At 43.3% G+C, this 72,089-nt stretch overlaps 1 protein-coding gene across 3 annotated transcripts; it reads right to left on the bottom strand.

Annotated features, from left to right (window-relative positions):
• Nucleotides 1-20,305: 20,305 nt before the first annotated feature.
• MOB3A (MOB kinase activator 3A) lies at nt 20,306-62,347 on the bottom strand. Of its 3 annotated transcripts, none has more exons than XM_086947177.1 (4): nt 62,232-62,347; nt 44,107-44,667; nt 29,990-30,192; nt 20,306-23,124 (listed from the first exon to the last, which is right to left on the bottom strand). In XM_086947177.1, exons 2-4 carry the CDS (start codon nt 44,522-44,524, stop codon nt 23,095-23,097), a joined length of 651 nt encoding a protein of 216 aa, XP_086803303.1. In that variant the 5' UTR covers nt 44,525-44,667; nt 62,232-62,347; the 3' UTR covers nt 20,306-23,094. The 3 variants fall into 3 exon arrangements, with proteins under 3 accessions (XP_086803303.1, XP_086803301.1, XP_086803302.1); XM_086947175.1 differs by having other exon boundaries at nt 62,011-62,346; XM_086947176.1 differs by having other exon boundaries at nt 61,950-62,334.
• Between the last annotated feature and the right edge of the window lie 9,742 nt (nt 62,348-72,089).

Here is a 72,089-nt window from a genome sequence, read left to right as displayed (position 1 = left end):
GTTGATTCTAGTCATTATTCATTAGGCTGTAATGCTTCACATTTTGAGATAGTGTTATTTCATTATTTTGACACTTGTTAACACTAGGCATAGGTTACACCTCTTTAGTACTAGTTTAATATCCAAATAAAACAGTAAGCAACAGGAAGGTGACCAGTCAACCTTTGCAAAGGGCATTCCACTGCACTGCAACACTTCGCTGCATTTTAGTAACTTTTGAACCGTGTGAGCTAGAAATTTGTTGTTGTTAAAATCTACAGATTATACAGACCAGGATGGATTATGTGGCAAATCCAGAACTATGCAGAACACTCAGCAGCCGCACATTTCGCATAATTCCAGTGATCATGGGTATAGCTACAATTAATATCCTTCTCCATTCTTGGAGGCACTTCCTTGCCTGCATCTCTGGCCTTTCACAGTTGCCATAGCCCTCAGATGCTGTACACAAAGCTGTGGTAGAACACTGGAATATTTAAAGCTTACAGACAGCGGAGTGGCATATGTCCAATAGGGGCTGCTTGAGGCCCTCTACATCAGCTTGCATTTCTTTCTCCATGTTTAATTTGGAACATTCCGATAGTGTTACAGCCCTTCGGCGTTTGTCGCTAACAGCTGTGAAAGATCCTCCCTCTCGCTATAAGTCTGCAGTTAATGCCTGGAACCCTGAGGACCTCCTTCAGTACATCCCTCAGCAGTGGCAGATAAAACTATATTAAACCAAAGGATTTTCTACAGTTTCCCTCACAATAGCACCGTTGGCAGACTTGAGAGACAAAACACACCTAACTGGTGTCTCGTTGGGTGCGGATAGTAGGAACAGGGTCGTCTGCGTGATGGCAGCATTTACAGAAGATTAGGCATTTTTGCTAACAAACTGCCTTTAGTTTGATCAAGAGGGTGAAGAAATCACCAAGAACAGAGGCCACACCTCTTTAACCTTAGATAACCCTTTAATCCCTGTGCCATTTTAGGAGGAAGATTCATCACAAATTCCAGATACAGCCTTAATATTCCATTGGCGACCGGCCTCATTCATTCAGTGTAGATGAACAATGGGCATAAGCATCACATGGAAAGTTCAGAACCCATTATTAACCTTACATCTGCGGTTTTAGGAAGGAAGCGCATCTGTTAAGTGGCAAGCCCTCGACAGCCAAGGCCTTAATGAAATGCCAGCATGATCATGATGCTTGTTGGATCCCGATCTATTTACTGCTACTTCTATCACAATCGAAGTTACACCCAGTCATGACTCTGCATGGTCTTAACACAAGTAGATGGAAGCATATGTGTAAGCGGGTGATACAGAAATGTTGACTACCCCTGCAAACAGCTTCTGAAACCACACATTACTAATCAAGAGTGGTGAGAAGAGGTTCACAATACCTGGTCTGCAGAGGCCCTGCACCGGTCTCTGTTTGTGGTAATAGACGTAAAGGAACTGGGAGCTTATGGAACCTTTGAGGCATAGCAACCACTTTTAAGATATTCTCTTTAAAAACAATGGATGTTTGTTTCTTTTTTTGCTACCAAGTCAGAGCATGCACCTCAGAGCGTGAATCTTCATGCGAGGGCCCCTGCCTCAAAATGTTAGGGACAAGGGGAAATCTTCCTTTTCTATGAGCCAATCCGCTCATCGTTTCAATTCCGCAGCTGCAAATCATGTTATTGTAACACCCTTTCAGGTACTAGTACCTAATATCTCTCTCGTCCTACTTAACTGTATGTAGCGCTCTGACGTCCTGAGTGGTCTTGTCTGCACATATATAAATTAGCCACAAATTAAATTATAAACTTTATAAAGAACAGGTGATCTACCCAATACTAATCATGGTGAACCTCTGTAGACACAAACCTAGAACTTTTTTTATTTAATACCAGGCATTCTTTTGCGGTCTTTCCTGTATCAGTGTCAGGCTTCTTGCATGTGCCACCTTCTCCATCAAGAAATATTGCGAGCACGTTCCCTTCCTTGGACGATATAGAGAAGTCTTCTCTATCACATCAGTTTCAAACAAGACGAATACCTCCTGTTCAGGGCCGGCTCTAGGGCGGTGCGATCGGTGCGGCCGCACCGGTCGTTGACTTGGGGTGGGGGCTTTACTTTTTAAAATGTGTCTTAACATTTTAAAAGCACCTGCTGCCTCGTTCCTGGCCTCCAGCAACTTTCAGACATCAATTAAAATGTTAACCGAAGTTTATTCGTCTTCCTGGAAAGAAAGGGGGGGGGGGGGGAGTTGTCTAGTGGAACCTAAGGTAGCGCAGAGCGTTAAAAGGCCTGCTGCTAAGAACGTGTTCCATACAGATAACGAAGTGCATATAATGTAAATAGGTCAGTGGGTTACGGTTTCTGTAAGAGACCCCCTTTTGTTACTTGTCGTTTATAAGTCAAAATTATAATATACAAAAATTGAGCTATTACTGTTTCCCTAGAGCTGCTGCAAACTGCAAGGTATATGTTAGATCTATATGTTTTTTTGCCCAGTCTTTCATTATCCTAATCTTGTAAAAAGGGTTCATTTGGGTAGAAAACAATTCTTATTATGAAAGAGAACTGCTAACAATTATGTTATGTTTTAAATTCCGAATTTTTGCCTTTCCTGAATAGGAACTTGAACTAGATTGCCTACCAGTGTCGATGGCGTCACTCCTACACTACACCTGTAGTACTGTCTGATGTAACATTTCCTATACACTGATTTGCACACATATGATTGTCCGTGCAATGTGTGTGTGGTGTAAACTGCTCTGACACCTTGCACTGGTACAAGTGGTGCTATAAAACTAAATTAATCTGAGAGACAGCGGTTATGGAGACTTGAGAGGCACTGTTAATGGGTGCTAGTGAGGGAATCCATGGCAGAGGTGGTCATTTGGGGGGTGCCAACAGACATTGTCGCACAGGTCGCCACCAGCGCTAAAGCCGGCCCTGCTCCTGTTGTAGCTGGAGTACATGTCGCCAGCCCTGCTGCACCGGAAGTAGTGGAGGGGGGATAAATTAACAGTGTTTCCATTTCTAAGACCATAGCACTCAAACACATAAGAATCTTATTTCAATGCTGCTGGAAGCCTGCAATGCTCCTAGCCACCAGAGTGCTGAACACCAAGGATGGTGTAACAAGTCATAAGCCTTACCAGGAGTGATAACCGCAAAGCTCTTCACTACCACAAAGAGTACCTAAATCTCAAGTGCTTCTGCAGATAACCCATATTCTGTCCAGGTGATAACTTGATCTCCCGCTCAACTCCTCTTCCTTTATATTACATGAATAACTGGTGCTAGAGTATGTCGAGAACTTAAATTCATTTGCTCCATTAATGTTGTGGTGTTATGTTGGGAGTAATCCCTTGGCTGTACTCAATAGAGAAATTATAGACAATTGCTTATCTTGTGATGGGGCGTTGTATCCTCTTGGTTAAAATATATAAAGACGAAATGTATCGCCTGGGAAAGACAATCAATTTTTCTCAATTCAACAGGTTTATCTAAAAGTGAAAGGTCATGGGCGAAAAAATCTTTCTGGGTTTGAAGCAACAGGAGAGTGAATCGCTGGAGTTTACTAAAATTCTGTTTAAGGAGTAGGTTATAATCCAATCCTCCCCTGGCGTAGAGCAATATTTGGATGTCGCCTTACATTCCTAGGGATAGGCCCCTTTTGACTAGATTCCATTAAGAATCATTGGATGGCATCTCTGTCCCCCCCCCCCTTCCCCCAACACTTTGACAGAGTCTCTATTCTCCTCTGCACATGCCCTGAAAGATCTCCGTAGAGTTTGCTTCATTTTGTATTTTTCTGTGATTTTTAGTCTTGTTTGTCAAAACGGTTTTCAACATCTATTTTAAGGGGTATAAGATGTAATAAGTGTAATTTGGCTTTATTATAGCTGGGCACTTTTGGCATTTGTATTAATGTGTGTCCGTTTCTTAAACATCCCCTGTGTGTAAGAAATAGGACGTCTTTTTAATCAGTTTAGACTAACTAATTTAACATTGCTTTATCATTTTGGACTTATTTAGGTCATCAATGTGTTTACTTTTTTGTTGCTTTTATGGGGTATATGTATGATGTTATTGTTTTTACGAGCATATTGTATTAACTTTTGATGTTTACTTGTATGATCATTGAAAAAGCTTAACTTATCAGAACGCAGTTGTTAGATGTAAATACAAATACATTCTCAGGGGTGCTTCTTTCCTGCGAACGCCTCCAATTCTACTGATGCAATTTGGCACAACTCATTTATTTTTTATTTTTTTTATTTTTAAAGTTTTGTATAGCACTAGCTAGACCCATAGGTATCAGAGCGCTTCACATACAGATTGTGCCAAGCCAAAGGGCCTTACATTACCTAGAAGGCTGACCGTAAGTAAGCAAACCACGGATAAAGAATACAGTATGAACAATAAATAACATGCAACAGAGGGAGGGGGGGGGGGGGGGGGGGAGACAAAAAAAAAAAAGAAAAACAAGGTGATTAGCATAGCCCATTCGCCAACAATCCTTGAATGGGAGTCAACTCGGGATATTGAGGTCTAAGTTACTTGACGTTGTTCAGGAAAGTATTTATTAAGGAGATGGAGTTTGAGGTCTTTTTGAAACAAGAGAAGGAGGGGTTGCATCTGAGGACTCCCGGGAGAGCGTTCCATATCCTGGGAGCGTTGCCAGAAAACGATCGGTATTGGGTGGTTTTATTTTTTATTTTTGGCGGAATGAGAAGGAGTGAGTTGGAGCTTCTCAGTGTTCTGACTTGACCTGCTCTTACCAGTTTGTTGTAAAGGTAGTTGGGGCCCAGAGGGTGGAGGGTTTTGTGTGTGATGCAGGCCAGCTTGTAAATACATCTCCCTTCCATGGGAAGCCATTTGAATCATCTAGAGCCTCTGTTTCCACATCCTAAGTACGTTTCAGAGAAAACATCACACTGAACGAAGGGAATCCATTATAACACTCCGAGAGTGGACTGAAGTTTGCTGTTGCACTTAATGTCAAAAACACTGGTTATACACTTTTTTTTCTCATCAAAATTATCCAATGTTTTGTTCTGCTTTTGGGGAAAGTAGACGAGTCATGGGAGGTTTTACCTCAATCTCTGAGACCAAAAGGATCCTTTGAAAGAGCCTTATGTTTCTTCTCATGGCTTTGTGGACAACATCTTATTAAGTTGTCAGGAAATTCAGCATTACTGGTTCCAAGTGACCTTGAACTTACAGATGATTATTCTAGAGAGCAGATGCCTCACATGCACACGTGTTAGAAATTTCTGTGTTCAGACCTAGGGATGCCTCCCACAAAATTTCTGCAAATAAATTTCTCTTAACTGGACAATTAGTCAAGTCAAGAAATTTGTATAGCGCACTACATACCCAGAGGGTTTCAAGGCGCTTAGGAGGGGAGGAGGATTACTTGTCAAATATCCACGTTTTAAGTTGCTTCCTGAATGCTAGGTGGTTCTGGGTGAGGCGAAGGTAAGCGGGGAGTGAGTTCCATGTTTTGGCAGCCAGGTACGAAAAGGATCTGCCTCCCATGGTGGTCTTGTTGATGCGAGGTACAGTGGCGAGCGCTTGGCTGGAAGAACGTAGTTGGCGGGAGGGGGTGTAGAAGGACAGTCGTGAGTTGAGGCAATCTGGTCCGATGTCGTAGAGTGATTTGTGTGCGTGGGTAAGCAGTCGGAAAGTGATCCTCTTATTGACGGGTAGCCAGTGGAGGTCTTTGAGGTGCCCAGAGATGTGTTCGTTGCGTGGGATGTCTAATATGAGCCTGGCTGAGGCGTTTTGGATTCGTTGGAGTTTCTTCTGGAGTTTTGCGGTAGTACCTGCGTAGAGGGTGTTTCCGTAGTCCAGTCGGCTCGTGACCAGAGCGTGGGTGACTGTTTTCCTTGTTTCGGAGGGGATCCAGCGAAATGTTTTTCTGAGCATGCGAAGAATGTTGAAGCATGAAGAGGATACGGCGCTGACTTGTCTGTTCATTGAGAGTGAAGAATCCAGGATGACGCCTAGGTTCCGTGCGTGGTCTGTCGGGATGGGTGCTTTTCCGAGGGCTTCCGGCCACCAGGAGTCGTCCCATGCAGAGGGGGATGTACCTAAGATGAGGACTTCAGTTTTGTCTGAGTTCAGTTTCAGACGGCTTCGTTTCATCCATTCGGCAACTTCTTTCATTCCTTCGTGTAGGTTAGTTTTGGCGGTGCTGGGGTCATTGGTGAGAGAAAGGATCAGTTGAGTGTCGTCCGCGTAAGAGATGATGTTGAGGTTGTGTTGGCGTGCGATGGCCGCGAGGGGGCTCATGTATACGTTGAAGAGGGTGGGACTGAGTGAGGATCCTTGTGGAACGCCGCAGATGACTTCAGAGGCCTCGGACTTGAATGGTGGTAGGCGGACTCTTTGGGTTCTTCCGGTGAGGAACGAGGTGATCCATTCAAGAGCTTTTCCTTGGATTCCGATGTTATTGAGGCGTTGTAAAAGGGTGCTGTGGCAGACTGTGTCGAAAGCTGCAGAGAGGTCGAGGAGGATGAGGGCGACTGTGTCTCCATTGTCCAGTAGAGTTCGAATGTCGTCTGTTGCTGCGATGAGGGCGGTCTCAGTGCTGTGTTTTGCTCGGAAGCCAGATTGTGAGGGGTCGAGGGATTTATTGGCTTCGAGGAAGGCGGCGAGCTGGTTGTTGACAGCTTTCTCGATGACTTTGGCCGGGAATGGAAGAAGCGAGATGGGGCGGTAATTTTTGAGTTCGGTGGGGTCCGCTGTTGGTTTTTTCAGAAGGGCGGTGAGTTCAGCGTGTTTCCAGCTTTCCGGGAAGGTGGCGGAGTTGAAGGAGCAGTTGATGACGTCTCGGAGGTGCGGTGCTATGACGGAGTCTGCTTTGTTGAGGATGTGGTGAGGGCATGGGTCTGTGGGGGATCCTGAGTGGATGGAATTCATCAGGCGGATGGTGTCCTCAGTGGAGATTGGGTTCCAGTCGTTAAGGGTGTTCATGGGGGGAAGATGATCAGCAGATGGTAGGGTGGGTTGGTTTCCGGGTTGGTTGTCAAAGCTGTTGTGGATGTCTGCAATCTTGTTGTGGAAAAATGAGGCTAGGGAGTCGCAGAGGGTTTGAGAGGGGGTGATGTCGTTGGAGTTGGCCGAGGGATTGGAAAATTCCTTGACGATGTTGAAAAGTTCCTTGCTGTTGTGGGCGTTGTTGTCAAGTCGATCCTTGAATGCTGTTTTCTTGGCTTTTCGGATCAGTTGGTGGTGAGTGCGGGTGGCGCTTTTGAAGGCGTCCTTGGTGCTAGTGGTTGGGTCTTTTTTCCAGGCCTTTTCAAGGGAGCGGCAGAGTTACTTGGACTTCTTGAGATCATCGTTGAACCATGAGGTCTTCTTGCTGCCAGGTTTGCTTTGACGTTTTTTCAGAGGTGCTAAGGTGTCGGCGGTGTTGGATAACCATAGGGTGAGGTTGGCGGCGGCTTCGTTGGCGTTAGAAGAGAGGGCTGGGGGGTTTCGAAGGAGCGATGCGGAGATTTGGTCCGCAGTGATTTTGTTCCAGTTTCTTTGCAGAGTTGGTTGGAGGTGGTTGGTGGGTTTTGGCTTGTTGTAGGTGAAGTGGACGCAGCTGTGGTCAGTCCAGAGGAGGTCCGTGGTGTGGCTGAAGGAGACATGATTGCTGGAGGTGAAGATGGGGTCGAGTGTGTGACCTGCGATGTGGGTGGGGGAAGTGACCAGTTGTTTAAGTCCGAGGTTGGCGAGGTTGTCCACGAGGGTGGCGGTGTTGCGGTCGTTGATCTTTTCAAGGTGAAAGTTGAGGTCTCCCAGAAGGATGTATTCTTTGGAGGGGAGTGCGTGTGGAGTGATGAAGTCCGTGATGTCTTCACTGAATTTTGCGCGGGGTCCTGGTGGTCTGTAGAGGAGGGTGCCTCTGAGTGTGGTTTTGGGGTCGATGTGGATCTGGAAGTGAAGGTGTTCGGAGTTGGCGAGGTTGGCGTCAGATCTGGTTGAGATGCGGATTGATTTCTTATGGACGATAGCGATTCCTCCTCCTGTGTGGCCGGTACGGTCTTTGCGAGTGATCTTATAGTCTTCAGGGATGGCAATGGTGATGTCTGGTGCGGAGGAAGCATTCATCCATGTTTCCGTAAGGAAGGCGATGTCAGGAGAAATGGTGTCTAGTAGATTCCATAGGTCGATGGCGTGCCTGTGGACTGATCGGGTGTTGAGAAGGATGCATTGTAGGTGATTGGGGTCGGGAATCTGTGGAGTGGTCGTAGCGGAGATGTTGTCGGTGCCGATGAATTTGCAGGAGTAGCAGGAGAAAGGTCCATGGGTGTGTCCAGGAGCGGCTTGGACGCAGTTGGGGGAACGGCCGGGGTTAAGGGCTAGGAGGGTGGTGGCATCGTAGGTAATGCGGGAGGGCTGGGCAATGCGAGGGCTAGGGGGACTGGCGCTGGGCGCGGTCCAGTCGCGGACGGGCGTAGACGGGCTTACCTTTGGCGCACCTTCGGCGTGGCCGTAGCGCGTGGACGCTGCGCGTGGGGGCATTGGCCATAAATGGATGGTGGAGGGGGCGGAGCGTGGGAGGGGGATCTGGGAGGCGGGATCGAAGGGGGAGGGGCGGGCTGCAGGCACAACAAAATGGAGGGGGAGATAAACACCAACAGGACCGGGAAATGCGAGCGGACGCTGGAGCAGGGGCACAATAGCAGTCTCAGATAAGTGAAAGCAGTGCGCAGCTTTCCTAGATGTAATATGCTAATCAGGCTCACCAATGTGTATTTAACACAATTCACGTACAAATCTCACTGAAAGCAGGGCAAAGCTGAGCGCTACTCGGCCACAGCGTGTGCAGATCTAGTAAGTGCACAATCAATAAACACAATTCACGTGGTTATTTCAATGAAAGCAGGGCAAAGCTGAGCGCTACGCGGCCAGAGCGTGTGCAGATTTAATAAGTGCAGAGACAATATTGCCAAATGAGCAGCGCTACAATACCACAATCAGCGCTATGGTTTCAGGAGGGAGGGTGGAGCAGCCGCCTCACACGGAGTCAGGCAATTAGGAGACCTCTCTAAAGGATTGGGGCTGGTGCAAGGCCCACAGAATATTAGATCCCAAGATCCAATCTGGTACAAACAGATCATGAGGGAAAGTTGATGTGCCCTCTCAATGCCCTCACACGTCTTCCTTTGACAGTAAAGCAAGAAAGGCTGTTTACTGGGCCATCCATTAGAAGACCATGAGCTTCCGACTCCTTTCTGAAAGCATATGCCTTCTAGTTTAAGTACACCTCATAGTACAAGGTTCCCCTTGAAAGTCGTACAATTCTGTGGATGAGTTTGTGTCACAGGAGGGCTGGTGGTTATCTACAGGGCTATCGGCATCCACGGCACCAACTAACTCCTCTACGTGATTTGGGGGGGGGGGGGGGAGGTGGCATATTAGGAAGCTGAAGCATTGGATAATACAATCATGAATGCAGAATGCTACATACAGTGAGGTATCGTACTTTAAAAAGAAAAACAAATGGACCTCTGTTCAAGCCACAGTGTCACATATAGGCAAGTCTGATGTTAACCACACCACAAGGAACGCGTGTAGTAGATAAAGGGGAGCATCTCTTGGGCCATGTATCAGCTCTAATGGTATCGATTGAGAAGATGGATTAGAAGCATTCTCATGCTTAGCTATAAAAGACGCAATTTCCCCTCCCAGTTGGCCCTGGGTCTCGTTGTTAAACAGGGCCCCCAGACTGAAACGTCATGATTAGCAGAAGGCAGTATAATCCCCTAGAGTGCTAATCCTTCAATGGACACTGTGCCTTCTGCTCAGTGATAGTACATGACAAAGCCTAAGAGAAAATAAAGCTACAGCTACTTGAAGAGGAATTCTGCTCAGCACTCAAGTTTCAGGTTTATTTTTATTTGTTTGAATAATTAAAATCTTACAAAAAAGTAGCTAAAACTTCACCAATTTTTTAAATTATAAAACAATCAGTTTTTTCAATTAGTTTCCAAGGAATAAAAATAAAGATCATACACATTTAATTATCTAATAAGTCTGTGCTTTAAGATTGTTTCTAAAACTGTTTTATAAAAACCATATTCACATAGACTGTTTGGTCAAACGGAAGCCTCCAGTTTTTTCTGTACAGCACAAAGGAATTTGACAAGTGCAGAGCTCATTGGCAGATCGTCTGGATTTAGACTTGCAATCAATGCCTGTCTACATGTCCTTACACCACGCATGTTAAACATTCTTTTAATCATCGTTTTTCTTTCGATTTCCAGTTCCGGACAAAGACACAATAGATGTAAAATGTTTTCTTCTCCTAGTTTACAAAGCCTGCATAAGTTATTTTCTTGTAATCTTTTCCATGGAGCTAAGTGACATGTGCCTGGAAAGGCTCCAAATCTAGCATTGATAAAATATGTGTTTATTCTTCTTAGACCATGGTGTTTCCAGGTAGGTTTGAACCTTTTTATTCTTAAATCCAGAGACAATTGACCATGCATGGCTGCGTTTAACCAAATTATCTTTGTCCTTAATCAATGAGAGGTAATTAGTGAGTTTGTTTTTTTGAAGCTCTCCGACGTAATTGTGGCTTTCAGCACTCAAAAGACTGAAACAAAAGGTTCCTTAACCCTCTTAGAAAGTGTCACAAAAAGGTAAAATCAATGTGGAAAGACTGGATGCCTAGGTCTTGTTGCGAAGAGTCAAAAAAGAGGTAAAATGGACCACTTGCTCACATAATTTGCTCCATTGACTGTAGAAAAAAATAAAGAGACAGTTTAAGTGGACGCTGAAAGAAAGTGTTGAGTTGTGTGGAAAGAAAGCAAAAATCGTTTTTTGGTACAAAAAGAATATAAATTTAAGCGATTTGAATGCTCAGGCCTGGTAACCAGGTATTCCAAGGTGAAGCATTAGGCAGGGTCTTAGCTGAAGAAACAGGATTGTAAATCTGATGATGGCCCAGAAATTGCTTCGGGCATGCAATTGATCAGCTGAAAATGCAATTACCCTCTTCCTCCAACTGCCTATCCTTCTAGTAACACTACCTTTATTAAATATACAATAGTAGTATGGAGAATAGTGGGAGAATACAGAGTTCATAGACATAGGGATCAACTTGCCCCTCGTGTGCATATCTAATTTCCTTTGACAAATGCTGCTGAAGTGTCATGCTATGCTTTCTTTTAAGACACAATTTGGAAGTTATGGGGTGGATTTTTTTTTTTTTTTTTTTAAAGGGAATTTGGGAATTTTTTTGTTTCCATGCCCAGAAATGTAAAAATCTTAATTCTACACCTACATCAGTATTTGGGGTAGTTGTTCAACCTATGAAGCGAATTCTGTTAATTTCTACTTCATTTTACCTGTGGCTTGTTTCAGATCTCGTTATTTTTTTATTTTTTTTCCCTGTAAACTTTATAACCAGTTTATTAACCTTTCTAGTGAACCTCTGTACTTTGTCTCCTGCATCCACCTTGTTACTATTACCCAAGGCATTAATGTATATAGGTGCTTGGGACCCAGATGTCTCCAATACTTTTGCTTGCATCCTAGAAATGACCTCTGTGAACCAGCACAGGCTCCCTGATTTTCTGCTGCCTCACTGGGGTGAGACTGTCTGCAGCGTGCCCTATGCCGCAGGAGGCGGAGGGGTATCCCTACGCCAGAAAAGCGCAAAGTTACTCCTGCGTGAGCGGGCCCGTCTGTGCCCAGACAAGGCTGGGCTGGATCTGCTCCCTTGGTTTTGGTACCCTGGCTTTTTGTGTTTGCTGGCAATTATTGTGTACAGCAATTGGTTCTTCCCACAGCGTGACCCATAGTTGGCTGGTCCGGTCTTCAAGCTGTAAGTAGGTGATACTTGCCTACTATTTCAATTTTCCTGCAGCCTAGTAGTATGGCAGGGGACCGGCTGTGTTGGGGCCCATTTTCTCTGGCTGTAAAGACTAACCAGACTTACTAGGTTTAACAGGTAATATGGGTAAGCAGAAGGCTGGAAGCGCTAAGCCAGTAGCGGATATGAATCGGACAACCATTGATTCATTTCTTGCACATGCTATGGGTATTATGTCAAAAGAAGTAGATTTGGCAGTTCAACGTTTACCCCTGGGTATGGCTAGGCCAAGTGACCGTGTGATAGCCATTGAGGACACTGGGCCCAGATTGGACAAGGACAAGGAGCTGGTCGAGAGGCTCAGTACCTGTATTAATGAGGTTTTGGATGTTTTGTTTCTATTAATCAGCAACCCCCTCGTGTAACAGCAGCAGTTGCCTGCTCTATGGTCTCTTCTTCCTTAGTTCGTTCACCTGCAGCCAAACGCAAAAATAAGTGCCGAAAGGCCGTAGCTGCTGGCCCAAGACCCCTCAATAACCCTACCTGCTTTGGAAGAGAAAACTGTCCTGCTAACCATTCTTTTCCCTCGGATGAGCCCTCCTGGGCCCCATTTTAAATTAACAGCTACCATTAAAGAAAGATTGATTGTTGCTGCTTAGAGAGTTGTTGAAAGGTTGAAGGGTGAAACTGATAAAGTAAGTTCCCTTTGTCAGAAAAAGTCAGATGTGAATAAGTCAAATGGTAGTGTGATTGAGTTCCCTCTACCAAACCCTGGACAGGTCAATCATGTCTCTAACCCAGTGCCAGTACATGAACGAGCTAGGGCCTCAACTGGGGCCTGCCCTGTTTTGGAGCAAACCTCTGATGGCTCTGTGACAGGGTATGTGCAGGGGCCTGTCCTAGGGTTTTGTGGGCCAATATCCTCTACGTTTTTTTCTCATCCGAATAAACCACATTCGTCTGGCACGCAACCGCAGTCCCCAGTAGTAAACCAAGTTGGTTATAATGTCCAAATTAGATTTAGTGATCCTGTAATGATTAATCTACCTCCAGCCTGGTGTCCATATGTGGCTGTCCTGGTTAATGTTCCTCCTCTGAAACCAGGGCCAATGAAACCCCTGAAACCTCGAAGAACTAGGTGGTGCATTGGCTTATCTCAAAGGGTTTATTTCCATCTGATAGAGCACACCAAAGTTTGCTAACTGGGAGGGTGGGATGGATTGGGCCCTTATTGAAAAATCTTGAAGGGGGATTTCTTAGTGAAACTTCCATCACCCTAGCTATGCTGGGGAAATTCTTGCAAAGGCAGTGTTGCCCACTCAGTTTGTCCCGAATATGGCTATATTCCCCGTTTTTTTCACTGCTTCTTACGGAATTCGGTACAAATGCATAATGCCACATTACACCTACAGCGAGTGTTGGGGAACAATCGCATTCCTTACTCTCATTTGGTTGTATCTAATAGGTACCAGGCTCAGAGTTCCTAACAAGAGAATGATTGACTTGATTATACCTGGCACAATGACCAGGGGTGGGGCAAAGACTATTTTGTTGGGGATATGAGGGACCCTGTAGTTGAATTGGCTTACAATGGATTTTTAGGCACCGCTGGGGTGGCAACTGATTTTAATATGGGTGTTCATAAGCCTGTGGTTAGCAATAGTGAGATTAATCCTAGCTAAAACCGCCAGCATGCCAATGTGCATATTACGCGGAGTCGTAACCAGATTTTGGAGGGATGTTACAAATTTGTAACTTGGAATGTCGGTGGATAATGAGTAAGCTAGGAAATATTGAGTGCACTAATACTGTACCTGTTTTCAATATTATTTGTATACAAGAGACTTGGTGTACGAACCAGACACCTGTGGAGGGGTTTTCTTCCCACTTTTTGGAAGCTATACCATCCCATGCTGGGCCGGCGAAAGGAGGGGGGCTCAGATTCTAATTTCTACTAAACGTCCTGCAAGGGTCAAATAGTCCTCTTCAGTGGATCCCCACTCAATTATTGTGGTTAACCATTAAAGGGGGGGGGGGGCGTGATTTGGGGTTGGTAAATTTTTATACTAAAATCTTTGATGCTACATGCATTAAGGTAGTTAAAGCAATAGAATATGGATTGGAAGCCTTTCTACGCCCTATCCATACTGATTCTGTATTATTATGGGCTGGTGACTTTAGCATTCAGGCTCGCCCTTTACCAGCAACATGTTTATGTGGATATACTAATCTAGAAGGGGTGGCTTTTGCTCTTTTTTTGCCATAATGAATATGGAGATGCATTGAACTCCATTATTTCTAAGTACGACTTAGAGGTACTGGAAGAAACGCTTCGGTCGTTGATAATGTACTGGTATCTCCCTCTGCAAGTGGTATGTGCAGCACCCCTACTACTGTTCAGTCCGTACTAAGTGCCCATGACCCAATCGTCTTACCTTTTTTATTCTGGGGGTAAGAACTGTGTATTATTTCCATTATTTAATAATATTACTCCCAAAAAGCCGAATGGTGTACAAATTAACTGGGCAGGTATTGATCCAAACCTTATATTACGAAAAAAAAGTAACAAGTAACTATACTGAAATAAGTTACTGTTTACAGGATGATGTGATCGATATTTTGTTGATGGATATTTTTAATCACATTTGCTGTTTTATTTAGTTACTTTGGACCTGCTCACGAACTGGTATTGGGGGAAAGAGTGGGGGATGGTTTAATCATGCCTTCTGGTGTTTGAAACATGCTTTAAACAGTTCCCCTCAGGACACTTTGGTCATTAAATCCCTTCGTTTACTGGCCCTCACCAACAGGAAGAAAGGACATCAGGACTAGGCGTGGACAAAACTGACCCCAGCCGCAGAAACTAATAACAGTAATTTGGGACAAGGTTAATGCAGTTTAATAAATAAATAAATAAAAACTATTCAGAGTTCTGTTCTTTCGTCTCTTACGCAGCTTGGGGTGCATAGTTCTGAAATTTTTAAACGGAATAGATGGGGAAGAAGGTTGTGAGGTGATGCATAGATGGGAGCCCCTTCCACTGGCTAGAACTCTTGATGAGGTTCTCTTGGCTTTGCAGGTTAGTTCTGGGGGTGCCGGGAGATGCTTATAAATCTCCTATTGAATTATGGGGAGGGGGGGGGGGGGAGTTATAGCAAGAGTGTTTAACTTAGCTGCTGTTGATACGATCATGGCCTCTTGTGATACTTCCATTATTGTTCCAATCCATAAAAAGGGCGACAGATCAGATCCTAAAAACTATTGTACTAGATTGCTCCAGGTTTCCTCGGTGAAAATGACGAGTGGGATTCTACTGATGATGCTGGAAGAATGGGTACAAGAACATATTATTTTACCACCAGCCCAGTTCGGATTCAGTAAGGGGCTATGAACCATTGAGCAATGTGTCAGACTTGGACTTCTGATACGGAAATACACCAGAGCTAAACTTGCCACTTTTTATCTTTGCTTTGCAGACCTAAGTAGAGACTTATAACTTAGTTGAGCATACTCTTCTCTGGTCATCATTGATTTATCTTGGTGCCCCCAAGGCTAAATATAGCTTTCCTTGCACGCCTCTATGAGAAGTTATCCAGTAAAGTTTGCTTTGGGCCATGTGGTTAATGCGCGCCCTCTTTTAAAGCGGGCCGGGTATTCGTCAAGGCTGTTTTTTGGCTCCTTCACTGTTCTGTCTTTATTCATGGGGTGGATACATTTCTGCAGCCTATGCAAGCTGATGCTCCCCGTGCCGCTGGATGTTCTATACCAGTGTTGGTATATGGTATGATGCTGATTTGCTGTCTAGGACCCCGGCTGGCTTACAGATATTGATGAGTGCCTGTGGGGAGTTTGTCTGCCATAAAATGCCGATTAACAAATCTAAAACTTTTACTATAATCTGTGAGCATAAACCTAAAAAAAATGCAGAATCTTCTTTAATCGATAATACCCTGATAGCATGTAAATTCCTTTTGTTATCGGGGGCTTTATTTTCAGGAAATGGCTCTTGGACACAACAGATATTAAATCCTAAAGCCAAAATGCGTAAAAATTCAAACTGAATTTGTAGGTTCTCATCCAAATTAGGTAGCCGACCTATTGGAGAAATGGTGGCGATGTAAAAGGCTAGAGGGGTGGCTGCTGCTACTTACGGGGCTGGTCTTTGGCGGTATGCCCCTAGTACGGCACTGCACGTGGAGGAACATAGTTTCTTAAAAAATTACTATGCTGTCCCGTTTCTGCCTCAACTGCGATTGCACATCAGTAAGTTGGCTTCCAGTATCTGGAGGATACATTGTTGGTGAGTCCTTTGCTATTATGGTTTTCTTTATTTTATTTGCGGAGTTTTATATAGTGTTGACCTGACCGGTGGGTATCGAAGCGCTTTACAACAGTTACAGGACATGTAAAAATACAAATACACAAATTCTATATGGGTAAATGAGGAAACCAGCTTTACCAAATAAATTATCCTTGATTGTTTGACCACTGATGAGGTTTCACAAATCACTTGGCTAGCACACATTAATTCCACCTTTAGTACACTGTTTAAATTCTGTGCATGGTTAGAACCCACCCAAGTGTTATCACTCACTAAGAAGACTATTAAAGGACCTTTTCTGCAGCATAGAAGTGAATGGAGAATGGGAATTGAAATGACTAAATCAACAGTTGCCTTTTATAAGTCACTTGATCCAGAGGAGGGTTCCAAAAGTTATTTATCGTGTGTCACCAATATTCAGCATAGTTTTTGTCTTGACAAGACTCAGATTTGGCATTGTGCATCACTTTGTGGCTTTTCCTAATATGACGTCTTGCCCCAAAGATACAACTCTGTCAAAACATTGTTTTTATTAGGTGTTATTTGGATCTTATTTTCATGTTTTAACACTTTAGTAACTAAGTAAAAATGTATTGGAATTATTAAAACCATTACAAAAATACATTCAAATGAAATATTTTGATTAAATGACTTTTCAATCAATGCACTGGTAAAAAGTTAAAAGCACAAAATGTTCAGAGTCTTTTTGCTGGGAGCCTGTGAAGAGTTATACGCTAGTTGCGGTAACAAGCAGCTTTTGCTTGGATACTACTAAAGATAGGAATTTGACAAGCTTGCCATTCAGTTGTGGATCCAGTGGATTGAAGCATGAGAGTACTGCTAGTCTCCGTGAACATATGCCTTGTTCGTTAAATTGAGTTTCTTAGCAGGCCAACCTTTTCCTGATTAAGCTTTACGCAGGAGCATATTATGTGTTCAATGTCCTCCTTCCAACTCCACATAGCCGGTATGAATTCCAGTAGTTCTTTCTTAGCCATGGTGGAAGATGAGTTATGGCTGGGAGGATTCCAAGCCTGTGTTTTAAGAAGGCTTCTTTAGACTTCATTGAGTACCCTAATTCAAAGTATACCTGTGATCCAAATGATTTATAATTGAATAGTCATCCATGCATGGCTCCTGTGTGCAAATGCTGTTTTAACACTTTGACTATTTTGAACTAGCCGAATAAAGTTTATGAACCTGACCTCTGTGGCTCGTGCCCATATTGAATCTTTCTAAAATATCTACGCCTCCAATCAGCTTTTCTGTCAACCTCCAGCATCTCAACCAGGCATATTATTTATGTTGTGGAAGACCAAAAAGCAACAGCACCACATTACTTGGCAAACTTTCATGCATTTATCACTCATGAGTACAGGAAACAGTCTTTCAGAAATAGAAAAACACGACTAGGAGGTAAATAGAGTGGTCTTTATTTGTAATTGAACGCTGCTGCAAACAAGTTTAAATTACCACATTTTTGTTTTGAAATAGAAATGTTACCTTCAGAATGACCTTAAATATTTAAGTTCTCCCCCATTCCCAACATTAGGAAATGCTAATAAGTTTGTGTGGGATAAAAAGCAGCTTCGTTTGTTGCTTTTTTCCCCTCTCTAATGCAGTGCCAGTACTGGCATGTGCTGGGCTTCGCAGATCTAACCACAGCCTCTTCTTCATTCCAGTCACACCCACCTTGTTTCCTTAGACTGTCCCCGGAGCCAGATTATATGAGACAACGAAATAAGCAATGGGCTGAAATGTTTTAGCCAACACTTCTTTACCATTGAGAATTCCTCCAGATTTGAATTTAAATTTGAATTTAAAATTACTTTTAAAGCGCACGTTCGCCAGCGGCTTCATGGCGCTACAACAAACAGAAACAGGGTGGGCAAGCCCATACATGATGAATAATTCAGATTATGGGGGGGAGTAATTTAATTAAAGGCTTTAGAAAACAAAAGGGTCTTGAGTTGCTTTCTAAACTGGGGATAAAGAGTCAGGGTCCTAAGCTCAAGGGGGAGGGAATTCCAGAGGAGAGGGGCAAGGGTCGCAAATTTCGAGCCGCCCCATTTCTTCCTCCGAAAACGTGGGACCGTCTCAATCCAGTCCCTCTTTTTTTCTGCTGGTCTGTGCCATTACTGACAACTACCATTTGAAAAAAACGTGGTAATCGTGGTCATGCAACAAACAGCCTGAAATACTTTGTCAAGGCCCTTTTAAGCAATCAAACAACCTCATTTGGTCCCATCAGTGAGGTACAACATGAGCCCCTATGGAGAGAGGTTATTCGGAAAGGGCAACACGTATGACCAAAGGCCATCAAAGTAGTTAATGGTTTTCATTTTAGTTAGGCTTTGGTATTAAAAATACGTATTTGGGGGGAAACTCCCCAGAAGTTGAATGGATTACAACACGATTTCCTATGCACGGCAGTACAATAAAGTCTTCATAGTTTGTCTGCCTGTGACATTTCCTTTTCCAGTACTTTTGACTGCTGCAAGGTAAACCTTGCCAGATTTAATTCCCATGGCTATCTAGCAAAGGCACACACCCTTCATGGAAATCATGGCCAGAAGTTGCAGTCACAGTCACAACAACAATGGTTAGAGCGGCAGACCCTGATGCAGGAGAAGTGTGGCTCAATGGTTAGAGCGGCAGACCCTGATGCAGAGGTCTAGCCCGGGACCAGGGTTCAATTCCCCGCCTCGGCGGGTCTTGGGCTCAAAACTCCACGGACCTGATAATTCTCGCCTCGGTGCCTATTCCAATCATGGAGTCCCACTCTGCAACTCTGGGCAATAGCTTGCTTAATCTCCACAATGGCCCCCACAACGCTAAGGATGCCTGGCCTCCACCTTGGGGGTGCCCAGGAGTGGACGCCTTACAGGGAAAGCCAGGATGGGTGCCACAGCGGTATTCGTACAAGCGCCTTGAGACCCGTGCGTAGTGCGCTATACAAGTATCAATTTACATCCCACCACAGAAAATAAACTGAAAAACAAGTTAACTGTCTGGGATTCAGGAAGGTGTGTGGCTCGACTTCAAACCCTGACTCAAAATAACTCACATTTGATGAACAGGTTAAATTTTTCGAGATTATGATATTTATCTATACTCTAGCTTGGGGGTTGGATTTTGTGCTGTAGAAAACAGTAATCTGCACCAAAAAAGGGGCAGATGTGCCCTAAGCAAACTAAAGACATGAATCAATTTAACTAGAGTTTCTGAACAATTGTCAGAAGATGGGGTGCGTGGCAGATACAAAGATGCTCCAAGCCCAGACCGTAAACAGCAGCTGCCTAACAACAAACACCGTTTCAAATACGCAGACTCCATGTCCACCACTTGGAAGGCCAAGTACCTAAAACTGGAAATACTAAAGACCTTGCTGTAGGCGTACCTCTTTTCTGTAACAAATAAAAGATGTTTGATACAAAAGTAAAAATTCACATTTAAATATTTTCACAATGATAACCCATCTACACTTTTAAATTATCCTTGCCCCTTAAAAACCTTTTCTTCAAAGACAAAACAGATTACAAGAGGACGGAATGTGCTGGTCTCAGAATAGAAAAGAAGGTTCAATCTCTGAATGCGTACAGTCCAATATCCAAGAATTCTGACTCTGCCTATTTAAGCAGAATATCCGACAGCTCCGCTCTCCAGTCCACTAAAATCATAGAAAAATTGAGCAACCAGTTATAAATAGCTTTCTTTACAGACAACGCGTTTTCCAAATGCTGGTTATAGTGAGAAGAAAAAGGTCCTCCTCCCAAAGTTTTTTTTCCCTAACTCAGATACAAAATTAGTTGCTGGAGTTTGGAACACGTTGACCTTTTAGAAAGTCTGGTCCCTGCTTCTGTCCAGTCTATTTGCAATCCCCGGCTATATACAGTCTTCATCTCACACCATAATCAAATCAACTGGTGCTGGTATGTGTTGCTCCAATCAGTTTCTGCGGCTATGCAAGACTAAAAAATAAAATACTTGCAACACCACTTGCTACACATTTGATGCCGCTGTTCCAAATGCAATGAGAACAAGCAAAAGAAAGAAAAAGGATATAGTCGTCTTATCTTGAATATCTGAGTGCCAGCTTTAGTGCACCAATTGGTACACGGGTTGCATCTGACATGAATGTATTTAGAATTTAAAAATGTTCAAAAGGTATAAAGGAACTAATAAAACAGCTATATTTATTACAAGAAAAGAATAAATGCCCCTCAGATTGACCCCCACACACAACCCTTGTTCCATTTGCACTAAGAAATATAGAAAAACAGTAAATAATAAATGAAGATTTTTTTCATTCAAGGCACAAGATTACACACAAGAAAATGTCAATTAATTACGAGTAAGATCTCCAGTATATGCTCAAAAGCATTTTGCCCTCCATTTATCACACTGAAGACCTCAAAAGACTAAAATACATTTTACACCGTGCATAATCATTTTGTAAGTTCTCTTATGACTTTAAAGCAACTTTCAAAACGCTCTATGCCACTAAAAAAGATTTCAGACTGCCATTTAGGAGCTAGAAGAAGACTGAATGGCACCCCATGAGGTTGGGAGAGCCAGAGAACCATGGTGTGCAAAGTAGACAACTACTGTTACAGGTAGATAACCTTTAAATGCTGAAGGCTAGGTTATTATGGAAGACAGGATTCAAAAATATCAATAAGCAAAAAAAAAAAAGTAATGGAGGATCACACCTTGATCGGCAATTGTTTTCTATAGATGAATAACCAATCAGAAAATTGGTTCTAGTACCCAAATGCTTCCCTAAGGTTTCCTTGTGGATACCCTGCACATTTATGAAGAGGGGTAAGTAATCAAGTGTCAACAGCACAACTCTACCATTTAGATTTTGAACTGACTTCCACTGCAAAGGAATAAAATCCTACAAGTGCCTGAGCCATTGCTCAATTTTCTAATCGATTTTTAAAAAGGTGCGTCTATCATGGCCCAAGAGATATGCAATTACCCTGCCACTCTGTGATCCACTGCTCCATTATTACCTCACCAACTGCCCCAAGCAAATCATCATGAACTTTTGGCTATCTACAGACTAGTTACTGGGGTCCCTAGCGCATTCCCAGTTAGGTTACAACATTTTTTTTTCTAATCAAAACAGGTTTAAACAATTTGGGTGATCCGGGGGAAAACTTGTGTTTAAACTTCAATGTTCGCGACAGTAGGACCCATGTCTTGCACATGCAGCTCACTAAAACTACGAAAGAGTATTCTTCATTTTTGCAAGGATGTTTAAATGGATGGAGCACTGTTGCCTTAAAATCAACTGCTCCAACACAGAACTGTTTTCTTAGTTACATAAATACACCAGCTCACCTCCTCAAAAGGCCAAAATTATGATAATTTGCATTACTCAGACTACTCCCAGTGCAAAGCAAACAATGTAGGTTTTGTTTTGAAAGCGGCTGTGTCTTTGATGTCAACCGCATTACGGGCATTATCTTTTCCCCAACACGAAAGGATCATCCAGGTGTGGTCGGTTACATCACCAATCCCAGACTAAAGGAGGCAGATGAACTGTTTGAAATGTAAATAGCACCTCCATCTGCACGTGACTACAGCAGCTTGAGCACACGCACGAGGACGTCCCGTAACCAGGCCTCAATACCCCGCAACGGCTACATGAAAAAAATCTATGAAGTCCTTGCACAGTGGAGTTACAATCTGTAATTAAAAGCTTTCAACTGTCCTCTTCAAGAGTTAAAAAAACATGTATGCAGTGATTATGTCCCTTTCGACAATGCAGCTGAATGATACACTCACAAGCATGAGCCCGACTAGGGAAGTAGCGATGTTTTGTTTAAGATCTTTAACCAAGTCGCAAATGTATTGCTTTCAGGCCTGATTCTGCCTACCACAAAGCGGTATGGTTCAGACGGCAGTGGCAAATACCATCATGTACAAATTGAGGAGTTGTGACCCTTGTAAATGTACAGCTGGTACTTATACAATGCTGAAACAAAGAATGCATTCATCATAAACTGCCTCTTTAGAATCACTTTCTGCCACTAGCCCAGATCGTTAACAGAGTTTTCTCACTCAAAACAAAATTCAAGATTCATTCAGCAAAACGTAAGACCAAATGACTGAGAACCCAACACCTTACAACTCTGTAAAATCTCAGAAAGACAGCCCCTTGCCTTCAGACTAACAAGAGAGTAAGAAGTGTCACTGGATTGGAACTTCAAGCTTTACAATGTCATAAGAGCACAAACAAAATTGCTGCACCAAATGAGTGGAGATTCTGCTTTTGAGCTAAAACCGGGTTCTCCAATGTCAGTCCTGAGGGCCAGAACCATCACAGATTTCTAGCATATCCACATTTAGATAAATGTAGTTCTCTTAAAAATCTAGCAATCCAGGACCGACATTGGAGAACCCTGAGCTAGAAACTAGCAGTATAAGTTATAGCTGCGGACAGAAAAAACTAGGTGTGCGGAGAGTGGGGAGTTTGAGCGTCTTTTCAAGTGGAGCCATAAGGGGCAAAGCCTAGGGTTATACAAATAACAGGTGCTCTATATTAGAGAATACAACTATGAAGGTGCTAGTGATACTAAAACCCGTGGTTACAGTTTGTGCTTTGCATCTAACTTTTCAGATGCAAGGTATTCAACAAGGTCTAGAAATGATAATACAGTTGTCATCTAGTACCCAACATTATTCGAAAATATCACTTAAAAATCTAGGAGGCGACAGTACTGTTCGAGGCAAAAAGTATCCTACAGCACTGCCAATTCTGGCAGTATCACAGTTTGCAAAGGGTCAGCTGTCGCAAGAAGATCTTTTAATACAAAAATATATTTCTATACATTTAATAAAAAAGAAAAACAAGAGTCTCTGGTCTCCTAGTGGCATCTCTGTTCGAAGAGATGGGATTCAGCAGTGATCGACAGGTTCTTCAGGCAACGGGAGGTAAGGGGGAAGAAGTCCTCCTTCTTAATGGCACATCCTTTTAGTCATTTCCTTCTGTCAACAATAAAACAAGATAAATTGATTAATTAACATGCACATGCAAAACTGTCAATAACCACCCCTATCGGCCACTACAAAGATGTTGTATTCTTTAAATGTTACTTTAAAAACCATTTACTTTGCACTTACAAGTTCTGCTCTGTTTGGCTCCAGAAGAACAAGGCTAGTTAGTGTTCATCTGTACATTAGAGCATGTGCTTTCTTTGCACTTCACTGGAGAATACGAGGATTCACAAAAAAATCTTCAGAAAAAAGGGAAAGCTGCTATACAGGTAGGTTGTAAAATATTACATTTTATAAAGATTGATCTCAAAATCAAATCAAACATCTTTATTCGGTCAGAGCTAAAAGAGCACATAAATTACAATAAACATTACAGTAAAATTTAACATTAATGTCCATGGAACAATGTAAGTTGATTTACTCACAGTACAGTTTTAAGATATAATTATTGCACAAAAGTTAAAACCGAAACTATGGTAACATCAACCGTTAATTTCTATTTATTGAGATTCATATCTTTTCGTTATATAAAAAGCTGATTTCAAAAAATGTAATAACTCCTAACAAATTTCTGGTGAACCCAGGGAGGGCAGAAATATTAACCAGTCTTTGAGATATCCCGCACAGGATGCAAAAGAGGATAAAGGGACTAGTGCATTGCGATGAAGTATTGTCACACCCACATGGTGACAGTTCCAGTTTCCAGGCCCCTGGTCTAGGGAAAGGAAATTTAATGTGCAGTGTGCACAGCCAAAGGAGTGTGAGCCAACAATGGTGTGTAGGATTGATAATCCTTCCGAAATAAGGCTCTATGCTACGTGTTGTTGACAAATGGGCATATTTAACTATTGTTTCTTTAGCCTGGGCCTTTTCTAGACGTATGTTCATGCAATGTTCCAGGTAACCTTCTTGGACCCGATTAGGAGAGGATTTTCAGATAGTTCCTGTAGGCCTAGTTTCTCAAAAGATTCCCTCACATAAGAGAGCCAAGGTATTTGGCCTGCCCTATCAAGTAGCAAGCAGTCTGAAAGGAAGGTTCTGGTTAGGTCAGCCTCTGGTGTTCCCAGAATTTCAACCCAGAGTAACAGGAGGGCTAACCCAATCAGGTCGTGTTCATGAGCAGTGTGAGCTACTCTTGCTTGTTCATCAAGCAAGGCCATTTTGAAACGATGGCTCATCCCATGCACAATCACACCACCTGTGTAAGTACTACAAAGAAAACATCACAAGGTGCATACTTTCAATCATGCATCTACATTTACAATAAACACTCCTGCACCACCCACTGATGGACCTGCCATTTCAATCATGCATCCGCATTAACAATAAACACTCCTGCACCACCTGCTGATGGACCTGCCATTTCAATCACTTATGAGGAAAGTTATTTGGTAATTAAAGAAAAGTTGAAGACTTACTGAAAACTCCAATGTAATACAAGCTTTCACCATTCATGATCCACACCTCCCACCTGCAAGTTCTCAGGGACTTCACACCTTTCTTAACGGCAAGACCAACATATGCAGAGCTCACTCATACTGGTAATTTGATCAGGAAACAACTCTCATCTCACCAAGTATGGAATTCAGTGGAGAGAAAAATTCAAATGATCTTATTGAATTCTCAGAAAAAATAAAAAAATAAAAAGGAGGTGGCTAGGTACTTCATGGAAAACAAAATACAGGCGCTTACCTTCTACCTTATACATGTCTACATTTTTGGGCGGATTAGGAAACCCAGAAATAATGGGAAAGACTTCCATTGCTCTTATGATCAACAGCCATGGACAGAGAAGGGTCAAAGGCTCAAAGTTTAGTTCAAGGGCTGGTCCAGGATATCGAAGACACTGAACAACATGGGAAAACCAGCTTCCTACACGGTTATATGCAGATGACGCAGTGCTGATGGCTCAAACCATAAGCACTGTGTCTACTGGTGCATTCATTTGTCCAATTTATGGCTGCTCTGGGCCTGCAAACTAATTTGCCTAAATCATACATTATGACTTGCCATCCTAGGCGCATCCAGCTTTCTACTCTCTGTTGGCACTAATTGTTTGCAAAACACTAACACTTTTTGTTATCTGGCTGATTGGCATCCATTATTGCACAGTGCGGGGTGAAGCTATCTAGGGCAGTAGGCTCCCTCTTAAGTCTACCCCAACAACAAAGGGCCGGGCTTTTCATCTTGCTACTGCAGATCTATGTGACTCAATGTATCCCAATTGCAGCATATGGGGCATCGCCAAGAGGAGGGAAATCACTTTTGTAGAAAAGCCTTCTCTGTCCCTTTATCATCTTTACATTTTATTTGCCATGAGGAGCTGGGTTTGACCCATCTGGGTACTCGCATTAGAGTACGCCCCCCAATGTTGTGCCTATCCATCTGGAGAGCTGAGGAGGCAGCTTTAACAAAAGATATCCTCAACGATGGTCAACCCCATGGATAGCATACCTGAAGAAAACTTTCCAGGAGATCGGGCTGCCTTACACATTCTCCGAGCCTGGCTCTTGCAGCAGCATTAGCACTGCTAAGAACTACCTAATCAAGCCCAATCTCTCAGACTTAATGTGGAAAAGCTTCAGCCACTGTTGCAGTATACTGGAGCTTGAACTCAGGCAGCCCATTGACTAACCATCTACTTAGTGCAGGGGGAGTTGGGAACGTTAGCTGTATCTGCCCTAAAACGAAAGAACAGACAAGTATTTTACTGTGTTTTCCGCTGGGCTATCAGAAAACTCTTGGCACTAGTCTTTGTGTATGTGATGGTAAAGCTGGGCAAACTATGCTCCATTTGACCCTTTTTTGGAAGTTTAATTGGACGTATTATAAACAATGTTTAATCTCCTTTATGAAGTTTTGGAATTTTAGGCAATTTAGCCCAGCTTTTATTTGTTTTGCCACAATTGACCGAGCTGAGAAATGTTACTGTGTAGGCTCCTTTTTGAAGGACGCTGTGCGGTCCTGTAGCTCGATGTACTTTGAGTAATGTATCATCTCTCCCTACTTGATTTTATTGTATGTATGTGTATTTATGGAACTGAAATATGACCTTTTGTAGGGAATTTGTTTTCCTTTGTAACCATCGTATTTTTATTGTATATTTTTATTGGATTGTGCACTTTTATGGATGCATTTGAATAAAGATATACAAATTGAACTTACAAAATGTATTCCAATAGAATGTTAATGGTCCAGAGAGAGCAATCGCTCTCTTTGAAAGCTACAGATTCAGTCTGACTCCCAGTATAAGTGTCAGGGAGCTAATACATCACCATGTATGTTTAAGATGGTTTACACTTATAAAGCCTTATTAAGCACAACCTGACCAGAGCTCATCAAGCAAGATGAAAAGTCAAATAAAAAAATATCCACAATTGTGTGCCAAGAGCCCTTATTCTGTAGATAGAGGGATTATCTTAGTCCCCTCCTCCGTTATGGGAAATAAGACACTTTAGAAAGTGCATGGTATGGGTTTATTTTACATTCATTGACCTTTAACAGATCCTTTTTGCGAAAAGGTAATATATTCTATAGGTGCTGCTTAGCTACTTCTATGAGCAGTAACAATTTACTAAAAGAAGTGGCAGAAAGTGTGTCATATAAATATGCCCTAGATACCTACCCACCATGGGGTTTTACTGTTGTAGGTAAGTAGATTTGATGTGCAGCAGAATCTCACATTTTACATAAAGAAACTCTTCCCCCCAGTAAACATCTTTGTTCCTCAAGATGTTCCACCAGAAAAGATTTCGGAAGATTTACTTTTCCACCTGGACAGAAATTTTACACATAGGCTAATTGAATGAGCTTAAGCTTCAAGACCAGAACCAGCAACTGAGGTACAGAACTGAAATAAATCTCGCTACAAAAATACACAACATTTAGAACAATCTTAGAATGGGGCCCCAAAAAAAAAAATAACAAAACACGTAATGAGATGGTCTACGCATATGCTCCGCAAGTACCACAGCAACTGCCTATGGTAAAAACCTAAAACGGTTTTCTTCTCAGAAGTTTGTGAATACCGCATTCTCCTGGTACAAGCGCATGCTGCAAAAACATCTGGTAATCCTCGTCACGTCATGACGTTTTTCAGGAGACAGTGCTCAAAGGTTAAAGGAAATGGAAAAGAAAGTCTTCAAACAGTGAGGTAAATTTGCAAAGGGGGGGAGCAGATCGGAAAATTCTTCTTCACCTTGTTGAATTTTACCTTTCTGGGCGAAAAAAGTAATGTAAACAACTAAAAGAGCTCTTTTGAGGACCAGCATTTTGTAGATCTTCGAAGTAAATGCAACAAAAACTTTAAAAAGCAGAATCTTACTTTTTGAAGACTCCTTAATGTAAAAATCTTCATTTACTAGATGTGCCTTACTAACGAATGTAATGCACAAACATGTAATATTTCCCAAAGCTTAGCCTAGCAGAAGACTACTTCTGAATCTGGTAAAGATTACAAGCAGCTCCATCTACAAGGAGGCTTTGAAGAATAGTAGACTGATATCCAGTGCCTGTTCCCCCAAAGTCGGTCACTCCCAGCTTTTAGGATTAATTTCAAGTTCTAGTTTACTAATCAGTGGACCCACGCGAGGCTCCTACAAGTCTATTGGGCTTCTTTCAGGCAGTTCCGCGTAACCCATTATCGACTCTTAACCAACAACGTGCCCTAGAGAGTACTGTTTTTGTGAAGGATACATACAGTCACTTCGAGTCTACAAGGTCCACTACACCATCACGTGTCTTATGTTTCAGATGGTTTACTGCAGTGGCATCCAACCTCTGAAGACTCTGGATGTTAACGTACACGTTGGGAGACTGGCACATACTGCTCCATCTTGGCTCCCGTGCCTCAGCACAGAGGGCACCTTGGCGAGCAAGCTTTATTTCTAGCCTTCAATGTGGCATCAGATGTGATGTCTTGAGGGTATTTACTACTACTGATTATTAGGAAGGACAACATGAGATGAGTTAAGGAAAGTTTATATTTATTGGAAGACTGTTTCTGAACCTGTGACCCTTTGGACTGTCAGGGAAATGGGAAGGAGCATTAGTCTGAGGAAGTGGGGGAAACCGTTCCCATGCCCTAAATTCCGGAATCCATTCTCGGCCTTTATTTATTTTATTTATTTGCTTGTAAAGCGCCTGAGTCAATTCCCGAAGGGATATCTCTGCGCTGTTGCTTGCATTTTTGGGCGGATTGCTGTATGAATTGAAGCTGAAGGGGAGAATGAATAGAATTTATGGCAAGGTAAAGAGGTAGGTTTTCAGTTTTTTCCTAAATGGTTCTGGATTCCTGATCTGTTTCCGTTCGGTGGGTAGGGAGTTCCAGAGGATGGGTCCTTTATAAGACAGGGCTCGGCCTCCCTGTCTGGCTCTTCTTATCTTTGGGACCTGTAGCAGTAGATGGTTGCTAGAACGTAGTGTACGTCCAGGGGTGTATGGTACAAATTTTTCTTTGAGATATTTGGGGCTAGTACCAAACAAGCATCTGTGTATCATGTTACAGATTTTAAATTTGATGCGCTGCTTTACAGGTAACCAGTGAAGTTGGCGAAGTAAAGGGCGGGAAGGCGTTCTGGGGGGGGGGGCATTGAGGGCCAGTCTAGCTGCTGTATTTTGGACAACCTGAAGTTTATCTAGCTGTTCTTCATTCGCCGATAAGTATAGTCCGTTGCAGTAGTCCATTCTGCTTATTATAAGAGTTTGGATAAGAGTTTTTCTGTGGTAGTCTGGCAGAAATGGAAAGACACGTCTCAGAAGCCCCACCACATGGAGGCAGGCACCCGCCACTTGTGTGGTGTGCTCTTTGAGCAGGAGCGCCTGGTCTAGCTTGACACCAAGGTTTTTCGCTATTGGTTTAGGGTTAGGGACAGGGCCTAGCTCCAGGGGCCACCATTCTGGGGACCAAAGAAGAGTCGCCCCTCCAAACAGCATGACCTCGGTTTTGGACACATTGCATTGAAGAACATTTTTTGCCATCCATTGTGCTACTGTTCTCATCCCGTTAGCAAATGATGATAGAATTGCTGGTGAGAGAGTTTGAAAAGGAAACAGAAGCTGGATGTCATCAGCGTATTTGGTATAAAAAGAATACTCAAATTACAACTCTGGACAATACGACAATTTCTGAATACAGAAGAAAACTAGAAAGTGATCAGCACAAATGTTAAGTGATGAAATGGCTGAACTGGTGGGCTTCATGTGAGAAGGTAGACCTGGGTAATGGCGCAGCTGTGGCGAGTCCCATTTTTAACAGCCGTCAAAGACCACATTCAGGATAGAAAATGGGTTTACCACTTGGAAAATGCATGCATGTACAACTTTTCTTACAATAACACGAAAATAAGATTCCTTGGCTGATTAGAGAGGTCAAAACCTTTGGATCTGTATGAGGAAAATAGGGGGACTGCTAAACGATCACGGTTATCAACTACTGGTTGATATCTCCCCGCAAGGCCAGTACTGTGGTATATTTAACCAAATACTGGAAGAAAACTGGCTTAGCCCAGGTCTATACAGTTTATAAATAAGGTCACCAGATGACTCAGGATTTTGAACCATGTGTGCTGGAAGTGTCAGTTATTCCTTCTACAAACCACTGCACACGAATTTCAGAAAGCCCACCGATCCAAGGATATACTGGTTAGATCAATGAAAGCATGGGACTGCCACATCGGTGTACCAAAATGAGACCGAATCTTCATGTAACCCTATAAGAAGTCCTTCTTTCAGCTGTGACCTTCTGGACCTCCATTTTATATATTTGCACTCACCTAGAATGGCAATCAAGTACCATAATGGCTGGGTTTACCTTTGATTAAAGTGAAACAATCCTTATCCATCTTCATTCACTCACCAGTGGTTCTAACTCTTTGGTATCCATAAGGTTAAACTCGATGACAAAATAGTAGAAGTGCTTGTAGCAAGTGTTCACATGCGCTTCAGCCCCCATCTGAATGATTCTATCGAAGTGGTGTATGTAGACATGGACGAAGACGCGGAACAGCCTGGACAGAATCTTCTTTACCACTTGCATGAAGTTTTTGGGAAATGGAGTACCTAGTAGTGTGAAACAGAAACAAGTCAGTGAAAATGCCCAGGAAAGTCTCAAAAGAGGAAAGGCACAGCTGCTTTGGGAAAATAAGAAAACAAGGAAAAACAGCAACATACTGGTCTAGGTATTTCAGATACACAAAGTAGCAGCTTCTTCGTATTACTCAACTGCTATCATACTTTTGTTTTGCTACGATACGGCCATACTGCTATGCATAATAACCCATCCTGGAAACGTATAGAGAACCTCTAATGTATTTCAAGTTGGGGGTATGTTTAAAGTAGCATCTAATGTGGTCGAATTCCAACCTGGAAGTTTCTCAACATCCAAACTGTGAATAGTTCCCTTAGTAAACGTCAAACACTTTTTTGGAAAGCACACCACGCCAAAATGTATTGAAGAGAATAACAGACCAGTCTTGAAAACAAAGGTTGGAGAACATCTAAAAACAGTCTGTGACAACGAGATTCCGGGACAAAAATTCGTGTGAAACGTACTTTCCCCAGACAGGTGCCCATAAAAGGCACTTTCCTCAGATGGTATCAGATATCACAGGACAAGGGTTAAAAAGGAGGGTTGCCACTATTGGATACACACCATTAAGTGCTTTATCCCTTCAAAAGTATACAGGTATGTGATATTTATTTAGAATAACCCTAGTCAAAAGGAAGCAGAACACTGTTCAGGGCCAAACACACAGTTAAAATGAGATAGGGGTGGTAACTGGTTTGTGAACTTATAAAGCAAGACACTTGAGGGTCTCACGGTGTGTGTTTTTTTCCCAGTTGCAGAGCCAGGTCTTAAGGTCCTTCCTGAATGCGATGGGGATTACCTGTGGTTCCGACTGTTGCAGGTCTTCACAAGGAGATAGAAGGATCTTCCTCCAGTCATGGTATTGCGGATCCGTGGGACGGTGGCCAGGGCCAGTTAGGCGGGGGAAGAGATTTCTGGTGAGGGTGTAGCAGAGACAGTGGTTGAGGTATGCAGGTCCGGTGTTGTGGAGGCCTTTGTAGGCGTTCATGAGAAGCTTTAAGGCGATTCTCTTGTTGACAAGAGCCAGTGAAGGTCTCTCAGGTGGCCGGTGATGTGGTTGCGGTGTGGGATGTTCAGGAAGAGTCTGGCAGAGGCGGTCTGGATGGTCTGCAGTTTCTTTTGGAGTTTCTTGGTGGTGCCGGCGTAGAGTACGCTGCTGTATTCTAGTTTGCTACTGATGAGCGCATGGGTCACTGTTTTCCTGGACTCAGTGGGGATCCACTTTAAGATCTTACCAAGGAGGCGGAGCGTGTGGAAGGGGGACGCGACAGCGTTGATTTGGCGGTTCATGGAGATCGAGGAGTCCAGGATGATGCAGAGCGAATCCCAAGGATGCGTGGTCCGTGGGGATTCCCAGCGCTGCAGGCAACTAAGAGTCGTCACAGGCAGATGGGGAGGAGCCCAGGATGAGGACTTCGGTCTTGTCCGAGTTAAGCTTGAAACTGTCCTTCTTCCAGGTGGCGACTGCCTTCATCCTGTTGTGGAAGTTGCTCTTGGCGGATATGGGTTAGTCTGTGAGGGAGACAATCAGCTGGGTGTCGTTGGTGTAGGAGATTAGGTGGAGTCCGTGGCTTCTGACAATGGCTGCAAGCGGGACCATGTAGATGTTGAAGAGGGTGGGGCCCAAGAAGTATCCCTGAGGCACTCCACAGCGGATCTCTGTGGGTTCTGATTTGAACTGTAGAAGCCAGACTCTGGGTAAAGCCTTTGAGGAAGGAGCAGATCTATTTGAGGGCTTTGTTGCGGATCCAAGCATCATGGAGTCTTGCGCAGAGGGTAGAGGTCCTGGAGGATGAGGGCTGCAGTCTCGCCTTGGTCGAGGAGGGTGCGGATATCATCTGTAGTGACGAGAAAAGCGGTCTCAGAATTGCGGTTGCTTCAGAAGCCCGATTAGGAGAGGTCCAGGATGTTTGTTTCAGTGAACTTGGGGAGTTGAGCGTTGATGGCTTGCTGGATTACTTTGGCTAGGAAGGAGAGCAGAGATGGGTCTGTAGTTCTTGAGGTCTGTCGGGTCGGCAGAAAGTTTCTTCAGCAGGGGGTTGACCTCTGCATGCTTCCAGTCTTCAGGCAAAGGTGCGGACTTGATGGAGCAGTTGTTAGTGCGGCACAGTTTGGGAGCGATAGAGCTGGATCCATTGGGTGCGGTGGTTGAGGGTGGGTCTTGGGGTGCAAAGCTGTTGTAGATCTTGAGGTGGAAGAAGGTGGCGAGGTTGTCAGAGGGGTGGGATGGAAGGATGCCTGCTTTCTCTGTGCTGGATTTGGAAAATTCTTGGACTATGGCGAAGAGTTCTTTGCTGTTGTGCGCGTTGTCGATGTGCGTTGTCGTTGATGCGTTCCTCGATGGCTACCTTCTATGTTGTTCCTCCCAGTCAGGTTGACGCAGTCCTTGTGGATGATTTTGTATCCGTCAGGAATGGCGGTTGCGCTGTCTGGGGCTGAACTGGAGTTCATCCAGGTTTCTATGAAGAAACAGAACAGCAAGTATCCATACTAATATAATAAAGAGAGCCCAAACTTTTGAGGCGGGTAATCTCAGGAACCAATCACCAAGGCACCAATCAACACCCAATACAGCGTTGGAAAGGGCAGTTGCAGCAGAAGGATATAGGCTATGCAGACGCATTTAAAAGGTAAAACAACCGTGCCAGCAAAGTAGTCCCTTGTGGGCGTGTCTGCTTTGTGCTGTGGGCGTATGCTGGGGGCGTGACAAATGTTGGGGGCGTGTGGTACGTTCCGCCCTTCATGCCATGTCTCATATCGTGTGCTAATCCCACCCTGCTCCCTTTAAATACCTCTGCACCCCATAATCATAACCCACCCTAACTCCTTAAAATACCCCAACACCCTTAAACATAAACCCATCTTAACCCTATAAATATACCCTGTACCCCAAAACCCAAACCTACCCCTAAACCCTAAAAATACCCCTGTACCCCAAAACCCAAACCTAGCCCTGAACCCTATAAATACCTTTGTACCCCAAAACCCAAACCTAGCCCTGAACTCTAAAAATAGCCCTGTACCCCTAAACCCAAACCTACCCCTGAACCCTAAAAATACCCCTATTCCCCAAAACCCAAACCTAGCCCTGAACCCTAAAAATACCCCTGTACCCCAAAACCCATACCTATCCCTAAAACTATTCCTGTATCCCATAACCCAAAACTATATCTGAACCCTTAAAATGCCCAAACACCCCAAAACATATACCCCTATACCCATACTTACCTTATCCAAACATTAAAAAAAAACATGATTTTACCATTCATGCATTTACAACGAATGTGAATCTTCAGGGCTGATCTGAATGATCAAGGCGCGTTATCGGGAGACCGGTGATAATTCCGTCCCGGTCCTGTTTCCGCACTCGGAAACAGGAGCTGCACTCGGCTCAACCCACGGGCAAACAGCCTGAAAGCACCGACGCTGTGTGAACTTTTACACACCACCCCCATTCTGACGGAACGGCAACCGATTACTTTCGGTACCGTTCTCCTGCAAGTACAAACATCCCGATTAGGACCGGGACGGAATTATCACCGGTCTCCCGATAACGCGCCTTGATCATTCAGATCAGCCCTGAAGATTCACAGCCACATGCTGTGATGAAACACGTGTAGGCTAGAGTGATAAGCACAGTGATTCTGAGGAAAGAACACTGTTGAACAACAAAACCTTTTTGAAAACTTATGCGTGTTTGATCTATCCCATTGCTTCGACCATTTGATCATTTGAAGATTGAAATTTGATTTGATACACTAAGTGTGCTCTGGATTCTTGTCCAAATTTTAAACTGAGTTTCTCCACAATGGGTGGAGTAGGGATGCACATAAAAATGCCTAAGCAAAAGTAAGACAAGAGAACTATTAGCATGGAATGCCAAAAGGCATCAACCTGGTTACTAGAAAGAGCCAGGTGGGACAAATTCAAAGAGATGGCTAATACCGTGAATTGCGTTTTGGACAATCTCTCACTTAGTGCATACTAAGTAAAAACAACTTGGTTGGTTTTAACCTGTAATTGCTTTTATGATATTTTAATCGAATAAAGCTCATACAACTACTACTTGGTTGTGTATGGAGATCTCATGGATAACATTTCCTAGCCTTGGAAATAAGGGACTAATTTTCTGAAAGAGCAAGGTCGTCTTGGTTGAGGATTTCAGGTGTCATGTGACAATGTTTTTCCCCCAAACCAGAAAGAAGCATTTTTTCATTGAAGACAGTCATGCAATTGCTGTTCTAATGCCAAGATCACAAGAGAAGCAGATATCCTCCTTCAGTAGCAGTTTGTATGCGGTTTGAGAATTCTTTAATATATTTTGGAAGTGAGTTTTAAGTTCAGTTAATGATAAAAGCACAATGGTTAGAGGTAGGACTCTTCGTGTATTCGAATATACAACAAGTCAGCACATCTAAGGTAACTCTTAAATTGCTCCCTCTACTCAACTGCGGTGCACCGATTTTCAATCAGGCTAGTCTGCACCACACAAGCAAGCGTAGAATGATTATTTTTATAACTTAATCTGCTTTATTTAATTTTATGACTGTAGAATACAGTAACAATATATGGAGAACCTATAAAGGTATGTTGAGAAGATAGCCCTACTAACAGAATGGCTCTGGCTGGAGTCAGACTGGTCAGCCCCATCACCTTTCGTCACAACTGGTAATGCGGTGATGGAGGATTGAGATGAAGTCATTGAAACGAGAGCCCTACAGAATGGGGTATTAGTTTCGTGGCACATAGAAGTGGAATTGGCACTTGTGGCTGTAGAAACTGAGCAGCTGACCATAGTGCCTGAAGTAGTATGACTCACACTTGCATCATTGATATTGAGGAGGAAACATAAATGTGAAACTTAGTCAAATTGTTTACAAAAGAGTATTCTCAAAAACACACCTATCATATGTAAATCCACAATGTACTAAAAATGCCTGGAGCTCCCCCATCAATTGTACACCAAGGATTTAGGCCACTCCAGCAGAGTCCTAAGAATTTTCAAGGCAGGTCCAGGGACCTTGCAGCAAAGGAGAAGATTCGTCCGAGTGGTCCAAATAATCGCTTTTAATGAAATAATAATGAAAAATACAAAAAGGTGGAGGGTAAGGATTCTTAGCAAGACTATTCCCAGAAGATTTATTGCAAAAACATTGTATTGACCATTTGGGAAAAATGTTTGTCACCCACAGCTCTAGAGAATCGGGGATGCCCAAGAAAACTGGAACTCAATGGATGACAGTCCACCTCATGCTTAACCAAGAATGACGAGGAGGATCAACATCAGGGTCCACAGAGACTGTTCTACGCTTTTTTGTTAAATGTTTTGGAGTGTACGTACCTATTTTTCCAAAAATACAATATCAATGTCCCAAGAGAGAACATTCAGTCTAGTACCAGGTTGGCAGATGCTGAAATTTACTCAAGTGAGACTGTCTCCAAACCAACAAAAAAGGATGCATTGTTACCGATGGAAACAGATTACTAACCAAAAGGTGGTACAGAGGCAGTGATATGTTCTAGCGGCCAAACTAGACATTCCCAACGTGCAGTAGATACCAGAGCCTTGAGTATCTCCCTAGTGTACCTTAGGCTCCTGCACTGCACTAGTCAGGTCAGTGTGTTGGCAGCAGTAACCTAAAACCAGGCAGCAGAAAACTGAAAATGTCCGCTGTGTAGCCTCTTCAGGCTTTTCTAACAACTTAAAACTCAATTGAGTGGTGCCAGAAGTCTTCTTATCAACCCAATCAATCCATGTGTGCAAGGCCACATGGGCACCGTGGGAGTTTTGAGAATGATGGGCGATTGGTGCACATAGTTCACTACCATGAGAGTGTAGAAACAACCATTGATCATTTCCCACCTTCGTACTAGAACAATTCTCGAAGAGGCACACGCTGTCAGAGTAAGATTTTAATCAAATTCCGTTCCTGTAACCTGAGAGCCATACACGCAATCTCCTGATACAGACTATGATGGAGAGACTTGATTAAAGGAATAGATTATATTTAAATTTGGAATAATTACATAAATAAGAAAATTAGAAATCAAATAACATTGCTACGACCTGGTAGGAGATTGGATTTTGAATGATGAAGATTTTATTGTAGTGACAACTCTTTGGGGAGCAAGTATTATGAGCCTTGACAAAGACAGTCACCTTGAAACAAATGTTGTCTGGTTCTGAGGCGGTTTGGATTTTGTATTGTACATTAACTAAAAGAAGGATTGATGAATAAAAAGAACTATTAATCTAAAGAGACACTGTAGTATTGCATTTTAATATTAACCTGGATGTGATTTGGTGTCACGGAGAGCTCATTTTGGGTGTATTAAATGTCGTTCCCTCTCATCAAAAACAAACAAGCATTTATAATGCAATAGGTCTCGCAATTGCGAGTTGAGCTATTGGCATTGTAAATAGCAATGCCTTTTATAATGATAAAAGGCATTGTCATTTGCAATACCAATAGTTCGAAGTTTTGCAAAAGTAATAACTAATATATTGCAGAGCGAGGTGTCCATGAATCTGGCGCCGCGTTCATTATTAACGCTAAAAAAAATTGAAACCAATCGCGGTGTCCCTAAAGTGGGCGCCAGCACATCATGCAAATACAAAAAAGAAGCCGCCACAACAAACAAAATAAAGCTCACCCACTTATAATGCAGACTGTATAATAAGCAAAGTAAAAGGTCCAGTCTTATAGGCGGTTACAAATGCAGACAAGGCGGGACTAACAAGCTTATTTACGAATCAGAAGCCAGCATTTAAGAAGGACAATGACAAATATGGGCGGAGTGTGAGCAGGGCTTCCAGTGCATACTCTAAAACAGCATGCCGACCTGCTGCTAGGCTCGACCTAAAAACTAGGTATTCTGGCATTGTAAAATATTCCTCCACGGACGCAACTTACTGCAGAGAGCCCTACCAAGACAGAACTGTAGGGGAGAATGTGTTGTACAGCACCGTACACCACTACCTGAGCAAGTGGCTTGCTGAAAGGAAGCACTCTTACAAAACAACATTTTCAAGCTTACTTGAGGCAACATTAAGTAGAAAAAAACAGGAAGTGGAAAGAGGAAGCAGGTGCCACAGATTCATGTACTCATGTTTACTCACTTGATAATGCTGGGTAAAGGAAAATAAAGAAGTGGTTGGATAAAAGAACACACATTCAGAAATATAGAGCCCAGATGGTGCTGAAGAAGGTTAGTAATATAGATTGGCCGTTTTAATATATTTGAAACTCACATCCAAACTTTGTTTAAAGCACTCGTTTGATTCTGCTGAAAAAGATCACCGTAATGGATAGCTCTTAAAGACTATCAACATGCAGTTACAAAGTTAGGGATCAGATCAACTGCGCTACGTCAGCTTCAACCTAAAGTCATCTGGCTGGAACACATCATTCAGCATGGCCTGGCAAAATAGGATTTTCACACATTTAGAGACACATCCATAAAGCTATGCTTATAAGTAATATTGCCCACTTTCCTTTGAACTTTGCGCCAACTTTTACTCACATTAAGCAATGATCATCATGCAAAACGATTCCTCCACACATGGTCTGCTTTCTTACACACTACTGGGCCCTTCACCAAAAAGTCTAACACTGCTATTCACCGTTCTCAGTCTCCGCCATATTTTTTTGGTTCTCTGGAGTTCATCAAGAAAGAAAGAGTGAGTGAGTACTTTTAAACTCTTTTCTCATCAGATTTAGTAGTGTGTCATACCATACATTTAAGGTGACCTGTTGCAGTGGCTTAAAATTTATATATTTGAGACTAACTTTTTGTACTTGCTGCAATTATTGATGAAATGTCTCATTTTTTTAATATAAAACTTAAATTGGAAATTGCCTTATCAACTCAGCTGATTCTGTTGGGTATACTAGAAGAAAGGGTGTCTAAAAGTGTGCGAAATTTCTTGTGTACAGCCTCGGCAGAATTCCGCCTGTGTATCGCCTTGGCCTGATCCTAAACTACCTGTTTGCAGGCAATGGCTGGCTCGGCTCCTGGCCATATATAACCTTGAAAGGGCTTTATTTCAGCAGAAGCCCCAAAGGACAAAGAAAAGAGGCTTGCTGATATGGGCCCCACTTACAACATGAATACAGGAGCAATAGGCGGAGTGGGGAGGGGCTTTGGGAAATGCTATAACTGGGTAGGATAATCTTGATGGTCAGGATTGAAAATTCTGCCTGTTTTTGCTCGACCGTGGGACATGGCTAAGCGGTATTAATTGAGGGAATTTATTGTATTGAGTATTATGTCTTTTTGGAAGTTTGTAAACTATTTTTTTCCTGCAGAAAGATTTGAATTCATGAATTTAGAATCAAGTATATGGATGTATTACTTTAATGAACTGAAAAGAGATTTATATATTTAGGATTCTCTTCTGTGCTGTGTGTGTGTGGGGGGTGTTTGGTGTATATTAAAAAAATATTTAAAAATGTATTAAAAAAAAAAAAAAAGAGAAGAGGGAGAAACGAACTTTGAAAGATTGGCAAGAAAAAAAAAGTGTTGTACTGCTCGCTTTCACCTGGGGCTCCTTCAAAAGGAGATCAGAACTTAGAAGTCCTCTGGTTCAATATATTTCCACTTGACTTACAAAGATCTGTGGAGTCAGAAAATGCAGACACAGAGGTTCCATTGACAAAAAAACCCCACAGAGGAAAATGCTCAAACTGAGAAGAGCCTTACACATTGTAGACAATGGGAATATGGAGGTTGCCCCCAGCTCAGCGGTCCTAGCTTCAAGTGGGCTAATAGGAAAGACTGTCTGACTTTGCTTTGGCACCAAAGCGAGCCATGTTAGTAAAAGATAGGCTTAGAAAAAAACGAATGAGTTTCATAACCAAAAGTGGGATGAGGAAAATAAAAATCGGAGATAGTTTGTGGGTGGCACCAAAAATTAAAAATCATACTAGATTAGCAGGAATATTAGACTATGGGTACACCGCTTGTGCACATTTAAAGATTATCCAAGAGTTTAAGAGCCACAATTAAAACATCAATAAGATACAAGGGGCTTGTTTTCGGTCTACGTACTGTGGGGGATTGGCAACCTGATATTTTGTCCTACTGTATGGCCTCGCACTTGCTCGTCCTGAACAAATGGTGATATGGGGACAGGGCGGACCCGGCATATGCCGTCGAATGTCGGTGCATGGGAGAACACACCTTACATACAATTCTCTACTCTGCCCAGTTGAGATGCTCCCTACCTTCTGCCACGAGGACGGTCTTCAAGATCTGGAGGCAGGCGTTACGGAGGATGGGTTGGTGGAACAGACCGACCCGGGAACCCCCTCTTTGGCATAATGGATGCCTACCACACTTGGCGGCTTTGTCAGGATTCCGCGACTGGGATAACATTGGGATCTCTACCCTGGGCGACGTCATGCGGGGACCGGTTTTGAAATCCTTCCAGGATATCGAGAAATACTTCCAAATGCCAAAAACCCATTTTTTTAGGTATCTACAGTTCCGACATGCTATTTCCCCCTAGCTTGTTTTTATTTATTTATTTATTCTTAAAACTTGTAGGGTGCAAACAGCTATCCAAAAAGGGTTTCCCGGCGCCTAGAACACAGCACAGAGGATGGAATGCGTTCAGCTGAGGTCGTTCAAGATTATTGATCGAACAACCAGGTTTTTATTTCTTTTCTGAACCTGGAGTAACTCCCCTCCTTTCGTATATGGGGTGGTAGTCGTTCCAGATGGATGGACCCTGGTGGGCAAAGGATCTCCCTCCCATCCTGGAGAGCTTGAATCTGGGCACACAGAAATTTTCTGCTGATTGTGACCGTAGGTTTCTTTTTTGGAGGGGTTGGAGACACTGGCAGAGTTCAGTCCGGTGGAGGCCAAGATATTTATGGAGGACCTCCACGACTACAAGATCTCTAAAATGTATCAGTCCCTAGTCACGCACGGCTCCCTGTCACTACACCACTAGAGGGAGACTTGGGAGGGCGACGTTAGTCAGATGGAGGAGGAAGACTGGACGAAAGCTTTGGCCTCTCCGCAAGGGGCAGCCATTACAATGAGCCTACGACTCATCCAGTTCAAGTACCTCCACCGGGTAGACTATACCGGGGTTAGGCTTTGGAGGGAGGGTTTGGTGGCCTCCCCAGTGTGTCTCCGATACGAACATGAGTAGGGAACCCTGTTGCATACGGTCTGGCACTGCTCTGCATTAGCGCGATTCTGGAGTGGGGTGCTGACCTGCAAAGTGTTGGGGTGGGACCTTCAAAACTCACCGAAGCTGGTCCTCCAGCATGTTATGGAAGGGATCGGGGGCAACATTTGTAAGCGCCATCTCGTGTGTCTGGGATTTACCCTAATAAAAAGGGATATTGCTAGGGCTTGGAAGGCAGCGGTGGCACCCTCAGTCTCTGCCTGGAAAAATGGTCTTGATTTCAGTATGGGTCTAGTGACCCCAATCTTTGTGGCCACGGGGTGCCCCACAAAGCATTTTAAGATCTGGAAGTGCTGGGCAGACTATTGTGGCCTAGAGCTCGAGCCGCCACAGGTGGACAGGCAACAAGACCCAGAATGACCTCCCCACTTGTTGTTATTATTTTCTTTTTCTCCTTTGTTCTTTGTATCTCTTTTCCTACGGATGTTCGGCAGGATAGCTGCCTCGTAGGTACTAATATGTTACAATTGCAGTCAGTGACATGATGTGTTGCTCTTGAATGGTCGACAGTGTGCTGGGGAGTGGGTTAGGGTTGTTACAGTTTTAGAGTTCATATTTTATTTGTATTGCTCTTCATTTTCTCCTGAAAATAGTCAAATACAATTGATGTATATTGATGCGGAAGAAGTTTCTGCGTCTTAAGAGCTCTGCGTTATATGTTTTTGACAAATTATTTTTTTTTCATTAAAAAAAAATAAGATACAAGGGGTAAATAGTATCAACACATGAACTGGTTACCATGGACGAAATCAAGAAGGCAGATTAAACTGAACACTATTTCATGTCAAATATGGAAGACCACATGAATACACTCACTCCAGGAATTAGAACAGAGATATACATCAGATCAATATGGGTTACCAACCAGTGACAGTGGCAAGTAAACTAGATGAAGTAACAATTAAAAGATATTTTGGAACTTGCAACTCAGAACCAAAATTGAGAAGCATTAGCCTCTGCCGACTCATGAAGATTGCTCACGATTTTGCACATATGATTTATCCCAAATGTAGTAGGATCAAAACCCTCTCACCCTTTTCTTTTGAGAAATTGCAATGAATAATATTTTTAATAGGAGTGCAAGGGCAGCCTGGGTGTGATACTCCAAAATCTAGAGCATAAACAGACGGTGGAGATTGTTGGATGTTGACAGAGTGGTGCAAATTGCAAGATTTCTTGTGCCGCTTATGTACAAGAAACCTAATGTGGTCTTGACGGAAAGGCCACAATGGAGGTAGTACCCATCCTGGCCTCCCTATCTCACACTGCCTGCGCCTCCTTGCTCCTCAGTTCCTTCTGTATCCTCCGACGCAAAATCCTTGCTCAGTCTTTTCGATTCGTCTCGGACATGTTCAGGCATATTTCACAATCTTTAAGAGTTCGAGGACAGCAGACTGGCAACATACAAATAATGTGGGTTATTTACATCTTTTTTTCCTGCTGCATGGAGAGCACTTCAAATAGTCTGGGCAAGATGAATGTGCTGGGACAGAAACACTAGGAACAATCACTGGAAAAGCCAATAGGTCTGGCTTTAATGTCGTTACGCAAATTGAGTTAGCACGTTAAAGCGATACACATGGGAAGGAGCCAGCGAGAACAGACAGACAGGTGTACAGTTGTAAAGTAGTTCCTCCTACAGTTCAATGCAAGTATTTGAATTGCATCGGAAGGATACAATCAAACACCCAATAGAAACTGCGTGAGAGATTATTACTCCTCTGGGCCGAGCCAAGAAGTGATTGACAAAGTCTCAAAGCCAATAGCTGAAAGAAGCTGGTCAAAAAAGGCCACAGGTTGAAAGGGGGGTGGAGACCTAAAACTCACTTGCTGTATATTATAAGCTATCTCTTAGACACCTGCAGTGTCCACAGAGAACAAATAACCCTGAAATGTAGCCACAAATTGGTGGAAAAAAGTGGTCACTCAGTAAATATGAGTAAAATCAAAATCGATTTACTGGGAGGACAAAATTCTTGTCAAAATAGTGACAAAAAAAACACACTCTTCTGTGATCATACTCACATAAGCTATGGAAAAATACAGGCTGAAGAGCAACTGCCGGTAAAAGGGACGTGATACAGAACAGGAGCAGTGCATACTTTTCAGCTGTTAATCATTGTCGTATACAATGTATTTCTTCAGTTAGCTATATATGCCACAACAGCCACAGGGAAGGGAAAGTACAACGGAAAAAAGTGGTTACTTATACCTTTAAAAAATACATAGTAAGGGATTACTTACTGAACCATAACTTCAATTTGTCTAATAAGTTAGCCATTTATTGAGATGTAAAATATTTACAGCTAGTCCAAAGTATTTTTTTAAGGAGATTCTAATTACCTGTGCCGGATTACATTTATGCTACAGCTGGCTGAATGTCGCGAAGTGCAAGTGAGTCATCTCACACTTTGTTCTACCCTCAAGTAAAGAAATACATTGGAGTGTTAACAGCCAAACTCATTTTTACCTGCTGACTGACTGGAAATGAGCTAAGAAGAGAAGACACAAAGTTACTTTTCACAGCTTTTAAAGGCTGAACTTTACTTTCATAGGAAATTTCCCCACTAGTGTTTTCCTGAGCTAACTTTATGGTTACTTTTAAGAACTTGTAATTTGTAAGTGGACACAAACTAACTCGGGCAAGGATAACTTTGGAGCAACGGCAACTCCTCCACTAAAGTTGAGGAGAGTCTTCCTAATGCTCTACAAGCAGTGTAAAAAAGGAAAACTACAATGGCAATAACCAATGTTATTATCATTTTAGTTCTCGTTCCTGCCTAGGTGCTGGCTGGGCTGGCAAGAGCTGGGGCTAGTGGGAGGAGTGGGGAGCACACTAAGTGCGTATGACTGTTCAGCCGTCATGCACACTTTGCAAGTTCTCCTCTAGCTGTATTGCACACACTCAATCACAACACTACTGTAAGGCAGCATCGTGATTGGCTAAGGGAACCTGTGTGCATCTTGCCCCTGAAGTCCTGCAGTTGATTGGCAAGCCAAAGACAACCGAGAGGTGGTGGCGGCCGGCCGGCAAGTGAGTTAAAAATATTAATAATCCCCCACCTCCCATTAAGTAGCATCCGCCACTGCTTTGGAGATGAGCAGGGTATGGCATGTTGATACAGATATGGAACGAAGCCGTCAAAATTCTAGGTTGCATGGACATGCGCTGTATTAAAATACAGATCAAAGAAACAAGACCTAAATACGGTGCTAGATTATTAATAACTCACCTAACTCCTACGCCTCTTCAAATTTGCTACTTTCATGCAAGAAAAATAACACTAGCAATAAAGAGTGTCCTCAAAATCAGAAAACATGCCCACCAGCCCCCAAATCATGGTTTGATTACCGGGCTGCCGAGTAGTTTTATTCTCCAGAAGTACTTGACAACTCTATGGAGCAAAGGAAAGCACATTTCAACACTGCGCCACATCACCGTGCCAAGTAGTATACAAAATAAAGCCTTCATGGGGTGCATTTTTGATTGAGCATTAAGGCCCAAATCACAGCTCATAAGTGCCCCAACTGTCAGTCAACATAACCAAGGCAACGGAGATTTCGAAGATCACGCCATGGCAACAGATGAACCATCGACCACAAATGCATTCTTTGAGATTGCTTAAGCACCACATCCCAGACACTTTCTCCCTGAAATTTGCATGACCACTTCCCCAAAACTCACCAACATTGGTTGGGAAGATGTCCTCGTTGTTAATCTGCACCTCGATCCAGTCCATCAGCAGGTTCATATACTTGGGGGCGGAGAGAGCTGTGGGCTTCCGGTACTTGTGATCATCCTGCCACCGGTATTCGTACTTGGGGCCACCAGACATGACCGGACAGGACTGCTCTGTGCAATTATCGCTCACTGTGCCGTAGATCAGGTTGATGCGGTTAAAGAAGTCCACCACATGCACAGCCACCCAGTCATTCTGGTCCTCGCCGTGTGGTAGCTGGACAGCCAGCTTCAAGTCAAGTCCCGCGTTGAGGGAAGCCTGTGCCTTCTTGTGAAGCTCGAAGCGCTGCGTACCAGGCTCAAACTTCCGCTTAGGCCGGAAAGTGCGATCTTTGTTAAATACTTGCTTTAGAGGGTTGGACATGTTTGTATTTTAAGAATTTGAAACTTCCTTGACACCCACAAGGTTTTGTTCACGTCAAGCACCAATGAGGTGCCGAAATTACCTCAGTGTTATGGTCAGCGATAACCTTGTAGTCATTGAGGCAGTGACTTCTTTCTGAATGCCTGCATAAATAAAAATAAAAACAAAATGTCAGTATTCAACTTAATACCTGGAGTTACTTTCATAAAACTCAGTTGTAGGACCACTCTGCATCTTTAATTTTAATGTCTGGCATGCCCAAATGACACGAGAGTTTGGGCTTCTTTGGAAAACAAACATGAACATTTTGCTTGACCCAGTAAGCCTACTACCACCACCAGAAACCAGGGAAAGGAGGATAAGAGCTAAAAACAGCCGGGGGCATCCTATCCTATCTCAGAGCAGACATTACATAATCCTTTCATATGCGAGCTTAGGCTCCAGTTTTATTAAGCAGCTGGCTAGGGCCTAGGATAAACCGCTTACTCGAGGAATCTCTCAGTAGCGGGTCTACACTGCCAATGCAGCTAAGTACCTACTGTATTCTCAATCACATCCCAAAGAACATGGTTCATGGCACTCAACATGCCCTCCCTCCCTCCCTCCAGAGCACTAACTTTGCATTAATGAAAAGGTTCCTGCTGATTGAAATAAAGGATCGGTCTAGATTTTGTCCAAAGCAAGATGGTCTTAAGCATATTAAAGTTATTTGGTAAGTGATTCATTTTACTTGACTATTAATACCCTGTAACCAGACAGTTCTGACTGGCCTACGCATACACTGCTAACCCAGATTACCCCTAGCACCCACCCATCCGGGGAAATCAGAGAAAATTATAAAAAGGGAAAACATTTTGGCACATGCAGTCTTGTTTCTCAAGATCCATGTACGGGGGCACGCTGTTAAGGCTGGAGTGACGGGTCTCAGTAGGACGGTGGAGAAGGTAGATAGAAGCTAAACCGACCCCCCCACTCCCCCCCCCCCCTTCCCCCCCTTCCCCCCCAAAAAAAACTAAAAAATAAATCAACTGTTCAAGACTTGCGTCAAACTCTTACCCTCAGTCCCCCTTTCTTCTTCTTCTACATCTTTATGTGAACCTTTTTTAACGATAAAAGCTGCAGACGTGTATGCTAGACCACATCCTGTGCCAGCAACCATCTCTGCAGCAGTCATCATTTCCTCTTCAAGAGAAAACCTGCATGTGGCTGTACACGTCAGTGTTCGGGTCAGATGGGCTGGGTAACAGGACTAAGACTTCCAAATTTAACAAGCAATGGCAAAGCCAATAGGTCGCGCCTATACGCAAGTTCTATAGGCTGTTGTTTTTTTTTTTTTATCCATGTTGTACAGCAGCCCAGCTGTTGTGCAGCATGGCTGAAAGTGTAAAAAAACCATAGCGCTATGATGCAGTCAGCGCTAGCTAGTGCTTTACTTATATATTTTTTTACATTTAACTTGCTTTACACCTATTGACTCCACAATATGGACCACCAATATACTACCAAAGAAAGCACAGATTTTAAGGATAAAAAGAGTAGTCTTTGCACTATTGTTAGTACTGCAAACAGTTAGAATGACACCAAACAACATATGCACATGATCCCAAGATATAGGAACAAGTGGATCACACATCTCATTTGCGTAGATTAAAAGCATGCCAAAATGAACTCCAAAAACTGTACTTTCGTACTGCGTCCTATCAAAGCCAGAAACACTTCTGTCCACTGTAAAAAGCGCACACAACTGAATCAACTACAACACGCGCCCAGTATCAGTGGTAAAGGCTCAGGTGGTATGTGATCTAAACGCTTCTTCACTGTTAGGAATCAAAGTCCATGAAAACAAACACACCTAGGTCCTGGGCAGAGGATGTGCAAATAGTATAACCAAATCACATTGAGAGCTAGCCATACAGCCGCCACAGCTTTGTCAGCCAGCAGATAAAACCTACAATCAAGTTAACAAGGAAAATAGAAGTTACTAGTGAAATGCACACTCTTCCGACTACAACAGAGACGTTTTTAAAGCAAACGCTGCTACATTGGTGTTCTTGCATTTAAAATAATCCCGTTTTTAGCTTGCCAAGGTCCATGGAGAACCACCTGCTGACAGTCACTGTACCCAACTTCTGTACTGAAAGAGTAACGAAATGTGTAACCAGATGAACACCGGTTGTCAGAGGTATCAGTTCCTCATTTTCAAACAAGCATGTTAGTTCTGCTGAGAAAACGTTACATTGACCCTGCTAGGGGTAATTTGGATGTCATGAACTGAGCTAAGTTTGCATCAACCTACCTGGGCCACACCTATTGTAGATTAAACAGAGGCTTGAGAAGCGGAGCCTCTTTACGTTGTCTGTGAATAGGTCTTGCCGGTGACCACACAAAGCTATCCTGCATAGCGCACGAAAGGTATGGGTCACTTTGGTCTAAATTCATTGCATACACAATTTAATTAAAATGCGAGAACTGAGAATCCCCATATCACAAAGAGCTATGAATGGAAGGGGGTTCATGTCGCAGTAGAGTGCAGACTGCAAGCCAGGAACATGAAGCTTACCGATTACCCAACAGCCTACCCAGCAAAAGCCAAACGATGAAGCACGCTTGAAGAACTCAAGATAATCGCGAAAAGAAAATATGGTTCCAATGCAACGTCAAAATCCCGGTCTACAAGAAAACTAGGTGTACACACACTATATCAATGTGCTGCACTCACCACAGATGCATACTAATATTGTACAGCTGTTAAACGAAGAGCAAGGGCTATGGTACACAGGAGCTCGATGCACCCACTGTAAGGATGTTGGATGAGGCAGAAGGTCTGCATTGCAGAACTAAAACTACAAAAGTCTGGTCTCGACGTTTCTAACAGTCGTTCCTTTTTAGGTGTAGGTTTCTACATCACATCCATCAAAGTCAAATTACTAACCCTATACATAGAGTGGGTTTTGGATCCACCAGCTTGAAACTGTCAATCACATGTTGGCTCCTCCCAGTGAAGAGTTCATCTCTCGCCTAATACTAATGGCTGTTTGAGTGTATCCTTCCATTGCCACTCTAGGGTTTGCATTGAAGTGCATGAGCTATTTTACAACTATAGCCCTCCGACTGCTGTTGGCTCCCTCCGATGTGCGAACACTGCATGTGTTAGCACATTAAACCCAGACCTACTGACTTTGCTAATGTTCATTTAAGCTGTGGACCACTGTAATCTCTAAGGTGAAAATATTTAGTTCTTGTTAATGCAGCCTGTAAATATTTGTGATCTGAACTGGCGATCTGGGAGGGTTTCACAAGATCTGAATGATCTACACTGCAGTCGGTCTTTCGTTAAATGAACAGTGCCAGCATCTGTAATGGGGCATTGGATCATGCTTCACACAGACCTGGGGCAGGGCTTCTTTCGTTCATGTGCTTGTGTGTCTAGGAGTTCTGCTTGTTCATTGTTTAAAGATGTGCACATTTCTGCTTGCAAAGCTGTGGAGTGTTGCCCTACGCCGTCCTGTAAAACAGAAACAAAATAGAGTCGGCGGATGGGCCGAGAAGTGTTGCATGAGGCGGATATTGGACTCTGCAACGTCTCTGACCCGACAAAGGCCCGCTGAATACTGCATTGAGCCAAAAATGTCTGCACATTAAAAAAACAACCTGTAGAAAATGTATGATGGGGTGGATTTTATTGATGCAATTGCTCACTATAATCCTTAAATTAGTTATAATTAGCAAATAAAAAGAATTACTGTATTCTAAGCTTTCCTTGGAGGAGCAAAAGCACAGTTCACAACATTATTATGTTTAACTCCTCTCGAGGGTTAGGCAGCTCTCTGCTAAACCCTAAAAAGGATAGTAACCCACACGCAGTCGGCTACATAGCTCTTGAAAACAGACAAGCCTCTGGTACAATAGCTCTTAATATCCCTTTAGACAACAGAAATATTGCTCAATTACACACATCCCAAATGTTTGCATGAATACTGTGAGGCAGATCACCCTTCTTCCTATCCTCCTGTGATGTCCGTTTTAGGGCTCTGTACACCGAAGCCAGTTGGATGTTATGCGTGATCAGATGTTTACACTTAAACTCTTGTAGTGTGTGTATATAGAATGTTTTTGGCTTAGTGTGCTCTTCTTTGCTCACAGCTCTCACTAACCCCTTAACCAAAAACATCCCTGCAGCAGCAGCAGCTTTCAGTAGCACACAAGTTACCACCACAATAGACTGTTTTCAAGCAAACCCCACATACTCCCAATTCGTACAGGTCGGGGTCGCAGTCCCTGGATTAGCCTCAATACCCTGTGATAAAACCAAGTCCCGAGATTTGCAATCTATTCCTCAGGACCAAAGAAATGGACGGATACCAGTGAATGGCTGGAAGACATCTTGCTAGTAATTCTAGGATGCAACATTTATGGGGTACTCACTGCTTCTATACTCGCCTCCCACTCCTGTCCTCCTGTCACCCACTGCTGAGCTCAAAGAGCCTGTACAATCCGGGGAATCTGAATAAATGTGTGAATGTCCCTTTTCATCAAACCTCAACAGACACCAGCCACCAGAGTGGAGAACAGTAATTTTGCTCTTTGTGGCCACTGAAGATTTCTCACTGGATTCACGCTATTCGTGCACGCCATGCTCCTTCCGAGGTCATGAGATGCTCTTCCTCCCTAGATACTGTCCATTCTGAGCCCTTCAGAAGAGACTATGCTTCTCCGTTCCAATGATCTGTAAGGGGTAGTAAGCTCCATATAAATGCAATTTCAATTTGCAGCTGGGATGTAAGCCTGAGCTCTGGCCAAAGTAATATAAAACCCAATGTACAATGCAAATGCAATTACTAGACGGCAGAGTTTTAGCAAAGCCAATAGGTCTCAGCAATTCAAGAGCTATTGAAAATCCCAAGTTAACAAGATCATTGGAAAATGCATCGGCACATTAAGAATTCTCAGAAAAATCATTGACCTGATACCGATCAAAGCCAGGAAAACCATCGTGCATGCTCTTATTACACCGCACCTGGACTACGGGAATGCCCTCCTTCTAGGCATCAACCAAAAACATCTACACCAGCTGCAATGTGTACAAAATGCAGCAGCCCGTTTGGTATTAGGCCTTCCCAAAAGAACTTCTGCCAAAACTGCATTATCCAAACTGCACTGGCTCCCCGTAAAGGAGAGAATAAAATTCAAGAGCCTCTGCTATGCCCATAGGATAGCCCACAACAAGGGTCCCACCTACTTAAGGAGCCTCATGACCATACACCGCCCTACCCGACACCTGAGGTCCTCAGGAATGTCCCTTTTCAAACTCCCCCGCATCCACAGAGCAAAAATCGGTGGTCGCTCCTTTCGTTATCTAGGAGTGAAACACTGGAACGCTCTTCCTACTCATTTAAGAATGGAACCATCGGAAACTCTATTCAGAGCTAATTTGAAAACCCACCTGTTCCCTCAATAACTCTGCCTCGCTTTCTCCCTTTGACTTGATTCTCGGTTGAGATTCTTCAGCAATTAGCGCGGGGATACACAGTTGTGCAGCCATGCGCTCAATAAATGTTTTATTATTATTATTATTATTATTGGTGTTGTCAATGTATTTCAGCCATGTTGAAAAGCAGCACGGCAGCCGTTCAGCATGGCTGAAGGTTTTGTAAAAAAAAGCGATATGACCTACCCTGCACTGTATTCTGAACTCACATATTAGAAAGTGCTTTCATGCGTGAAAATGAAGAAAAAGGTTTTGGTGAAATCAAATATTTGGGCAAAAGCACACAAGGAGTAGCTCTTAAAGAAAATGAAACAAAGTGCCCGAGCAGTTGGTTGCCTGAGCCCAGCTCCCATAGCTGCTCCTTGGCCTGGCAGATTCCCGGGCCCATGCACAGCCCCCAACAGAAGACCTGTTTGGCCTGCTTGAGCTGCAATGTGCTCTGTTGAAACTCATCTGCCAGAAGCTGGCACTTATGTTTACATGAGAGGGGTGCAGTGGGTGACCTTGGAGAGTGAAAATGAAACTAAAGTAAAAAATAAAAATAAACATGTGGATAGCACCTGACCTGACAAACAACATGCCTTGTGAAGCGTCATTTTAAATGCCTAGCTACATTTCGAAATGGTTTCTATTTCATTTATTTTTTTTAAAAATAATGAAACACTGCAAGCAAGTTATAAAATGGAACAAAAGCAGCGAGAGGGCTGGTGAGGAGGTGAATAAGAATGCGGATCTGTGAAGGAAAAAAAAAGCCACAGGATTGGGGCAGGTGAGAGAAAACAGAGCAAATGAAAACACAAGCGCTCGTGTGGAGTGCTCCAAGTAAAAAACAAATTAGCTCCTAAAAGGGGAGCAGTAGATGGCAGAAGTACTTAGTCCATGCTCTGGGTGAGGGCCAAACACAGTATGAGGAACGATGTGTTCATTCGATTAACAAATGGGAACGAAGGATACGAGAGCGACAATGAAGCGAACAAACGGTAAGCTTATGGGCGGGCTGAAGCCCACTAAATTGAAAACAGAATGTCTCTTTGAGACAGCACAGGCGGAGTCCTAAAAAACTGAAACTTGCCACTGGGTAAGCAGCTCTACGTAGCCCACTGAACAGCAGAGTCATTCCACAGGGTACATCGCTCAGTAACATTCTCCACTGAAGAACACCCCCAATCTACACAATTCTCAATACTTAATTAGAAACCACAAATAGCATGCAGATTTCACAGCTCTACGTATTATCAGAAACATAACTAAAATCAGTGACACAGCTCTCATTGGACAGATAAACTGTAGTCCAGGCTATTTTCTGGTTGTTCTGCCTGCAGTAACGCTGGACACAGCAGAGGCAAATTTAGGTCACAGCTTTCAGAAATGGTAAGAGACGTAAGCAGTTCGAGATTACACTGTACTCAGTGAGGGATTAATGGCAGAGCCTACGCTTGGGTTACTTGTAAAATGCCACTTTTGGCCTAAGCACACACCACTTTTTAAGTATAAATACAAATCAAGGCCTGCTGGCTTTGTCCATGCTTGTCTAATGAAGCCAAACGAAATACTTAACTCACGACGGAAGCAAAGGAAGTGCATATCATGAAGTGAAGCCTCTTACCAACATGAAATTGTATTGTGCCATATGAGGCATTTTTGAAACTGAACTAGGCCAACAGTGTTTAATTTCTGCAAAAAAAAAAATAAAAAATAAAAATTATATTATATATATATATATATATATATATATATATATATATATATATATACACACACACACACACACACACACACACACACACATATACATTTAGGGGCTGCCAGCATCGCCAAATTCCAGGTTTGCTGCATACCAAGAAAGCCTATTCTTATTTCAACCTCATGCCATTTTCTTCCACCACTTTACACCATATCTCTCACTCTTGCAGCTTGGTGTTCATCCGTTTTCTCCCATAGTGATTCAATACTTCTCTATCTTTCTCTTATTTTCATCCTTTTCTTTCTTCCTCTCACTAGCTCGGAGTCAAAGCCTGGAGATGAAATACAAGCCCTTGTTGTGCTCACCATCTGAAACCACTGGCACAAATTAAGCACTGCAAGCCAGGCACTAGTGCCCAAAATACCAGGAATCAACTTAACTTAAAATTTACACTGAGATGAAGTCTTGTTGGAATGACAGCAAGCGTAGCATTGAGGAGCGAGTCATCCATTTCTAATCAATGAAAAAAATTGAGACTTCCTGTCACAAAGGCACATATGCCTCAGCTTAAAAAACTGTCAGCCGACTCATTTCCATGTGACTTCCTACCACGACTGAAGAGAGGACAGGAAACGGGCACATTGAAGAGATGTTCCTCATACTGCTCATCACCACAATCTGGCAGTATCAAAGCGCTGCAGCTGTACGTTATATAGGGAAAATAGGCCTGTGGTCTACCTTTTTTAAGCTGCTTAAGTACTAAAGCTTTAAGTCATCTCGACAAATAAATAGATAGACCACAGGTACACTGGTTCTTCCAGTCCAATGTAAGAAAGATTGAAATTCCATAAAAGTCCTAAAATTCTATATTAAAACATGCAGTGGGAAAGCCAATAGGCCTACAATGGCCAATGCTCATTTTGTTTGTGGGTGATTTTTTAATAAAAGCACATATTGTATCAAACTAAGTATTGTCTAAAAGCATATATATGCATGTGTGTATATTGTATGTATATATATATATATATATATATATATATATATATATATATATATATATATATATATATATATATATAAATATAAATAAAAGACAAGAGAAACGCTTCTTCCGGGGTGCTGGGACCCATGGGAGTTGGCGCAAATGCCGGCGAAGCAGTCCGGTAATTCAGTATTCAAAGGAAACCAGGTTAACGTTGCGCTCTCAGGTAATCAGACAAGCGAATCCAGAGTGTAATATAAGCAGTTTATTACACAACGCGTTTCAGCATAGAAGCACGTGAACAAGGCTTCTATGCTGAAACGCGTTGTGTAATAAACTGCTTATATTACACTTGAATATATATATATATATATATATATATATATATATATATATATATATATATGCACTCTCTCCTATAGTTTGGTTTACAGCTGTTTATTCAACAACCAGTACCCAGCGCGTTGTCGCTTCTTGCAAAGCTTGTTCACGGGATGTTGAGCAGGTTACTAAGTCCTCCTTTTAACACAGAAGCTCATGTGACTTCCTGTGTTGGCGGTAGATGCATGCTGGTTGATGTAGTCTCCACTACATCCTCTCCACCAGCAAGCTCAATTCTTTGTCCTTATAAAGTTTAAAGAAAGGGAGGGGGGGGGGGGGGGGGGGAAGAGAGTGCATCTTTTGGTATGCAGATGATGCTGATTGCTCTTTAGTGAGTTTTTAATGTCCTTAGTCACCAACCTTCTACCACCTTCCGAAGGTGCATAAAGACAAACAAAAATCACCAAGGAGGCCGATAGTATCAGCTAAAAACTCACTCATGGAGCCCATATCGAACTACATTGATCAGTTTCTGGCCCCATTGGTAAAAAAAACTACCTTCCTATCTTAAGGACACGACAGACTTATTGAAAAAACTTGAAACTGTCAAATGGTCGCCAAATTATCAACTGATCACAATGGACGTAGTGTCATTGTACACTAACATAGAACATCAAGTAGGGATACAAGCCTGCAAATTCTATCTGGCTAAACTAAACATCCAGTACAAAGATCATAACGAAATGGTAAACGAAATGATCTCCTTGTGCTTGAACCAAAACATCTTCTTGTTCAACAAAAAAGTATACAAACAAACAAAAGGCTGTGCCATGGGCTTCTCATTCTCACCGAACTACGCTAACCTGACCATGGGATGGTTCGAACAACATCTGGCGTGGCATACCAACAATTACCAATGGCATGAGAAAGTCATCTTGTGGCTTTGATTCATGATGATCTGCTAATAATTTGGAATGGCACAAAGGAAGAATTTTTAATGTACTTTGACAAACTAAATAATACCACCACGAACTTGAAATTTACATGGGAAATCAGCCCAGAAAGGGTAACATTGTAGGTTACAGAAATCTATATCAGAAATGGAACCATACAAACCACCTTACATCGGAAACAAACAGCCACGAATGCCATTCTCCATGGTGGCAGTTTTCACGACATAAAACTTAAATGGAGCATTCCATACGGAGAATTTTTACGCTTCAGACTAAACTGTTCAGACAACGAAGAATTTCAACTACATAGCAGAAATGCAACCAAAAGATTCAAAGCAAGGGGATATCCAATCAAGGTGGGAGAACAAAGCTTGAACAGGGTACTGACACAGGCTCGCAAAGAAATTTTGCACAAAACAAATGGACAAACAAACAATGATGTGATCCGACTAATAACCACCCACAGTGCCGAAAACAACAAACTGTTCAAAATCATACAGAAACACTGGCCAATTTTGAAAACTGATCCAACTCTGGCGCAAATTATAGGTGATCACCCGAACAGAACATACAGACGGGCAAGGAACCTGGGAGACCGACTAGTGAACAGCCATTACAAAGCAACACCGAAGAATGATTGGCTACAATGAAAAGGCTTCTTCCCATGCAGACACTGCAAAGTATTCAGAAAAGGGGGTGGTGATGGACAGAGTATCTGAATTAAACAGAACACTCATACCCAGTCATACCCAGTCAACAGATCAGGGCTTGATCCATCACCGTTTTTTAGCTCACTGCACCATCCCAGCTCAGAACATGGCTACATGCAAATTAGTCTGTCCCTGGCCCAGTGCATCATGGGAACAGGGCAGACCAAACTACCAAGCCAATTCTTATACTGGGAAGGAAACAAGCTTCCGGGGACCGGTTTCTGGCATTACAGCCGTCTTCGGCCCGGCTTGCTTGAATCCGGATGGTGCAATGAGCAAGGGACTCACATCCGAGTATACCCTTCCACGCTTATGGTGGAAAAATGATTCAGAAAAGGGGGTGGTGATGGACACTGCAAAGTATGTCAAATTGCAAAACCAATGAAAGAAATAGAAATCAGAAGAGGCACAAAATGGACAATACCTCAACATCTCACGTGCAAAAGCTCATATGTGGTGTATCTCATTGAATGCCCCTGCCACAAAAAATACATAGGGAGCACAACCTTCGAAGCAAAGAAGAACACACAAGGGCGACAACCAATAGAGATCGCTCCAACGCAGTGGCAAAACACATGAAACAATTCCATGACAGCAACTGGGAATCACTCAAATTTTGCGCCATAGAACAAATTCCACAGACAGAGAGGTGGGGACCGCCAAAAAAACCTGAGAAGGAAAGAGTCGAAACATATCAACTTCAGGACCCTGGAACCCAGAGGATTAAATCTGACAGAAGAACTTAACGTACACCTCTAATATTGTTGCAAGAAGAATCAGAAAGTGGAACCCAGGAACACAGCACTTCAGTCTTGCCCACTAGAGGGCAACAACCACAAAACACAAACAAACAAATCTGTGTTTACACTGCTGACGAAACACAAACTGCGAACTGCACCATGTGACACCAGATCGTCGACCAAACCGTCTGACAAGAGAGACAAAGGACATAAAAAACTCACTAAAGAGCAATCAACATCATCTGCATACCAAAAGATGCACTCTTCCCCCCCTTCCCTTTCTTTAAACTTTATAAGAACAATGAATTGAGCTTGCTGGTGGAGAGGATGTAGTGGAGACTACATGAACCAGCATGCATCTACCGCCAACACAGGAAGTCACATGAGCTTCTGTGTTAAAAGGAGGACTTAGTAACTGGCTCAACATCCCGTGAACAAGCTTTGCAAGAAGCGAAACGCGTTGGGTACTGGTTGTTGAATAAACCGCTATAAACCAAACAAGACAAGAGAGTGCGTTTTCATTTCCCTGCAGGGAATTTTGAGCAATATTTTAACGACTAGCCCAGTCATAGAAAACTCGCACCACGCCAACAACAGAGCGACGACACCAATATGGGCTGCAACTGCTTCTCACATACACACACATCTATATACACACACACATATATATGTATATATATGTATGTGTATATACACACATATATATATATTTCCAGGACAGTCTGAAGTGCGAGGAAGGGGGAGAGGCATATGGAAGTCATCACCTCTGCCCAGAACAATTGCCACAGCTCCCGCCAGACGACATGGTACACCGGCTGTTGACCCACCAAGAAAATCGAGCCGGTAATTGGTATCGCCGCCGGCATGCTTACACTGCTGCATGCTGGGAAATGCAGTTAACTACCAAAGGCAGAGGCGACTCCATGCCATGTTTGTCAGGCAACCCACACTACTTCAGAAGGTGGGATGGACAATTGAATTTAACTTTGTGGAACTGCAGGCAACAGAGACAACTCGACCAGGGGGGCATTTGATAAAGGAAAAACCCCCGAAACGCGTCATGCCCATGGTCTGAACAGAAAATAAAAGGTTGATGTTCCACGTGCCCCGTGTGCTGCCTGTTTCTTTCTGCTGGAGGAGACGTCTTGGGTAATATATATATATATATATATATATATATATATATATATATATATTATATATATCCACAATTTGCTTCAAAGCAAGATGCGCACTCAAGGAATTACAACCAAAAAGAGTTTATTCCTGGTTACACGCTACGCGTTTCGACACCACTTGTGTCTTGATCACACGTGTGATCAAGACACAAGTGGTGTCGAAACGCATAGCGTGTAACCAGGAATAAACTCTTTTTGGTTGTAACTCCTTGAGTGCGTATCCTGCTTTGAAGCAAATTGTGGGTGGGTGGATGGATGGAGATATATATATATATATATATATATATATATATCCAACACTTCAGGTTGCCCACTATGAGGAGCCCGCACGGTAGCACACCCCGTACTGGGAGGTCAACAGCATCTTGTAGCACTCTCATTTGCATTCGGCTTCAAGGGCTCTAGGCGTTTCGGAACATCTCCTTGATCACGAGCCACACTTCACAAAACAGCAGCAAAACGATGTAAGGGAAACACCTGCTTTAATTAATAAAAAGTTCCGCCCCTCTGGACAGGTACTTCCGCCTCATTGGCTATTACCGCAATGGTCTCTGGTCTTAGCAGTCCCAACATCAACATAGTGGGCAACCTGAAGGGCCACAGCAAAAACTGCTGAGCAAAATTAAACCAGATTGTGCTTTTTGTGAAATGGTGTAAATCTGTTCGGTCGTTTTTGAGAAATGAAGGTTAAAAAAATATTGATTCTGAATGGCTGGGTTTGAGACTCCCTCAAACTCAATTTTGAAAAAATAGAGCGTACTGATTGGCCCAAAGAGCTTTTTCCCCTGGGGCAGTTAACTTCTCACAGGAGTGAGTGCTCTGTTTTGCTGCCAGTAACAGGAGAATGTTGTTGGCAGCCATTACAGGACTTGGGGACTTAATTCCCTGCCCTGAACAAACATATATATATCTGGCGCGGGTAGGGAAACTTGTGTTTGCTCACACCTGAAGGAAGAATTTTTTTTATCTCCTGCCATGAGGGAGCAAACACAAATTCTGCTCCCAGCGGGCAGGGAGCAGAATTTTCACCTATTTTTCTGCATATCAAGAGATTGCTCCCGCCTGGAGGTAGCAGCATAAATAGCTGCTCCCTGTGGGATGGGAGCAATGCCAGCTCTGGCTGCATTCGGGGAGCCCGCAGGGGCCATGGAGCTTCCCTGCCCCCCCAAGTGTATGGTGGATGCCCTGGGTGGGCACCATGACACCAACCTATATTAAATGCAGGGCCCAGAGGATGGAGTCCCCAGGGCCTAATAAGGCTTGGGATGTGGAGCTACACCCCCCCCTTATATTTTACCCCTGATGGAGTCACCAGGGCCTGAAGGCCAACCTTATGCTGCACACAGCAAAGGCCATGGAAGCGTTGGGGTTGGTTGGCTGCCTGCTGGGTATTTGGATGCAAAGTCTAGCTGAAAATCAGGCCCTGCAGCCAACCCCATGCCATGCACAGCCAAAGGCTAAGCACAAAATGGGGTTGACTTTAAGCATGGTAATAAAATATTACTTCCATGTGAAAGAAAAAAATAGAAATTCATTGAAGAAAAAAAAACTGGGTAAAGTAACATTATAGTTAGGTAAATGTCGGTGACAACATTAATGTTATCAACAAAAAAAAACCTCACAGAAATTCACCAGTTATGGTTAGCAGAACTAACTATAACTTGCACTCCCAACATGCACTTATGACCTCACATATTACATCACTCATGACATGTTCTATGACATCATTGATGACATCAACCAATGAGCGTGCTAGTTTGTTTTCTAGTTTACATAGTCGTGGGAAACTTCTATATTACTTCACCTAATTTTGTACTGCCCAGGTCCAACTAATGAGTGTAGGCGTTTACAAAACTCTTTACCACCAGCAATAACTACAAACCAACCATCAGTGCTGAAATGTGAAGCGTTCAGTCAACAAATGTAATTACGCTTTTCTTCAACAGCATGTCAGTACCACCCAAGCTTCTGTTGTTTTTCAACGTCTGACTAAACAGGAAGTGAAACAAAACCATATAAATGAAAACGGCAACAAATTCCATTCAGAACTGATTAAGTATATTCTAGCTATGTTGTGTCCAGTGACTAACTTAAAATTTGTGCAAGGTGCAGCACTCAAACCCTTGAAAGGCACTCCCTGGCCTTTGTAATGTGGTTTTTATTTTCAGTAGATTATGTGCATTCAAAAACAGGGTAGCAACTTGCTGTGTTCAGATCCCAGTCAGGTCAAAAAGGAGTGTACCACTGTCTTGCTGCCTTCCTTGCCCTGCGGCTCTACGCGTGTTGGGCCAACAGTAAGTCTGTTATTATTTGAGTAGGATTTCATGACCCGCCTCATGTTATAGCTTGTCATTGAAAGAAACCTGTGTCAGTTAGCAAGAGAACATAGACAGTGGAGGAAATGGACAAATTAACAGAACTTTGAGCAGAAACTATTGTGTTACACTATAAATGTTACATAGTAAACCAGTGGGGAGGAAAGCATGGGTAAATCCTTTGAGATGAACTTGTCCCCAGACTATCCCATAGAGAAGGAGACATTATTAACAAAAAACGTTGATAATCAAAAATAAAAAAAAATGGTGTTATTTAGAGGGGGAGGTGGCCGGTACCTAATGCATGATGTGTTTTGCTACATATTACTGAGGAGCAAGAGGAGTTCCCTGGCATAAGCAATTATTGCATTTAAGCAGTACATAAAAACAACACCAAATGATTTCTAACGTAAATGTTCCAAAATATTTGGCCTCAGTAGAGTACAGGGGGGGGGGGGGGGGGTAATAATAACTGCGGGGAACGAGATCTGTAAGAAATTACACACACGAACAATGACCAGGGACAGTCAGGTTATAACAAAAGTTAAGACAGCCAGTCGGTCGACTGAGGCTATTGAGCCACAATCGAAATTTAGCTACAAAAAAAATGCCCATAGCCACGAGTGCCGCCAGTCACATTGAGATAAACATCTCCAGCATCATTTCTGGGAAGGAAAGAACTGGAAACTACTACTTTCATTACACCCACCCTTTGCTTTGGCAAGAAAAGTTTTGGCAGAAGGACAAATGGTGAAGCGCAGTCCATAGAAATACCCATATGCAACCCATTAACATATTTTCACATTAATTATTATTATTTGTGCGGTCCAGAACAGTTTGTGGGTAAAGTGGACCCATATAGTTCAATTCCAAAGATGTTATTTTTTGTCATCAAAGGATTGAGACTCACGTTTTTGTCCATGCGCTTTAGCGAAACTGCTTTAGTGACATTTACAGATTCTAATCTCGACACACCATGCACTCGAAAACCGATCTCTCACCATCCAGTACAGCCTATATAATTCATATTCTCCTTGCAGCATTAGACCTGATCACCCACTCAACCATACTCGAGTGTTTTCTCCTCCCAAGGTTTCACTGGTGCACCATTCAATAGTTTTTCATATCAAACCATTCCTTCGGTCATCCAGTGTTCCTTAAAGTCCCTACTCACGTTGAAGCCAATAGGCATCCACCAAGGCGAAGTCTTAGGCACTGTCATTTTATTACAGCAGCATCCCCTCCACTGGATTCTCCCCATTTGCTCTCCAATCTCCCCTTTACCAGTGGCACCCATCAGCTCTGCATTCTGGTGCCTGAACTCCAATCCAGAAACTGAGTATTTATCAGCCAAGAAACAGAGGTTGGCCATATCCTCCCTCATGTTCACCTTCTCCTGCTGAACTAATTTACTACTACACGTCCTCTGCCATAGCAACTGACTGACTCCATCAGCCAGTTATGATGACATCCTCTAAGAGGAATTTCGACGTGAAATGTGACTCTTGAGTAAAATAGCCATCCTCATCATCGCCAAGCCGCTGCTGTCAGGTTCCAGCTGCTCAACCAGTGCATTCCCCTTCATGCTAACAAATCTATGATCCATACACGGTTGTTCCTTTATGAGTTACAAGAAAAATGCGCCTAAAAGTGGCACATGCAGGGAACACGCGTTGTGACATGCAAGGGAAATACTGGAAGGCGACTGAAATCACAATACTAACTACCATATTCCCTCCAACAAGATGATCCATCTGGTTGAAGCAATGGTACAGAATAACCGAATCTCTTCGAACAAATATTCTTCTTATCCTTAAAAACGGGTGTAACTTTCTAAATTTCTGCATATGTGCCCAAAATGCTTTCATCAAAAACTGGGCAAAAGCACATAAAACCTGTTTTTGAAAGAATGACAAACCGACCAATTGTTACAGAGATATGAACAAACTCTACTTCCTCTATTATGTAAACCCAGAATGTACTGAAATTAGAAGTACACTCCGTTCCTAAGCGCAAAAATAGTTCAATATATTTTGGTCAGGGTATTGAATATTATCATGGGAGAACTACACATCTGTTCATTTCGCAATAGTCAAAAAACTATCTTTTTAACCTTCCCGATTAGCTCTTGTAAAAGTTGCCCCTCTACGGAGAACCTGTGCTTACAAATACAACATGCAATAATGAAAACCTTTAGCTTTTTAAATCGCTAACAGAAACTGGCATTCTAAAACCTGCACGCCAAGGGCCTTGTTTGCTATTCAAAGTCCGAAAGGAAATACTAACAATGTTTAAACCAGGAAATGGCACGAACCATGTTATACCTTGTTCTGGGGTGTGCCCGAGAAATTAACTACCTAAATCCTATTGTCACGCGGAAACTTATTACAAATTCGATTAAAATACTATACACAAAACAGCAATTACGCCAAGTGTTCAAGCATGGTACAGATTATTTGTTGTCACTGGAATGCAGTGGGCTAGAGTAGAACAATATGTTTCACTAACAGCAGAACATGAGAAATTTAATGAACCCTTTCCCTGCCGTGGTTTTTATGCCTCATATTTAGATGCCGAAAACGGTTGCGAAGTGTTTCAAATGAAAAATGTAAAACGACAGGCAGCAACAAAGCGAGTAGGAACGGACATTGATGGTGCATGACTGATGAGTTACAGTGTACACAAGAGGTTCTAAGAGAGACGCAGAAACCTCACTCTAAAATGCCTTATACATCTTTTAAAAATTAAACTCTTCGGCAAAACACAATTTAAAGTGATCTTGTGTGCCCCCACTTTTAACATCTAATACTGCGAGTGACGCTTTAATGAAACTGAAGATGTGCTGAACTCCTCTCGCCTCCGAGGCCCAGGCTCGCCACTTGTTGTGAACGATTTCATCACAAGACACTTGTTACAATTCCCCGTGGCTCAACTGACACACAACTTCTCGCTGCGCCGAGATCTGTGCCCCATTGCGGCAGCAGGGGCCAATGCGTCTCAAGCCTCGACCCCGGCCGCCGCCAGCGCCTGATGGCCTCTGGCGCGCGCGCTCACCCGCAGGGGTCCTCGCGCTCACTCCGCCCGCAGCCTCTTGATGGGGGGCGCGCGCGCTCACCTGAGACTCCTGGGCTCGCGCCGGGTGATCTCGCGCCCCTCGGACCGCGCGCCGGGGCGGGCAGTGGCGCACTTTACTCCTCAACGTCGGTCCTCTTCTCTGTCAGCCAAAGCCCCGTCCCTTCTAACTTCCCCTTTTCAGCGAGTTTTCGGCGGCTCGCAAAGAGCGACCGAGTCTTTCCGGTGTAGTGAGAAAGAGAAGGACAAAAACACCTCTCAGACCTTCGGCGACGAGGGGGTTTCAACACCGGGAATTTCTCTTTTTTTTTTCTCCACGGTCCTCTTCTACTTTTGGTCCAGGGGCTTCGGCGATAAGAATGTGCCCGGCTTCCTCTTCGGAAAATGGACCCGCCTTTTTCTTCTTAAAGGGTCCGCAGCGCGTTTTGTTCGCATCCCTTTAGTGTCGCCTCCAGGGGGTGTCACGATGTAACCCTGGCGCCCTCCATCACATGCTTTATGAATGGAAAGTGCAAATTTCAAGACAGTGCCATGTGAACAGACACATGATGCGCCTTGCTGTCTAACCAGAAAAGGATCTGTGCATAGTAAAACATCTTCTTCTCAATACAACTCAAAGTGTCCGTGATGTGCAAGAAAATGTATCCTACCTTCCAATATGGCTTGCGGAGTTTGGTAAGCTTTTATTGGTTCTCTCTTTTGTTTATAAACCATGCACCTTTCGCCAAGTGAATCTACTTAAAAACGATGGACTCTTCAACTACTGACAAGGGGTAGCATGTTCCAAAACATGGGTATTCGCAAAAATTTTCCCAGGGGCAAAAATGTTTGGTCTGTGACGTGACCGAGGGCCACATTGAAGCCAGTAGGGGGGCTGTCGAGGGGGCAGGGAGAGATAAGGGGGTGCAGGGGAGGCGAAGCATTTATTTCTAGTGGCTGAATTGCACAATGTTAAACCAGAAAATTTGTATCAATCCCAGCTTCCACACCTGATCGAACGGTGTGATACGAGCCAAATTTTAAATATAATTTTCCCTCCTTTTACTTTATTATCACATATAAAAGACCTCAAAATACAAGACTTCAGGACTTGTGTTGTACAAAACCATCCGTGTTTGATTTACTAAACCATAATGTTGTTTCTGTATTCTAGTATATGCAAAATTGCTTGCAAGGGTTTTTTTTGTGTATTTAAACTTATTTAGAAACAGGAGATTGATCAAACTTGACTGGCAGAAATTTTGAGATCAACTTAAATTAATTAAAAAAACTGTTTTTCATCTGATTCAACACTCACTAGATTGGCAAAGTGGTAACAACTCACTGTACTAAAATGCTACACGGGAAGTAGTTTTTATGAAAAAAGTTTTCTATATCAAATTTTCATTTCATGGGGTACAATTTCTAAAAAGCAGTAAAGAATAATCAACAATGTACAAGTGGACAAGACATAGATGAATTGTTCTTTGAAATCCACTTGCGTTGTAGTCCACTCTTTTTGAGTTATAACACAACAAAACTTCCCGTGTAGCATTTTACTACAGTGAGTTGTTACCACTTTGCCAATCTAGTGAGTGTTGAATCAGATGAAAAACAGGTTTTTAATTAATTTAAATTGATCTCAAAATTTCTGCCAGTCAAGTTTGATCAATCTCCTGTTTCTAAATAAGTTTAAATACACAAAAAAACCCTTGCAAGCAATTTTGCTTATACTATATCTTAGCCCAAGCTCGCAAGGGTTTATTGGGTCACCCACCTTCATATTCTTGTTTCTGTATTATAGCAACCCAGACTGCCCAAAGGGCGCACATAACCGACTTGCCTCTTAGTTGACGACTGGCATTGCTGTCAGGGTGGATGGAAACATGAATGTTTCTAAATTCATGTTTGAAAACTATCATGCGGTATCTTCCATTCCGCCTGGACTGCCACCGCATATGTCACCCCTGCCCTCTGCGCCACCTTGGAACGCGCTGCGGTGACATCACTTCGAATGTCACTGCAGACAGCGTTCCAAGGTGAGCGCCATGACAGAAACTTGCCTGGCCGTTGGTCATCACTACACTGGCGACGAGGACAACTAGGGAAGGAGAATTGAAGACGGACCCCAACACACTCGGAGTGCAGCATAATAAAGGAAGAAAGAAAAGTAAGCAGACTTGGGCGAAGGTGTCGGAAAAACTGAGCGAGAGACCTGAACTGCCTGGTGTGAGGGTATTAACAAGAAGCAGACGGAAACTACTCCTACGGTGAGTGGAGTAACAAAGCGCCAATGTAGTGTCTGGGAAGAGAGGAGCGGACTGAATTTTTGACATAAACGGAAGGTGCGTAGGAGTGTCTGCGATTATGTTCGGGAGTGAAAAGTCTGTGAAAACCAGGAAGATGCTGTGAGGCAGGAGCCTGGAGTGGACCGCATATAAGGTGCGCTGGCTAATAGGAAGAACAGAGCAACTGAGTGTCTAAAAAAGGGCCGGAGAATCACGTTAGAAAAACGGCGGTGCTGCAGAGAGAAGCTTGTCGGAGGAAAGTGGCAGCAGTGGGACGCCTGCGAGCGTGCAGAGCGGAGTCAGCGAAGGATTGGTGAAAAGACTGTGGCGATACGCTGGCGAGTGAAGAAAACATTGTCACTGAGTGGCTGAAGTGTGTCAGGAGAACCACCTCTGAGAAACGGCGGTGCTGCAGAGAGACGATTGTCGGAGGAAAGTGATAGGGGTGGTGCGCCTGCTAGTGTGCAGAGCGGTGTCAGCTAAGGATCCGTGAAGAGTTTGAGGCGCAACAAGAAGTACTCGAATATATCCAGCGAACTGTGCAGTGGACAGGGGTCAGGATTATACAGCTGGAATTTGCAGGGTCATAGTGTGGATAAAAGGAACACGTTGGTGAAGAAATTAGTCACTCTTCTGCCGCGGATGAACTAAAGTGATCTCAGCCTGAAGAGGGTGGAATAGGGTTCCCTTCTTGCCGTTAGCGCTTTTAAACTGACAGGCAAAGGAACATTAGTAAGGGATCAGCAGGAACATTCTTTACATTAAGGAAAGACATTCGTGGTGAAACTAAGGGTGATAAAGCGCCACCTTGTGGACTGCCAAACTAAGCCTCACTAATCCTCAATTGTATGCGAGAACTGTGTTTTTCAAGATTATGGAGTTTTGCTCTACTCTCTGTTTTTATTGTAAATTCTGATCCTTTGAGGTTAAGAGTTTTGCTGTCTCTAGGTCCACGGGTTGCTGGGTCTGCAACCTTTACACGCAAGTTATAGTTAGGCAAGCATGCAAAACGTGACGCCCCCACCTTTCTTTTTAGCAAACCCTGGAGAACCCGCTATTAAGTGGAATAAATGGAAGAAAGTCTTCCTGAATTACGCAACTGTGTGTGGGCCCAACTTGGGTCTAGAAAGGAAAGTAGCATTGTTGTCGTACTACATGGGGGCAGAAGTGGAGGAAGTGTTAGAACATCTCCCGGAGCTGGGTGCGCAGGAGGCCAGGGGTTTGAATGAATTTGAAGTTAGTCTGAAAAAACTTGACCTGCATTACCTCCCCAAGACTAGCACCATTATGGAACGGTACCATTTTGGGAAGAGAGGTCAGAAGGAAGGGGAATCTATAGAAGATTTTGTATCAGAGCTTCGTAAATTAGCTGCCACATGCAAGTTTGGAGGCACGTGTGAGGAGAGGATCAGAGACCAGTTTGTACTGACATGTAGGACAGAACGTGTGCGGGAGGAATTATGGATAAAAGATGACCCCCCCCCCCTAAGAGAGGTGCTTATAGTAGCCAAGCAGGTCGAACACATGATACAGTGTGTGAACAAGATAAAGCAAGACAGCGAGAATAAGGTCAGTGAGAATAAGGTCAAGGTGAGTGAAGTGGTGACGAAAGGCGAAGGAGTGCTAGCAGTTAAAAAGCAAAAGAAGGTGCAGAAAGAACAGACGGAGAACAAAGGGGGGTGGAACTTTAAAGGTAACTGCTATAGATGTGGCAAGCAAGGACACATGGCAAACAACAAAAATTGCCCTGCGCTGAAGTACACGTGCAGTAAGTGTGGTAGGAAAGGACACTTCAGACAGTACTGCAGGAGTGGTCAAGGATACAAGAAGCAGGGGAAAGAAAGAGCTACAAGTGTGTGTGATGAGATTGTCTTGCAAGTTAAGGGAGGACAAGTTAGCTATCCCAAAGACAGTATTACGATCGAGGAGACTGGGTTAGAAGCGTTGTTTGACTCATGTTCTAAAATCACAATCATCAATGCCAAGGAATTTGAAAGGGTGAGCAAAGGTAAAATAAAGTTGAACAAAATGGATGTCAGGCCAGGGGGGTATGGGAATCAACCCATCTATATGAAAGGTTACTTCTGGGGCACAGTGGGGTACAGAGACAGATTAACAGTCTCAAAGGTATACGTATCACTGGAAGGGGATAACATACTAGGTTGGCTGGCACAGAAGGAACTGGGCGTGTACCTCAACCCCAACAAAACACCACAAATCTTAGTGCAGGAAATAGAGGAGACGTCTAGTAGCATTGAAGAATTATTCAAGGAGGTGTTCAGTGGGGAACTAGGGTGCCTCAAAAATTACTCCCACAAGATAAAGTTGAAGGAGCATGCTGTGCCAGTGGTACCAAAGGTGAGAAACCTACCAATATCCATACAAGAAGCAGTCAGAGCGGAACTTGAGAAACTGTGCAACCTAGGGGTGATTGAACCTGTGGAAGCAACGGAGTGGCTGGCGCCGATCGTCGCAGCAAGGAAAAAGGATAACTCGGTCCGTTTATGCATAGACCTCAGGGCACTGAATAAAGAGGTCGTGGTAGACAAGTTCCCGCTACCCAACATCACCCAAATGATGAGCAGATTGGAAGGAGCAAAAGTGTTCTCGACGTTGGATTTAACCTCCGCCTATTTCCAGATCAAACTCCATGAGGATTCCCAGGAGCTCACGGCGTTTGTGTCACCCATGGGGGCCTTCAAATTCAAGAGGATGCCGTTCGGCTTGGTCTCGGCTGCATCGGTATTTCAAAGACTGATGGGCAACATCCTTAGCGGCATCCCTGGTGTGTTGTGCTACCAAGACGAGGTGCTTATCTTGGTGGAGACAACAGACAACACGACAACAGATTGAGACAAGTGCTGGCGAGGTTCAAGGAACAGGGCTTAACGGTAAAAAGAGAAAAATGCAAGATTAAGTGCAAGGAGCTCGATTTTCTGGGACACAAAATAACGTCAAGAGGCATTCAGCCTAAAGTTGAGCTCCAGAACACCATAATCTGATTGGCCCCACCGAAAAACAAGGAGGAAATCAAATCATTTATGGGCATGCTGGAATTTTACAGCAAATTTGTGCAGAATTTTCCAAGCAGGACCTACGCCATACGCCAATTACTCAAAAGAGATGTACAATACGAGTGGAATGATGAATGTCAGAGGGAGTTTGATGAGGTGAAGAAAGCCCTGGCAGAAGCCCCTAGCCTCAAGGCGTTCATACCGAATAGGAAGACAGTTGTAACGACAGATGCGAGTTCAAAGGGACTCGCGGCGGTCCTTACCCAGATGTGCGCATGTGGAGAGGAGACGGTAGCCTTCGCGTCAAGATCGCTCAAGAAGTCCGAGGTGAACTACTCAGTAATGGAGAAGGAGGCCTTAGCAGTATACTGGGCAGTGAACACATTCCAGGACTTCCTCTGGGGTGCAAAGTTCAATCTGAGGACGGATCATAAACCCCTGGTTGAGGTCTTCAACAAAAAATGGTTGGACGCGATCTCAAGTAGAAACAGACGTTGGGTGGTGAATCTTCAGGAGTATACGTTTGACGTTGAATATGTTCCTGGGGCAAGGAATTGGCTGCTGACTGCCTCTTGCGCCTTGTGGGGCAAGAGAATGAAGAACAAGTAGGTGAAGAGAACGAGAAGACAAGGACGAGACACTGGCAGAAAAGGTGTGTGTAATCACCCAAGGAGCCGTGGGTGAGGAGAAATGGAAAGAAGCCCTGAGAAATGATGACCTGTTGATGAAGGTGTATGAGAAAGTAAAGGGAAATTGGAATCACAGAGACAAATAGGAAGACGCTTTAAGGTCGTTCTGGATGATCAAGGATGAACTATCTATCTCCGATGAGTGCCTGTTCCGTGGAACAAGACTGATCCCTCCCAGTGCGTTAAGGGAGTATCTAACCAATCTCGCCCACGAGGGACACATGGGAATCACCAAAACCAAGCAGAGGATGCGGGAAGACTACTGGTGGCCTAGCATGGACAGTATGATTGAGAGAAAAGTCAGGGACTGTATATCATGCACCACGAGTGATAAAGTCCTTAAGCAACACACACCTCCCTTGCAATGCAGACCACCACCTGTAGGGCCTTGGGAAGAGGTGGCTTTGGACATAATAGGGCCTCTCACAGGTGAACTTCGTACACCCTACATCCTTGTGCTTGTAGACCTGTATTCCAGGTGGCCAGTGGTGAAGATTGTGTCAGAAATAACCACCAAAGTAGTCATTGAATTCCTACAAGAACTTTTTCTCCGGGAAGGTCTGCCCAGTAGTCTCCTGACGGATAATCGGGTACAGCTTTGTTCAAAAGAGATGGGGGACTTCCTCGAGAACAATGGGATTGAGCACAAACGTTGCACACTGTACCACCCCGAGACCAACGGAATGGTTGAACGATTCAATAAAACGCTCAAAGAAAGCATCCAACTTGCATGAACCAACGGGTTGAACTGGAAAGAGGAGGTGAGAAGACGTCTAGAAGCCTACCGCCTGACCCCCCACCAAACAACGGGGATCACCCCCTTCGAACTACTCAGAGCAAGGAGGCCCAACACAAGACTTTCACCAGGTTGGATGGGGTGGCAGAAGGGGTGGACAAGGCATGCTAGAGAAGTACAAGGGTTGGACAGGCAGCACAAAGCCATGATAGAGAGGAAAGACAGGTTTGACAGGCTACACTCGGTGAAAGAGGTAGGGTTCAAGGTAGGAGACACAATAAAAATCAGAGCACCTACAGGCAGGGCGCATTGGTCTGAGTTTACAAAACCTACAAAGATTGTAAAACTGTTCAAGAACGCAGTAAAAACCCAGGAGGGGAAGATATGGAACCTAGGAAGAGTGGTGAAGTATCACCTCCCTCCTGAGGTCATTGATGAAGAAGTCACGAGAGAAGAGCCGACTCGGAGGGGGGACAACCTGCCCGCGAGGGTGTGTAGAGGGGAACCCCATGCTTCAGGCAGAAGTAGCCAGAGGGTTGTTAGTCGCCCTAAACATCTGGACCAATATGTCACCAAGTAGTTTCTTACTGTGTTAGTTTTCACCAAGTAGTTTCTTACTGTGTTAGTTTCCTGTTTCGAGTAATGCATGTTCTTAAAGATTGTAGGGTAGGGGGATGTGTGGTATCTTCCATTCCGCCTGGACAGCCACCGCATGTGTCACCCCTGCCCTCTGCTCCACCTTGGAACGCTCTGCAGTGACATCACTTCGAATGTCACTGCAGACAGCGTTCCAAGGCGAGCGCCGTGACAGAAACTTGCCTGGCCGTTGATGCTAGCCAGCTGTGGCTGGGGTCTTGATCTTCTGACTTGATTCTATGAATAAACGCTGTTATTAATCCTCCACTTGTGACTCTCTTCTGTTGGTCATCACTACATATCACTTTTCAAAAATATTTCTCAATGCACCAATACAATCTGATGTACTAAGGTGAAATGGTTCTGAAGGTTAATGAAAGACACTTTTTGAAGTTTAACTTATTTTACATGTTTGTTGCAAGATTCAATAAACATGTAAAGAATTGCTTGCTTGTTTTATTTAACATCTCTTTTTAAGGTTAGTGGAGTCGTGTAAACAGCATCCCAGAGCTTCATTGAACCAGGGGACCTCATGTAAAGGTCAGGAGGGCCACATGCGGCCTCCGGGCCGTACTTTAAGTATCACTGTTCCAAAACATCCTAAATTGTTTTTTGAGGTTCTGGACATTGACTTAATTTGGGCTTCTAGTTGGAATATTTTATGTTAATACATGCTCAAAGTCTACAGTTTATAATGTTAGCCCAGATGCACAGAAAAATAACATAACAACTTATTTATGAGTTCTGGGAACTTAATGCAACATTGGATTACATTTTGGCATGTTCAAGAGCATTATATGGTTTTACAAAACAAATAAAAACCTGTAACCCTTCTTTAAGTTGAGCTGTTTATTTTTTTAAGCATTCACCTCAGAATATTTGTACTTGGTACTACAGAAGTAGAAAAACTCTATTTACAATAACGTGTTGTTATATTTATGTTATTGTTGTGCTGGTATTCAACACGCAAAAGGGGAGAGGGCCAAAATAATTTATACTCCAATACCCCGAACCCCCTGAATAAACTGTAATCACATACAAAATGGGTATATAGAGTGCACCAACACTACAAGGGGAAATTCCCAAGTCTGAAAAAACTGCCCTCACTCACATACCGAAGTATGTGACATGCTTCATCATAGGGCCTGCTACAGACGCCCTGGTGTAGCCACATCCAGGGCGGAGCATTAGGGAGGGGGAAAAAATAATAAATTCCACGTTACAAGACGTACAACATAATCAGTAAATACGTACAACGAGCAACATACATGAGTGATACAATGTGCAAAGGAACACCTCGTGGATCTGATGTGAATGCGACGAAAATTAGTGCAGTAAGGACGTGTGTTAAAACTGATTAGGGGTGCCAATAGAAAGAAATACTTTATTAGAACCAATTGTGGTACCCTTATCAGGATTAAAAATAAAAGAGGATGGGAAAATGTCTTAGTGAGAAAATGAGGTTCCTCAAGACTTCCCTCCTACCACTGCTCGAGTCAACATGTTTCGACCGCTTTCTTTATGCCCCGAAAGGTCACTCCAGTCTTCCTCAGGACTGTCGCAGTCAAATCCACCAGTTACCCATGTCGTAATTCGATCATTGGGTTTCCCAAATAGAAGTAGATCTCAAGGATCTGTACTCTTCTTGGTATGTCAGTAATTCAGTGGAGGAAATGTCCCCATATGTTAAGGGAAAACATTCACTAGAAGTAGAAGATAATAAGAAGAAAAGAATTGTTGTGCTGGTCACATTGTTCATCCCTACAGTTTGTTAATGCTTATAAAATAGAATGACAATGACTACACATATTCTGGTTAGCAGTTTCTGCAAACAGAAACAACATGAAGCTCGACCATCTTTAACTTCTTCCTTGTTCTTTATTAATATTTCCAGATCCCCACCCCATGTTCCTAACAACATCTCATGGATGCTCCATTTGAGATTATTTCCGGAGTGTCCTACTTCTGAAAAGTGTTTAGCAAGAGATGCTTACATTGGCTGGCATCTTACTTTGGCTTTGTGTAGAATAATCAGTTTTCTGATCTGGCAGGTTTTTCCAATGCACTCCTTCTGATGCTGTATACTATGTTCTCTGTTTTGCAATTAGTGAATATGTTACTGTTATATTTATGCAAGCACCTAAATTTATATACTTTAATTTTAGATCTAGGCTGATGTACTTAAGGTATCTTCATCAAGTGTACTATATCTCCAATAGTTTGCAGAGGACGCATACTGTTTTATCTGGTCAGTATGGCAGGTGTGTGACTACCCTCATCACTGCCATGGATGAGATCAGCTTGACTTACACATTTGCGAAGTTCTGCAAGCATCCTCCATGAGCCCAATCCTATTCAACATGATTCCTCTAGACAGCATCATCTGGTCTCATAACATCAATGTCCTCCTACGCTGACGACACACACAACTTATTCTCTCCCTCACTGTCAAGACGAACAGTAACCAGATCAAGTGCAAAGCCTACTTGACTGAAATCACACACTGAATGAAGACAAACTGTCTAAAGCTGATCACTAACAAGAATGAAATTGTATGACCGCTTAAGTCAACATCCTCACCGCCTCATGCTTCTATACTATGACGATGTTGAAAAAGATGTTCAAATGGATCCCAAACAGCACCCGGAAAACTATCACGCACATCCTTGTCACAAGCACCCGGGACCACAGGAACACTGTCTATGCCAGTATCAACAAAAAAAAACTCACCAGAAAGCTGCAGACCATTCAGAACTCTGCGGCTAGAATCACTCTCAACC

This window comes from Lissotriton vulgaris, chromosome 12 (assembly GCF_964263255.1).
Source record: "Lissotriton vulgaris chromosome 12, aLisVul1.2, whole genome shotgun sequence".
NCBI lineage: Eukaryota > Metazoa > Chordata > Amphibia > Caudata > Salamandridae > Lissotriton > Lissotriton vulgaris.
Note: the sequence above shows the minus strand (reverse complement) of the source record. Positions and strands in the feature narration are given on the sequence as shown.

Coding starts and splice junctions, on each gene's coding strand:
- MOB3A (XM_086947177.1), bottom strand. CDS start 44,524: ATGTCCAACCCTCTAAAGCAAGTATTTAACAAAGATCGCACTTTCCGG. Junction 30,193..44,106: donor CATCTTCCCAACCAATGTTG/GTGAGTTTTGGG, acceptor TCACACTACTAG/GTACTCCATTTCCCAAAAAC. Junction 23,125..29,989: donor CCAAAGAGTTAGAACCACTG/GTGAGTGAATGA, acceptor TATTGTTGACAG/AAGGAAATGACTAAAAGGAT.